General features: G+C 49.2%; 1 protein-coding gene across 3 annotated transcripts; it reads right to left on the minus strand.

The window, feature by feature from the left end:
- Positions 1–22,219: 22,219 nt before the first annotated feature.
- On the minus strand, positions 22,220–42,710 carry LOC119544267 (stromal cell-derived factor 1). Of its 3 annotated transcripts, none has more exons than XM_037849602.1 (4): positions 42,524–42,702; positions 38,052–38,169; positions 35,912–35,998; positions 22,220–22,241 (listed from the first exon to the last, which is right to left on the minus strand). In XM_037849602.1, the coding sequence occupies exons 1-4, from the start codon at positions 42,582–42,584 to the stop codon at positions 22,235–22,237; spliced, it is 273 nt and encodes a 90-aa protein (XP_037705530.1). In that variant the 5' UTR covers positions 42,585–42,702; the 3' UTR covers positions 22,220–22,234. The 3 variants fall into 3 exon arrangements, with proteins under 3 accessions (XP_037705530.1, XP_037705529.1, XP_037705528.1); XM_037849601.1 differs by lacking the exon at positions 22,220–22,241 and adding an exon at positions 27,542–30,691 and having other exon boundaries at positions 42,524–42,703; XM_037849600.1 differs by lacking the exon at positions 22,220–22,241 and adding an exon at positions 30,700–33,403 and having other exon boundaries at positions 42,524–42,710.
- Positions 42,711–71,163: the final 28,453 nt, after the last annotated feature.

A 71,163-nucleotide genomic window follows, 5' to 3' on the forward strand; every position in this document is an offset into this window, starting at 1 on the left:
CCTCTGCCTCTGCCTCTGAGTGAAGAAGGTGGTCTGGGGTCTTCCCAGGGAGACTGACCAGGTTGTCAATACCCCACCACCTGGACGTCTCACCTGCAAGGGTTCTACATCGCTGCTGGGCAGGTACCAGCCCTCAGCCAACCCAAGGAAGAAACTTCTGGGTTTTGCCTCCTCCATGGCAAGCTTGATCAGTTTTCCTGACTGGGGTCTGTGGAAAGGGAAGGCGAGAGCACATATTGTATTCCTTAACTGGGTCTGGCAATACTTTCCACTTCTTTCCAAGAAGCATGTGTAAATAGCATGTGCTGCAGATATGAATCTATTTGTCTGAATTGTGGTGGAAACACATCCCTTTCCCTTACTTGCTTTGAGTAAATTCAATTCTGGCCCCAAGCCTCCACTTGGACAAGGAATCCAGGATGAGTCAGTAGCCGGCAAGCCTTGGGACTCAGCCTGCCCTGGTGCCAGCCCTCACCTCTGCTCCTTCACCTGTCTGGTTCTCTAAGAACAAGAGTGCAGTGCTGATCTAGGGGGTGCTGCCGTACCCCTCCCCTTTGCAGTCCTCTCTGCTCACCTCAAGGCTAGGGTACCACTTGTCCAGTCTCTGAACACTCCCAACCAGGAGAGATTTTCTTTAAATCCTATTTTTTATTGTGGAATATAACATACGTACATAGAACTGATAATTTTCCAAGTGCAATTTAACAAGTAGTTAGTAAATTCCAAAGAATGCTATGGGTTACAGTTCCATAGTTTCAGTTATTTCCTCTTATTGTGAAATATAACATGTGCAAAAAGGTGATAACTTTCAAATTATAACTTATTCAGTAGCTGAAGAACAAATTTCAAAGAATACTATGGGTCATAGCTCCCACATCCCGGGTTTGGGATGGGGATTGGGGGCAAAGAGCTCCATCACTCTCAAGAATCCAGAAGGACTTGGAGTGCAAAATCGGGAATTAGCCAACATACTCGTTGTCTGGTCTCCATTTGATACCAAGCAATATTTTTCTTCATAGCATTTATTTATCACTTCCTGGCATTGTGTCATGTACTTACTGTTTTCTCTCTGCATTCTCTACTAGAACATATGCTTCGTGGTGCCTGGACTTTGTCTGTTTTGTTCATTGCTGTATCCTCGGTGCCTTGCATAAGCCTCAAGTAATATTTCTGTAAAGAATGAATGATGATGGAATTCTGTGTCCAGGCATGGAATTCCTTATGCATGCAAGAAAAATGGTCAACATGAATAGAAAGCCTGGGCCATGAAATGAAAAGTCAAACCAATGAGCAACAGCAGAAAGCAAACTGAAAGATAAAATTGAACCTTGGCAGAAACAGAGATGATTCAGAAAGAGAAGAGAATGTAAAAAACAAGGAAGAAAAAAAAGAAGAAAAATCTTCAATCAGTAGAAAGAGAGGTATGAGAAGATACTACATCCACAAAAAAATGTGCAAGATAATATGAAAAAGAAATATTCAGATAAGAAATAGTTCTTAAATATTAAAAGTATAATCACAAAATAAAAGGAAGGGGGAGATAAAGGCCTGGAGAAATAATAAAATTTCCCAGAATATAGACTCTTATGGCAAAGAAGATAAAAATCTGAGAGGGAGTGCTTGGGATAGAATCATGTCCCCCACAAAAGGTGTGTTCTTGTCCCAACTGCTGTTTCCATGGATGTGAACCCACTTTTAAATTGGACCTTTGAAGATGTTACTTCTGTTAAGGTGTGGCCCAACTGAAGCTGGATGGATTTTAATCCAGATTACTGGAGCCCTTTATAAGCAGAATGAAAGTCAGGTGAAGAGAAGAGCCAAGGGAAGCAGGCAGATGTTGGAGCCCAACAGAACGAGGACACTGGCATGCATGTTGCCATATGACCAAAAAGCCGAGGCCCAAGGATGCTGAACTCCACACACTTCTGGAGAAAGCAATGCCTTGCTGACTCCTTGATTTTGCGCATCTCCTAGCCTCAAAACCATGAGCCAATAAATCCCCATTGTTTAAGCCAACGTATCATATGGGATCTGTTTTAGCAGCCGGGAAATTAAAACATGGCACATAGAGAACACTGTGCACCAAGCCAGATGCTTCAATATCCAATTAGTGGAAAGAAAGAAAAAACAGTTGACATTATTAAATCAGAATAATAGAAGACATTTCCCCAAAGCTGAAAACCAGCCATGAGTCTTTATACCCAGGAATCCATAGGGAGTCAAGTCCAAAACATGAAAAGAAAAGTCATACGTAGACACACCGTGGTCAACTTTCAGAGCTATGAGGCTACAGATACCAACTTCAAAGATTCCAGAGAGGAAAAACACAAACAAAAACCAGATAAGCTATAAATGAATGATAAACTGGAAGCAGACCTCTGTTTTTTGTTTTTTGTTTTTTTTTTTTGCCCAGCCAGGCCATCAATCCAGTATGCAGGTAAAAATAAATGTATTTTCTAACATCAAATCCCAGAAAGCTTATCTTCCATGCACTCTTTTCTAGGAAGTTATGTGAGGATGTAGTGTACTCCAGTAAAGCAAAGAGGAAAAAAAACCAAGGAAGAGAAAAAATGGGATCCATTAAACAGTAGATCCAATCCAGAGTGGAAATTCTTGTATGAAAATTGTGTAGAAGACCTCAAGCGTAGCCATGCCAAATTCAAGTGCTTCAGCAAGGAGATGTCTGAGAAAATATGGACAACATAGAGAGAGGATGGAAAAATGTGAGGTTATGATATAGACATATGATTCTGTCAACACCAACAACCCACAACAGCAAAAAAAAAAAAAAAAAAAAAAAAAATCCCACAAGGAATTAGCAACTCAAAGAAAAAGAAAACCTTGAAACCTTGTCTAATAAAAACAACAGTCCAAAATTAAAGCAAACCCAAAACACTAAGTGATACTGGTTTAAAGCAGAAGATATTTGCACTTGATCCTTATAACACTCCTATTTGAGTGACATTGGACCTAGAGAGAAGTCAATGTAATGCTAACCCACTATCTGGCCTGAGAATGAAAATATTGACATAATCATCATAATAACTTAAATGTGGTTTATTATTGTTTAATTTTAGAATCAGCCTATGGACTGAAAACATGAGGATCTGGTTGTGACTGTGTATCAGATAACTGTCTTAAACTATGTAAAATGTAGAGGCAAAACTATATCTGATAGAGGGTAAACAAGGCAGAAGGAAGGGAGGGAGGAGGGCAGGGTGAGGATGCTAACATCCTCCTCTAACATAGAGGCGAGTTGCCACTGCATAAAGTGGATTCAAAAGGAAGAGAAGTATTGTGTTGTCTTTTTCTTTCAAGTTACAAATATGTCAGAAGAACTGCAACTAGTGACTTAGCTTTCCAACTTTGGCAGAAGCGGGTGAAGGTTAGTGTAGTAAGATAAATCTTGGGGAGCAAAAGTTATTGTTCAAAGATGATTAAAGAAGAAATAAATGTAGGAGAAGAAGTAAAAACAGAAATAATAGAAAGAGGTTGCCTTGGGCCGTGGGGCTGGGCTTGGGGAAAAAGGGCAGGTGGCTGTTGCTTTCTATTATCTAGTATCTACTGTACAATTCAATCTATTACCATGTCCCTATATTACATTGCTTAGAAAAAAAGCATTCCTTTTCCCCTGTTGGATTTGCTGAGACTACCCACTTGTCCCCTCTCACACTAGGAGTGCCTTCCGATCTTACATAATCCAACCACCTCCTTCTCAGGGAGCTGAACACCAAGGGATGATTGCTTTCGTATGGGTGGGGTGAGGGAAAGAAGGAGGCAGGAGGAGGGGGTGGGTGCTGAGCAAGGCCCAGACATGTAGAGACACATGTAATAGTTTTCTGGTCGATGGTGGCCTGAGCCCTCAGCTGAGTTTTGTCATTGGACGTTCTGCTGGGCTGACAAATTGAGATTTTTGGTGTAATTGTAATTCAAGGTCATTTTTACCCATCATGATTCATCATCTCCTATGCCCTCCAGATTTGTCTGCCTCCATTTGGAGCCCTTCCAATTCACCCCCTCATTATTGTAAGAGAAATCAAATCATGCTAATCCCTCCTTAGAAAAAATTTGAGTTTCCCCATAAGACAAAGTTCATCTTAATATAACAAACATTTACTGAACTATGGTCCTGGGGATTCAGAGAGGGCAGCCATGATTCCTGCACTCAGGGAGCTCATGGTCTAGAAGAAACAGACAGACAATATGTACAACACATAAATTCAGTGCTATGGAAGAGGCAGACGGACACAGAGAACCAAGGAAAGCATCTAGGGCTTTCCCAAGTGAAAAGGGGAGAAATGTGTTGTTTGGCCTCCCCAGCATCCACTCCCCCTTCTTCTGCTAACAGGACCCACTTTTCCTTGGGGTAACTGCTCTTTTCCCCATTCATGTGGTCTTTAAGGTGCAACCTCTACCAACCCTGAGTAGATGGTCCAGCTTGGCCAATCGTGATAACCCAACCACCTAGACAGGCCAGAGGCCCGAGCAAGGTTCATTAGACCCTTCCTTGGAATTAGCACTCAAGCGTAGGACGAGAGACGCTCATTCCCCACTGGGGGTTCTGAGCTGGACTGCTGTGAAGCTGAGCCTGCAGTAGCTGCACTCCACTCTGTGGTTGCAGAGATGGGGCCAAAGGTAGGGAGAGCAGAGCTCAGGTCTGGAGAGAGAACCACTGGACTCAGCTGTTCCTGAAGTTCTGCCCACCCATGTCCATCCAGCTTCATGAGGCAGCAGGCTCACGTTAGTTGCTTAAGCTATGAGGTGTTGATTTATTGTACTTCCAATGGAAAGAGTCCTAGAATTGTGGCTTGTTTTCTTTTTCTAGCTGCTAAAACAAATATTATATAAAGGGTTGGCTTAATGACAGGAATTTATTGGCTCATGGATTCAGAGGCTAGAAAGCTTTTTTCCCCCCAGGGTCAGTATCTTCTGGCCGCCATTCCCAGGGTTCCTTGGCTTTTCCATCACATGGCGATGCATATGGCGGTGTCTTCTCTTTTCTCCTCTGGGTTCTGTTCACTTCCAGCTTCCAGTCACTCCCTGTGGCTTCTCTCTCCATGGCCTTCTCTATAGAACTCCAGTGATAGGATGAAGACCCAACCTGATTCAATTGGGTCACATCTTGGCTGAAGTAGCCTTATCAAAAGGTGCTGTTTACAATGGGTTCACACCCACAGGAATGGATCAAGAGTAAGAACATGAACTGGGGGGACATAGCTCCAAGTCATCACATGTCTACTGCAACATTCCATCCAGTAGGTGATGAAGACTGAGGAGCAAAGAGCGTGGAGTAGAGAAAGAATGTGACAGCTACTTACGAGATTGGACCAACAGATGGACCAACTCTCCAGTTCTGGACTGACAGACTCACGGACAATGGGACCCTCACTGGGTGAGGGATCACAGAGGCAGATGAAGTTGGGGCACAGAGGGGAGTTGCATTTTGGACATGCTCAGGGTGAAGAGCTTTCAGGATATCCACTTGTCAGAGGCAGGAGAGCCTACAGGGTGGAATCCAGCCTGAACCCACACTGCCTGGGTTTGAATCCTGGCTCCTCAACCTTTCAGCTGTGTGACTTTGGGCAAGTTTACTAACCTGTCTGTGCCTCCATCTCCTTTTCTGTGAAAGAGGCTGATCATAGCACCTCCTTCCTATGGTTGTTGGGAGAATTAATATGTGCAAAGTGCTTAGCACAGTGCCTGGCCTGCAGTATGCTCTGGGGGTCAGCTTTCTTGTCCAGCATCTCCGCCATGCAGAATGTCAAAGCACTCTTGAACATTCTGGTTTGCAGCTGCAGAGACACTGATGTGGGGTCATCAGGCAGGTCCCAGCAGGAGCAGACAGGCGAGAGCCTCCAATGCGCATCATTGGCCTGCTTCCCCAGCACCCGCCGTTCCTGAACCCTGACTTCCCACCACTTCAGATCCCCTGCCTCCTCCCAAAAATGCCATGCTTTTTCCCACTTGCTCCTTGCATCTTCCTCCCCACCTTGTCCATGGAGACTTTCTACTTATCCTCCAAGGATCAAATGTCCCCTGCCCCGGGGGGCTGTCCCACAGATGGATGGCTGAGCAGATCAGACCCTGGACCCCAATTCCACATTCAGAGACTCACACTTGAGGCCTTGTAGGAATTCATCTTCATGTGTCTTTCTTCCCATTCCACAGGTCCTCAAAGCCAATGGTGTGCCCCATTCTTCCACTGAACCAGCATCGCATGGCGGTCATGAGTTAAGGCTTGGGAACCCACAGATGCCACTTCATGGCCGAGAAGCCCCTGAACCTGACCTTCCTGACTCCCAGATTCCCTGTCCTTAAAATGGGAATAACACCCACCATGGAGGATCATCAGAGGAATAAAGGAGCTAAACGTGTAGAGCAAGTGTTCAATTGTCAGCAGCTGGCATTACCCATCTCAGTAGCCCTGGCACACAACAGAGGGCCTGGAGGGAAGTGTTTAATTTATAAAGCTCAACAAATTTGCCTTGAGAAACAGGGGGACACATCTCCTTTCTGAGAAATGGGGAGACTCATCTCCTCCCTAGACCCCCCTCTACACAAGTCCCCTGGGCAGGTGACCCTCCTCACGGCCAGTTCAGATGAGTCCCTTCAGATAGATTCTGGATCCTCTAAACTCAACTCTGCTCTGGGACCTTTCTGTGGGTGCTCTTGGCTCACAGATAACTTGCCCAGCCTTAGTCCTTCGGAGCTTTGACTATAACCTTGAAAGTACATAGGATCATTCTCCCCATTTCACAGATGAAGAAACTGAGATTCCAAGAGGCACAGGACTCCCCGAAGGTCATGCAGCTGGCCATGAGGGGTGTGGTCTCTTTCATTCTTTGGCACTGCCCTCTTCACTTGAAGGACGGATCGCACAAGTCCGGCTTGGCCAGCTCCAGCCCTAAGCCTGCCAGCTGGTCACTTCTCTGGAAAGTGCAGCAGCAACTTCCAGCCCAAATCTCCATGCTAGAGAGTAGCAGGGGGGCCGCTGGGGGAGGTGGGGGACAGGACTGCCGCATCTTAATTCCCAGAGAATGAGGGTCACACTCCCCACAAGCCCTGCTGTTTTCAAGGAGATGCGCATATGGGTAAAAAGACTGAATTTCTGATGAGACAGATTTCTGGGAAGAGAATATTTCTCACTTTGATGTTTTTCAAGCAGGAAGAAGTTGGAAGCATGCTAGGTTTGCACCTTAAAGAACCTCTAGCTTTTAAAAGTTCCATTTTGTGTCTTTGACTTACTTTAGAGAAACTATATAATCACTTCAGCTTTCTTTCCCCCTTCACCTGTGCCTCTCTCCCCCTCTTCTCCTCATGATTTCATTTCCCTTTCTTACCCTTTTCCCTTGCATATCCCTCAACCCACCCACCTTTCCCTCATTTGTGCACAGTGATGGAGTCAGGAAGATGCAGAATCTGTTTTCCTGCAGGGGAGATGTGATTTCAAACCACTCACTTGGGAAAAAAGGACCAAGGGCTCTCAGCACTTCCCCAGCATGCCTAGGCCTCTGGGGCAGGGGATTCCTGTGTACACAGCTCTCCCTCCCCCAGGATGCTCCCCGAGCCTGGGCAGCTGTGGCCTGGGCAAGGCCCATGGCCCCCCGGGGTTGTGAGGACCCAGGCCCCTTACACTCAGCTCCAGGCTGCCCGGGGCCACTGGGGCCTGTGCCTCCCTCCTCACCAGACCTGAAAGCTGCTTCCTTGGGGCACTCGCTCCTGTGGGCCTCCCCGGGCTTTCTCCCTCTGGGTGTTCCCGGGCACACTCACACTGCAGACGTATTGCAGAAAGCTGCCAGGGTGTTTCCCGCCAGTGTCCCCTGGTACAGCAGAACCAGGGAGGGGCAGACAGATTGCTGACCCCACCCACCTTTCCCAGTCAACCCAAGTTTCTATTTGGGATTATGGAAAAGTTTTGTAATGAATGGTGGCAATGGTAGCACAACATTGTGAATGCAATGAGCAGCACTGAATTATATATTTGAATATGGTTAAAGGGGAAATTTTAGGTTGTATATATGTTACTGGAGTAAACATTTTTAAAAAAACCATAAGGCTGCAGCATAAACAGTGAACCTTAATGTGAACCATGGGTTCTGGTTAACAGTACCATTATAGAAATTTTCTTGCATGTGCCAACTAATGCAAGGTGTTAATAATAAGAAAAATCTCCCCATAAGATACACATGGATCTGAAATGGAAAAGAGTCTGGGAACTCATTCATTCATTCACTTTGCAGATACCTATTCAATGCCCACCCTGCTTGGGGCCCTGGTGACACAGAAGGAAAACACTAGGGTCTCATCCCTTCTACCCTCATGAAGTTCACATGCCCAAGGGGAGCCAGACAGTAAGCAAGAAAATACATTTATCAAGAAAATGTCAAACAACAATAAATGGTGTGGAGGCCATAAAAGGGTGTGGTATTAAGACAATATCAATGGTAAAATGCTATGGATATCAGTAAGGGTATAATGGCCTGAGAGGCATTAAAACAAAAAGGGGGTTATTAAGCAGGGCGCAGAGACTAAGCCTGAGTTGGTCAGGGGCTTTCTGACCAAAGAGATCTGAGTTGAAGCCTGGAGGGCATAAAGGAGGATGTATTGGGAAGATGCTCCAGGTAAAGGGAACAGTGAGTGCAAATGTCTGGGGGAGGTAGCAGGTGTGGCTTGATCAAGGGGCAGGGTGAGGCTGGATTATAGGAAACAGGGGCAGGAAAGTGTGTGTGGGAAACAGTGGTTCTTGATGGGCTCTGAAGGATAACCAGAGGCACAGCTCACAGGCCACCGTGGGCTCCAGTAAGGAGTTTGGAATTTATTCTAAAAGCACAGAGAAGCCATTGGGGAATTTCACTCGGGGAATGGCTTGATCCAGAGGCACAGCTCACAGGCCACCGTGGGCTCCAGTAAGGAGTTTGGAATTTATTCTAAAGGCACAGAGAAGCCGTTGGGGAATTTCACTCGGGGAATGGCTTGATCCAGTTGATGATTTTAAAGATCAAGATCAAACTGGGCCAGTGGTGTTGGATGCCACTGGGAGAAGATCTAGTGCTGTAAATAGCCCCCCACTGTCCAGCACGTGTCAGGTAAAGAGGGGCTGGGTTGGGGCTGCCTTGGTGCTGAGCGTTTGCTGGGCCTGAGGCTACGTGGACATCACACCCGTGGCCATCTCAGATGACCCCAGGGCTGGGGACCGAGAGAAGGAGAAACAAGGCTGTGGCCCTCTGAGCAATACCCACAGGCCTTCCTGCCTTCCTGGTATGAAGAGGAAGTGGCTTTGGTCTTCCAGGCTGGGAGATGTCCAGCTTCTGACCATCCCCTTTAGCCTCCACTTTCCAGGAGCCCCTCGCCAGCAGCATCAGACGTGTCCCTTTGGATCCCAAAGGCAGCGGTTGGCCTAACAGTGGTTAAGTGGAGTGAGGTGGTGGCAAGGATGGGGTGCTCTTCCCAAGGAGATGCCCCAGGCCTTCGGACATGACCAAAGAGGGGCCCCGTTTCAGCTCAACCTCTTCCTGGATGATAACAACCACAGATGTTCAAAATGCTGCCCAGGAGTTCCCAGACAGACAGATACATGGACAAGAGCCCCCATGACCAACTTGTCCCAAAGCAACCCCTCAGGCTGGTGGCCAGCATGTCGAGGGCCTTCGTAGAGGAAGCTTTCTTTCTGAGACATCAGTCGTTAAAGCATCAGGGTATGAAGTGAACCTGGGGCGGTCACGGATGCCAAGACTGCGGATTCTCCACAGAGTGATAAAGATGTTGCCAGGAAGGAGCAACCTGAGATGAGGGCAGATTAGGCCAAACAATAGAGGATGATGGACAGAACAGGGTCAGACAAGACCGGGACAGAAACCCCATCTTGACAACACTGGCTCTGCTAAAAAGAACCTTGCAGACATCAGGTGTAGTAAAATAGACCAAACACAAAGAGAAAAATATTGCATGATCTTGTTTACATGAAATAACTAGAAGAAACAAATTTCATAGAGATAGGTAGCAGATTATAGACTTCTAGGAGCTTGGGGTGGAGGGGAAGAGGGAGTTAGTGCTTAATGGCTGCAGAATTGCTGTTTGAGATGATGAAAAAGTTGGGGTAATGGATATTACAGATGGTAACACAATATTGTAAATACAATTAATACCACTTAAAATTGTACACTTTACTGGTCTGGACTCATTAGTTGCTCTCTGTATGTGGTAGTATTTATAATTATAATGAGAAACACCTCCATCTTTAGGGCATCCACTGGGTGCTTACCTGTGATAAACCTTTTTGTTTTTAATGAATTATCTCATTTAGTTCTCCCCACGGGTTAATATTTTGCAGATGACAAGGTTGGTGGCTCAGAGGAGTTAAGCAACTTACCTGCAGTCACACAGGCCAAGTCTGGGCTGGACCCAAGATCTGCCCTGCTCCAAAGCTTGTGCTTGCATTCTCCAAGCCTTAAGGAGACAAAGGTTGCAACATTCCCAATCACACATGCAATTCTCAGCAAATCCTTTTGGCATCATCCTAATTCACTGAGTGAAAATCCCCACTGGGTACGTTTGTGCACAGCTGCAGGGACTGGGTCAGCTCTGTGTCCCATCAGGACAGACATCCTGGGCTCAGAATCGGTGGATCACACCCCCTCCACCCAGGATGTTGAATGCTGCCCTTCTTTGTTCTGTGTCTTTGTCATTTTCTTTTACTATCAAAGTAACACAGGCCTGTTATGAAAGGTGCAAATGTTATGGAAAAATACGGAAGGAGTGAAAGTCCATGTATCAGTCAGGGTCCCAGCAGAGAACAGATGGCTCATTGCAGGAGAGCTTAGCAAAGGGGCCACGTACACAGGTGCAAGCAGGATGTGGGGGGCTGCAGGGTCCCCTTGCTGGTAAGGAGGGGCTGCATTACCACCCCCCAGGGAGGGGCTGGGGAGGGAGCTGTCACTTTGGCAGCCTTGGGTGTAGAAACACCCCTGGACAGAGCCACAATCTTCAGCCAGCTGAAGTCTGAGGTGACCCAGGAAGGAAGTCTCAGGATCTCTCTCTCTTCCCTGCTTCCCCACCTGTGCCGGCCTCCCAGAGCCCTGATCAGGACAGAAGGAGCAGGAATTGGGTCTGGTGGGCTGGAGGTGATATTCCGCTCAGTCCCCATGCCTCCATTCCATAAAGGTAGCCTCTGTTGGCAGCTGATGTATCTAAACACACTTCCTAACAAGGGACCACTTCCCCTCCTCACTTGCTAAACGGATTGTCCCTCCTGAGCCTTGCAGCCCCTGCAGCCACTGTCCTCCATTCTGTAAGGAGTTGAGTGAGTCGAGAGAAGTCTTTGGTGGATCCACTTGGAGAATTGCAAGAATGCATGAGAATAACGGACACCAGCAGGATGCGAGCAATGTGCTGAGCCACGGAGCAGTGGAGGCAGCCCAAGCTAGGAAGCGGCTTGCTGGTTGCTGACCCCTCATGCCACCTCTGGATACCCCTCCACTTGCTTTCTCTCTGCACCTCCACACCCGCACCCATCGCCCCTGTGCATTCAGGGAGGGGCAGGTGAAGGCAGGTGCCACCAAGCCTGGGGAGTCCCGAGGGCTGGTTTACAGCCCTGGTGGGTCCCAGTGGGAGAGGCTTAGGAGGAGGCCACACCTGGGCAGGTAAAGCCTTTGAGGCTGGGATAGAGTTTTGACATATGCTGGGTGCACTGGGAAGCTACCAGAGCACTTCGGCAGAGAAGTCACATGCAATGATTTGGTTTTACTCATCACTGGCTTTGCTCATGGATTGGACATTGGTGGGGGGAGGGGGAAGGGAGCCGAGGAACCAAGATGACTGGGATTTGGGGCCTGAGCCCTGGAAGGCCACCACGTGGATAACTGAGACGGGGCAGGAGAGGGATGTGTTTGAATGGGGGAAAGAAGACCTGGAAACTAAGGTCTCTGCTTTGTCTTTGTAAAGTTTGAGAAGCCTTTGATATCCAAGGTGTCATTAAACAAATGAGTTTGATGCCCAGTCAAATAATCAGGGTGGAAGATGCGGTAAGATGTAGGAATTCTTGGCATCTAGACTCCAGCAGGTGGACTCCAGAAGGTGTGGACCCTGAGGGGCTCAGCCAGCTGCTGGACTTTAAGGAGGTTCTCCTTGCTCGTCCCCTCTGGTGTGGGAGTGGGTGCAGGACAGACCACAGAAGATACAGAAGCTGGGCAGGGGAGGTGGGAAGCTGAGGGGGTGGGCACTCTGAGTGGGTCCTGGATGCCTTGCCCCCAGGCATTTGGACAGAGCAAAGGAAGCAGAAGAAATCTAAGAGAAGGGAGACCAGGAACAGCTTCTGGGACATACGCCCGGCCTTTCCTGGAAAGGAACTCAGTGCTTACTGGGGCTCAGGACTCTGCAGTGAGTGACAGACCTGGGACCAAATCTCACACACCTTCTGGTGCCCATGTCCCCAAGGCCACCCCCACCACCGGGCCCCAGGCTATTTGGTTTTGTGGAGGGCATTTTTGCGGAGATGAAGCACCTGAGCGAGAAACCCAGCTGAAGGCTGGTGTGGGGTGCACTCGCCGATGGTGGGGAGGGGAAGGCAGCTGTGTGCATGAGGCCCCTTTGTGCAGCAATGCAGCATTTCCACTGCTCAGGGGATCCCCAAATGCTCACTGGCAAGTAGGGGGCTTCCCGTTGTAGATGTCAAGGGAGGGGCTTCAGCTTCTGCTTCCATTCTGGAACTACAGAACAGCCCTCACACCCATCCAAAGACAGAGATGTCTGAATAGGACACCAAGATGATAGCCCCCCTGGCCTTCCTGCTGCCAGGACAATGGGGCCTTCACTCCCAGTTAAGCTGGGATCAGGGAGGAGGGGATGTGGCAGCCCAAGCTGAGCTTCATTTAAGGGAGAATTTCATAGTAATCAGACTATTCATCAGGGTTCTCTAGGGAAACAGAACCAACAGGAGATATCTGCAAATATTATGAGAGTTTTATAAGAATTGTTATGCAACTATGGGGATGGACAAATCTGAATTCCATAGGGCAGGCTGCCAGCTGGGAACTCTGATGAAGGTTTTTGATGAGCTCCCCCCAGAGAAGCTGGCTGGCTAAGGTAGAGATGGAAATTCTTTCTTCTGACTGCCGAAGTCATGACTTCTCTTTTAATGTCTTTAACTGATTGGATGAGACATCTCTTATTGTTGGAGGCAATCTCCTCCATTGATTGTAGATGTCATCAGCCATAGATGCAATCAAGTGACTGATGATTTAAATCCATGAGATGTCCTCACAGTAGCAATCAGGCCCCCATTGCTTGCTTCGCCAGGCAATTGGCCAGCATCACCTGGCGAAATAGACACATGAACTTCACCATCACACAGACCTGGGAGAAATGTGGTGGGCTTCAAAGGAGGTTGTGAGTTCCCAGGTCCAGAGACAGGATCAGCAGAGCAGGGCTTTAGAGCTCCTTTCAGTCTTAAATCTCACGGTCCTCCGACCCCAGCCAGCACTCACTGCCCCATGTCCTATTATACACCAACACCCTCTCACCAAGGCCCCGGCCAGTGGCATCACCTGGGACCTGTTAAAGAAGCAAATTCTCTTGAATCCAAAGTTCTGAGGAGCAACTGGGAAATCAAGCTCCAGCCAGCCCCCAGGACTTCCGATGGCCCCTCAGTTGACTGCTCTTGGTTGAAAGTGTGGCCATCACGGTGCATGGAAAGTTTTGTCTCCTCAATCCATCTGGGAACCGTGATGCCTACAGATGGTGAGAGACACTAGCCCAGACCTCTCCCCATGGAGCCTCTGTGGGTTCTGGACTTAACCATCCTCATCTCCTCAATTTTCTGCTTTCCTTTTCCTAAACCCTCCCTTTGGATTTGCCTTCTCCTCTTTTCTTTCATCTTCCCTGCAAGTGGGTTGGGCTGACAATATCCTTTCCAAATATTTCTGGGGAACAAAGTACTAAACAAGGTGTTTGTGAGCAAGTCCTTTGGTGGTTTTGCACATGTGTGTTGAAAATAGTCTGTAGTCCAGGGGTGCTACCGTGTTCTGTAAATAATGTTATTTTTTTTAAGTAAAATGAATACTCTACTTTTTGTTAATATAATATTTTCCTAGCAAATGTAAGCACAAAACAGTTAAAGTTTTCAGGGCCTGTGGGCAACCCAGACAAAATCATTGCTCTGCTTAATAAATACATCACATGAGATGGCTTTGCTGCCTCCTTCCAGGAGAGAAAGTCCAGCTTTCACCAAGGCAAAGGGAAATAGCCTGGGCCCAGGTTCCATGAAGGGTGGAGACTTCCAGAGGTGTGGGATTGCAGGACGGACAGATAGTTGCCCGCAGAGGGCCAGTAGCTGGGACAACAGGGGAGTGCAGCACAGAGGGAAGTGTCTGCGTGATGGGCCCACTGCCAGGGAGGGGGTATTGGGGGACAGACCAGAGACAGGTACACAAATAGAGGACAGTGATGAGAGAGCTGCGTGCTGTGGAGGAAGTGGGGTGAAGTGAAAGGAGGGATTGGGGGGGAGACATCGTGGAGGAGGAGAAGGTGCTGCTGAGCCCTGCATGGTATGCAGAGCATCTTCATAGACCCCGAGGAGGAGGCAAGGTGGAGACAGCATGACTGGGGAAGGGAGGGGAATGTGGCTGGGAGAGGAGCGGCCAGAAGTTGTCAAGAGTTTTCCAAAGGAAGGAGTGGTGAGGTCAATACAAGAAATCTTGCTCAGTGCCTGCTGTGAGCTTACACTTTTTCTGTAGGGGAACCCCAAAGCAAGATGAGGCTCATCCTTTTGTTTCAGAATCTAACACATTATACCTTTGAGGTACTTTTCAAACTTCCATGAAGAAAGAAATTGGTTGAACCCCAAGCTAAAGGCCCTCCTCATATATTAAAAATATTAACTGTTTAATATGATTTTATAGATTTTATTTTCCATCTATTTCAACTTCTCTTTGTTTGATTTTTTTTTCCTCTGGACACTCATCAAATCTCTGCATTTTTTGCTTGCATTGGATGGCCTCACCCAGCCACTTTCAATGAGTCAAGGGGACAGATGTCTGTGTTTCCGTTTCTGGGTGCTGGTAAGTGTAAATGGCCACAGGTCTGTCTTTCATTGCAGAGCATTGGACATATGTCCAGGTGTCACCTTCCAAGGTCAGAGCTGTCCCCAATGACCAGGCAGTGGCCCTCTGGGTCCTTCAGATCAGATTTCTCATAAGCATCTGGGATCTCTGCCACTTCCAGTCTCAAACTTTGCAAAAGATGTTCACTGTTTTGTTTTGTTTCACCTTGCTCCTGAATGGTGCCAACATGTGAACCAAAACGATGGGGAGGGAGCATTACAGGGTGGAGAACCTAAAAAATTTGCACCACTTTGATCCAATTCCCATTTTAAAAACTAAATAAATGAAAACAGTCCATGGTATGTGTTGGCAAAAAGAGGAGCTGGGAGACTTCCTTCCAAGCTGCAATGGATATTTGCATTCATAATTCTAAGAAACCCCCTGGGTGGGGGCCAGGTTGAGGGGTGGGGGTGCATGGTAGAGGGCTCTCTCTCTGCTTGCATTATGTTAACGGAAAACTTTTTTTGATGAGAGTCCATCTGACTGTGAAAAAACTGGATCCGTTTCTGTTAGGCTGGTGTGGGTGGTGTAGGACCCTCTGGCAGGGGAGTTGTTGGGATGGATTTGCTGAAGCCGGATCAGTTAGGAGTGAAGGATGAAAGCTGGGAATTTGAACTCCCACGAAGACATATGCTCAAAACTGGGGACACCTGTGCTTTGTGAACCATCAGCAAAAGTAAAAGATGCAGAGAAAGAGGGTTTTCTGTTGACGGGTGGAAGTAAAAATGTCTTCCAATAACCTCCTTAGCAGCAGACTTATCATTGGACTTGCCCTGCACCCCAGAACCTGGCAGGGCTGGGGTGCACTAAGGAGCCCCTAGTTCCGGCCTTGAGGCATGACCATCCCAACCCTACTGAAGCCACAGAACAGGGATCTGCAGTTGGCGGCACTTATGTAACCTCAGGCTGTTTGTTTAAATATTCTCTTCAACAAAGCGATTAAAATTTCTGGCAGTGAGCCAACAGTGGCCCCAGGATGGACTCTGGGGAGCTGGGAATTTCCATGAGATTGAACAGAGTTGGTGAATGCTGGCCAACGACCTCAGCCCCAAGGAGAACAGAGCCCAAAGCTCATTCTTGGAGAAGGCCCGAGTTAGTGGGTGGGATCTACTGTTGGATCTAAAACTGCAAGCAGAGGGCAACATTGGTGTGCTGGTTTGAATGTATTGTGTACCCCAAAATGCCATTATCTTCAATGTAATCTTGTGTGGGCAGATGTATCAGTGTTGATTAGATTGTAATTCTTTGAGTGTTTCTGTGAAGATGTGCCCCACCCAACTGTGGGTGATGACTCTGATTGGATAATTTCCATGGAGGTGTTACCCACCCATTCAGGGTGGATCTAAATTAAATCACTGGAGCCATATAAATGAGCTGACAAACAGAAGAACTCAGTAAAGCTGAGAGTGACATTTTGAAGAGGAGCTACAGCCAAGAGGGGCACTTTGAAGAATGCACAGAAGCTGAGAGAGTAGCTGCAGATGAGAGACAGTTTGAAGATGGCTATTGAAAGCAGACTCTTGCTTCGGAGAAGCTAAGAGAGGGCAAGCACCCCAAGAGCAACTGAGAGTTACATTTTTTGAGGAACTGCAGCCTAGAGAGGAACATCCTCAGAGAAAGCCATTTTGAACCCAGAACTTTGGAGCAGACGCTAGCCACGTGCCTTCCCAGCTAACAGAGGTTTTCCGGACGCCGTTGGCCATCCTCCAGGGAATGTACCCTACTGTTGATGACTTACCTTGGATACTTTATGGCCTTCGACTGTAACTTTGTAACCAAATAAACCCCCCTTTTGTAAAATGATCCGTTTCTGGTGTTTTGCGTTCCGGCAGCATTAGCAACCTACAATTGGGGTTGGAGAGGAAAGGGAGGCCATGGAGACAGGATGGGGGTGGGGGCAGTTGAGTGGAAGAACTTGCTGCTGAGCCCAGGATGGACAGAATAGTTTGTGCACCCCAAGGCTAAGGCCCATTCTAGGAGACCTTGAGAGGATCCCTAAACCCTGACTTCATGGTAACCCTGCCCTTTGGTACTTAGAGCAGCCCAGGCCACCCCGAGAAGGTCCCACTGATGGAGAGGCTGGGGGAAGCTGAGGTGAGGGGATGTTGAGCCTTTCACCTAGCTCGGCCTCCAAGCTGAGGAACACCATCAACCCAGAAAGCTGAAGGGAGCAAATGTCGCCCAGAACCCTTGGCATTTCACCCAGACGCCAGTGTGGTTACAAACGGAGGACACGGTGAGTGGCCCCAAGAGAGCAGCAAAGAGCCACACATGTGCTGACTTCAAGGGCAAAGCACGGAGGGGACTCCCAACTCAGTAGTCCCTCCCCAACTAGACCCAAGGCTTCAAACAGCAGCCCTCCAGCCAGGCCCACCCCAAGAAAGGGACAGAGAGATGGGCCACAGCAGGGGATCCTGGTGGCCCCGTGTGAGCCACTTCCCTTCTCCCAGGTAGGTGAGGTCTAATGCCATCGAGCACCGAGAGGAACTTACCCTGAGCAGCATCTGGGGAGACACCAGCTGCATCCATTTCATGGTTGTCATTCCTGCTTCTCCTTGTTATCTGTCCTCCTTTAGCTAAGACAACTGGCTGGGGAAGGGTCTAACTCCTCCTGCCTCCAGCTCCACCAGGCATTTCTGTCTCCACCCTTCTGAACCCAGTCAGCACTGTCCCCCCAGCAGACCCTCCCAAGGGCCTCAAGCATGCTGGGCTCCATGGGAGTCCAAGCCATGCCCCTGGTGTCCAGGCCAGGACCCTGTGTCCTTGGGCTCCACGTTGCATGAGACAGCTCTCCCCACCCTGGCACCTCCGTTCTATCCCTCAAGCAGTAGGCCTCAGACTTCCTGAAGAATGCTCAACAATAATCGTGGAGGGTCAAGGTGCTGCTACTTCTCTCTGTGTGGCTTTAGCAAAGTACTGACCTGGACTCAGTTTTCTCATCTGTGAAATAGCAGGGGCGGATCCACATTAGATGTGTGGCATGCGAGGACACAGAGATCGGTATTGTCACCTTGGCTCGAGCTCCTGTCATCCACCACTCCGGAGGTCCTGGGCAACCAGCTCTTGGTGAGGCCACCACACGGGGGTCCAGGTGACTGCTTCTCCAGGCCCTGCATGCTGTGGCTGAGGGACCACAGCCCAGGAGACCAGGTCCCTGAGCAGTTCTGAGACGTCCCCAGGTCTCGAGTGCACTTGGGCCTCTGTGGATTGGATCCCCCACTTCTTTCCCACTGGTCCTCATGGTTTGTCCTGGCTTTGGAGGACTGTGAGGTGTCCCAGGCCAGGCCAGGAATTTGGATCCCTGGAAAGCAACTACAGGTCTGGGGAAGGGAGGGGAGGAGGAAGATTCTTTGCCAGTCTTGGCATGAACATGACAGATCCTGCAAAGTCAGTCCTGCCTTCTGTGACATGGTGGCTGCATTATTTGTCATTCAAACCAGGATGGACGGAGAGTGAAAGGGGCATGTAAGTAAAGTGTCTGGGAAGACAGGTACGGGGCAGTCCTGGCTCATTGGGTTGCAAGGTCACCCTGTTCTCTGAGGACTTTGAAAGGTCATTTGAACAGCATTGTCCCCAGGGTGACCCCTCAGGTTCCCCCTTTGGACGTTTTGGGGTTCATGTTCTCCCCTTTCTAGCACTCCATGCACTAAGCATTTGCTTTCTGTGACTTCCGAGGTGCAAATGTACCCCCAGGGCTGGACCACCAGGCTCGGGAGGGGCTCTGGTGCATGCAGGGCCTGCTCTGCTGGGACAGGGCTCCTTGGAACCCAGCATCCCACCGTCCCGCCACCTGAGAACAAGGGCCTCAGCAGCTGTGGGGGACAGAACTGGCGGGTGAAATCTGATTTTGTTATTCTAGAAAAGCAAACAAGAACTACCCCTTCCTGGATCAGCCCAGGCCCGGTCTTTTCCAGAGACTGCACAGAATGAGCTCTGTGGTTAGGGCCTACAGCTCAGGGTGACATTTCCCACCCTCAGGGTCTTATCTCTAAGTGGGATTAGAGACGTCTTGATAACACCCATTAGTTCTGTCTTGGAGAACCGAAGTAGACATTGATGTGACAGCATGTAGCAGGAGATATACAGCGTAGAAATTTACAGCCATACTTCTCTGATTCTGAGATATGATTGTTTAATTTTAAGCTGTACAGCTCTTTAGGTGAGAAATATATAAATTAACCATTAAATGTATACTCTAATTGTAAAATGCATCTGATTGTAGAAACATTAGCATGTTTTTTAAGTGCTCCTGAAGTCAAGGAAATAAGAGTATTACTTTATAACTTCTTTCCTTCCAGCCAGAGAAGGATGCACCACACTCGTCAATGAGTTTTGTGTATACCTTTTTAACCACATCTACAGTGAGACATATATAACCAGAAACAAAAAGGTCTAATGGGATAGAACAGTAAGATGTAATAAGATAATAATGCAGTTTGCATCATGACACACATGCACGTGGACAATCGCTCCCCTTCATGCTTGTGATACGTGCTGATGTTTTCTATTCTATTGTATTCACGTCTGTTCTTTCTTCTCTATTCTAGTCTTTCGGTTTTTCAAATTGTTGCTGTGGCACAGCCAATTAATGTGTTTGAAAAATAAGATGCTAGAGTTTGCCCAGCATTTCCTCTAAATGGACTCGTTCAAACACCAGTGCAGGCAGACCTCGTCTTACTGCCCTTTGCTTTATCGCACGTCACCAATACTGTTTTTTTAACAAATTGGAGGTTTGTGGTCACCCTGTGTCGAGCAAGTCAATCAGCACCATTTTTTCCAGCAGCGTGTTCTCACCTGGGTCTCTGTGTCACATTTTCATTAAGGTATGTGCATTGTCTTCCTAGACATAATGCTATTACACACTTAATAGACTACAATGTAGTGTAAACATAACTTTTATATGCACTGAGAAACCAAAAATCTCGTGCGACTCGCTTTATTGTGAGATTTGCTTGATTGCAGTATTTGCTTTACTGTGGCGGTCTGGAGCCAAACACACAATATCCGAGGCTTGCTTATAATACTCTTGGGCTGCACAGGAGAGCCAGGACCTGGCTCTGCCTCCAACCTCTACCCTGGACCCCACCGTACAAACTGCAAGAAATGGTTGCTCAGTGCCCCGGAGCCAGGCAGCCCTGGGGTCTGACGCTGCCTCCCCACTTCTGTGCCCCAAGATGCACAGTTTCTCCAGCCTCCCTGAGCCTCAGCCTCTGTGATCATCAAAGGAGAGAGGGCTGGTTATTTGTGGGAGGGTTGGGAGCATCCCAGGGGCTGGTACCTGCCCTGGCGCCTGGCAGCCACATGGTGAGTGTCAGCCTGACCGACCAACACGCTCGTTATTATGGGAACGCCAAGCAATCTGCTCCCCGCCGGAAACTCTGGGAGCCCTGTAGAGCAGACTTACAGAAATCCGAGGTGAATGAATTAGCCTCCTGAGCAGGCAGGGGTCAGGCTCACACAGCCTGCCGGCAGGTGCTCTCTGCTGAGAACCGGAAAGAGCTGGCACCCGGGGCAGGCCTCCTCCCCTGGAGTGCCAAGGTACCGACATGGCGCTGGAGGGTTTCCCACCATGGCCGGAAGGAGAGCCGCGTTCCTGGATGCTCAGGAATGCCCAGAATGGTTGTTTCCTCACGCCCCACAAGCCCACATGATTGGGCCCCATGGTCTCATGTTCAAGAAAATTCCCAGGAAAGAGACAAGGGCAAGGGCAGCCAGTGGCTACATCGGGGAACTTCTAGACTGAGCCAGACAGGTTTCCCCTGCCCCAAGCAACTTCCTGGCTGAGTGCAGAGCTCAGCAGCCTCCCGGGAAAGCTGAGCACAGCTGCACTGCCGAGACCCTTCCTGAGTTCTTGGCTCTCTTCCTTCAGCTCCTTCCTGAGAGGGCAGACATCCCTCCCAGGTCTGGCTGTTGAGCGTCCACCTTGGGCTCGGCCTCCACGTTGGGGGCATAATGGGAAAGGCACTAAGCACCCTAAAAAGGAGTCAGGGAACCCTCATGGTTAAGTGCTTGTGGTTAAGGGTCTGAATCTCCACTCTGCCACCCCCCAGCTTTGTCCATTTGTGGATGGACACGGCCTTGACGTCCAGGAGCTGATTCTGTAAAGAATTCCCTGTGATAATTTTTGTCCACTTGGCAGGGTCTCAGGAATTATGTTCTTGAAGGGCCCTGGTTGTCTTCCTGTCTGGCAAGGTGCCTGCTGCCCCGAGGCAGGCTGTGATGGGGCACCCAGGAGCAAAGATCCCTCTGGAAGGTTCTCTCCACACCTGTGACCGCCCTCCCCTGGGGCCCCTGCCTGGCCCAGACCACACTGGCCAAGTGCACAGGAAGGTCCCCGCATGAAGGAGTAGGTACCTCTGGAGAAAGGGATAATTCTCTAATTTGGACTCAGGAAATTAACCCCTACAGCGTGTCATGCACTGGGGGTAGTGTCTGGGGATGCTGGAGCAAGGCAGCAGGCATGACCACTGACCACACACTTAGCAGTGAGATGGGTTTGGGTTCAAATAACAACTGACTGGTCACCTGGCCTGTGTGAATGAATGTCCAACCTGGTGAGGTGGGACTTGCTACCTTAATTTTATCGATGAGCAAAGAAGGATCCCAATGTGTTACCATCCTGTTGATTTATTCACACAATCAGTCAAAAAGTATCTCTTTAGTGCCCTCAGCATGCCAGCTGCAAAAAATAATGACTGAACAAAATGGGCCACGCCCCTCCCTTGCAGTGTGGCATTGACATTCTCACATGGAGAAGCAGACAAAGAAGAATAAACAAGGTCAGGTGGTGTTGTGGAAAGAGAGCAGGATAAGGAGCTAGAGCTGCCAGCTGGGAGCAGGGGACTGCGGAACCAGATGGGAGGTCTGCAAAGGGCTCTCACGCAAGTGATGCCGAGGGGACTGAGGAAGGGAGGGGGTCAGCCACGTGGCATCTGGGACCAGCCCGTGAGAAGGTCCTCTACCAGGAGTGGCCCTGTCCTGTCCAGGGGCCAACCAAGAGGCCAGTGTGGCTGGAGCAGAGAGGGGTGAGGTCAGGGAGGTGACAGGGGCCAGCTGGCATACGCCTTTGTCAGCTGTCACTCTGGGTGAGCTCGGAGGTCACTGGAAGGCTTGAGCAGGGATGCCATGACCCGACGTCATCAGCTGCTGTGGAAAGTGTACCCCGGGGTCAGGAGCTGGGCCAGTCAGGAGGCTAGTGCAGTAATTCAGGTAGGAGATGGCTGTGGCTGGGACCAAGGTTGCAGGAGGGAGGAGTGGCTGGATTCTGGAAATATTCTGAAGGTAACTAATTGGGTTTGTTAGTGGTTGGGGTCAGGGTTGTAGGAGGACAAATAAATCAAAGATGATTATAAGGTTTTTGGTCTGAGCAACCAGAAGGAAATGGTTTCTGTTTGCTGAAATGGGGATGTACTGGTTTGATTCTATTATATACCCCAGAAAGCCATGTTCTTTTAATCCAATCTTGTGGCTGCAGACTTATTGTGGGTGGGACCTTCTGGATGGATAATTTCCATGGAGATGTGATTCTGCCGATTCAAGGTGGGTCTTAATTAGTTTACTGGAGTCTTTAAGAGAGTTCAGGGAGAGAGAGAGAGCTCAGAGCCAACAGAGAGGTGCTTAGAGAGAAAATGCCCAGAGACATTTTGGAGACAGCCATTGCAACCAGAACCAGGAGAGAAGCTAAGAGATGAAATCCAGAGTTTGCCCTAGAGAAGCTAAGAGAGGATCCCCAGATGCTTAGAGAGAAACACCCTGGGAGAAACAAGAAAGGATGCACAGCAGCTGAGAGAGAGAGAAGCTAAGACAGAAGCCCAGACTCTGGCCACATGCCTTCTCATGTAACAGAGGAACCCCAGATGCCATCGGCCTTTCTTCAGAGGAGGTATCATCCTACTGATGCCTTAATTGGGGCATTTCATGGCCTTAGAACTGTAAATTTGTGAACTGATAAACCCCCATTGTAAAAGCCAATCCATTTCTGGTATTTTGCTTTTTGGCAGCTTTAGCAAACCAAAACTGGGGATATTAGAAGAACAGGTCTGGGGAGAAGTGGAGACTGGGGGTTCCATGGTGCATAGGATATATTCCAAAGGCCTACCAGGTATCTGAGAGGGGCTGCTTTACTAATCTGGGGTCCAGGAGAGGGGTCTGGGTGGGAGACGGCCCTCTGGGATGCCTTGGCATGTACACATTGAGTTAGGCCAAGAGTGGGAAGAGAATCACCTGGTACTAAGCAGGAGCTTCTGAGGACAGAGCCCTGGCCCTTCTTCTGCTTGGGTTAGTTTGGTGGATGAGGAGAAAACAGCAAAGGGAACTGAGAAGGCGTGAGGCAGAGGGAACAGTCAGGAGAAGAGTCCTCCAGCCAACTGGGAACGTGTTTCAAAGGGAGGGGCCACATGCTCATTGTGTTGACCAACGTGGGGCTCGCTGGTGGCCTGACAAGGAGCTGTTTCATAGAAGGGCACATCAAGATCCTAGCTGGAGTGTGTTCAAGAGAGAGAAGAGAGGCAGAAGGAGGGAAAGCGGAGATGGTGAATATAGACAATTCTTTTGAGGACTATTGGGTGAAGAGAAGGAAAGAAGCCGTCTGGGGAAGCAGGGGGTGAAGGGCATAGAATAGGGCTGGTTTGGGTTTTGCTTTGCTTTGTTTTACATGGGAGATATTACACCATGTCAACATGTTGGTGTAAAGAATGGAAAAGATATGGTGCAGGAGGATGGGTTAAATTCAGGAGAGATGTTCTTGGGCAGGTGAGAAGAGGTGGGCTACAGTCCCCCAGGTGCAGGGCCAGTGGTGGGGGCACAGACGCCCCATGTAGAGTGACAGCAGGGATGGTGGGCCCAGACTTGACAGGGCTGGATGCTGAGGGGAAGCTTGTGGAAATTCCCATCTTTTTGCTCCTTTTTACACTGTGACATTGGAAGCCACAACATCAGTTGTAAGTGAGGAGGGAGAGAATGGGGGAAGATTTAGAGGGAGGAGAAAGTGTGAATGGACCACCCAGGAGAAGGAAGAGCAGACAGAAAAGGGAAGGGCAGCTGAATCTACAGCAGCAGTTTAGGGACCCACTGGAGGTTGGTGTCATGAGTTCAAAGAGGCCAAACAGTGAGTGTGGTTGGATGTTTGTCCTAACTCCAATCGGGGCAGAAATGCAGAAACAGAGCAGAAAGAGAGTTTGATTTTACTAGGGGTGGATCATACAAGAATTCACAGCTACTAATTTTCACCTACAAAGCCCAGGGCTCCTCCACTCAGCTCCCAAGTCCATAAATACCTCTTGCCCCCACCCCCACACCTTTTGCAGAATAATAGAAGGACTGAGGCGTGGTAAGACTTCCCTCTGCTTGGTTTCATGTGCCAAGAGGTAGATGCAGCTCCTTTTGCTCTAAAGTGAGTGTTAATTCCTGACAACTTTGCAAAGCAACCTCCTGAAATTTTGAGAGTAGCTTCCACTCCAGGTAGGAACACCAGGGTTTGAGGCTGGCTTGCCTGGAGACTACCGGCTCTGGGGCCTGTTATTAAACACCCACTGTGACAAGCATCATTCTAGGCACTGGGCATAAAGTGATGAACAAGATGCCAAAGAGCTTGCATCCTAGTGGGTGGGCACTACAGGGATGGAATCCACTGGAAACCCAACTTTCTCCCCTTCTCATTGGATCCATACATGGTGTGGCCCCTCTCCTGCATGGGTGGGTGTGCTGGTTTGGATGTATTATAGCCCCCAAAACACCATTATCTATCTTTGAAGCAATCCTGTGGAGGCAGGTGTATTAGTATTGATTAGGTTGGAACCTACTGATGGAGTATTTCCATGGAGATGTGACTCAATTATGGGCAAGACCTTTGATTGGATAATTTCCATGAAGGTGTTACCCTGCCCATTCAGGGTGGGTGTTAATTGGATCACTGGAGTCTGGAGTCATATAAAGGAGTTCACAGACAGAAGGACCTCAGGGCAACTAAGAGTGACATTTTGAAGAGGAGCTGCAGCTAAGAGAGGACAAAATGCCCCAAGAGCAACATTTTGGAGAATGCCATTTTGAAATGCAACCTGGGAGCAAGCAGATGCCAGCCACGTGCCTTCTGAGCTAACAGAGGTTTTCTGGACACCAATGGCCTTTCTCCAGTGAAGGTACCCGATTGTTGATGCCTTACCTTGGACACTCTATGGCGTTAAGACTGTAACTTTGTAACCAAATAAACCCCCTTTATAAAAGCCAATCCATTTCTGGTGTTTTGCAAAATGGCAGCATTAGCAAACTAGAACAGTGGGATACACTCCCTCCTCCCCCACACACCATGGGCCTGGGTGGTAGCTTCCCACAGGCTCACAGGTCACCCAGCCATCTCACTACAATCCACATGGGGCAAGACGAGCTGGTGTCAGTGGGTGACTTCAGCTGGGGAAGAGTCAAGGCCCTGGACAGAATCTGTGTGCAGGCAGGCAAATACCAGCAGGATCCCATGGGATTCCTGGGACAGCAAACAGGACTTGTCTAACTTGGCTTGGGTGTCTGTGCCATCCAATCAATTGTGCCCAGGGGTGGGGCCACACCATATATCAGGTGTCTATGCATCCAATCAGCTGTGTCCAGGGGCAGGGCCACACATATATCAGATGTCTATGCATCCAATCAGCTGTGCCCAGGGGCAGGGCCACACTGTGCCACAGGTGTCTGTGCAGCCAATCAGCTGTGCCTAGCGGCCATGTCCTACATCTGGGCTACCAGGACTCTTTCCTTATGGATGGCACAGCTCTTCTCAGCCACCTGTCCTGGGTGCAGCCAGGGGACCGGAAGGAGCTGAAATCCTGCCCCATCCACCTGCCATACCAGCTACCTTTGTGGGCTACACTCCTTGCAGAATAAGCACCCTGTCCTAGCTCCCTGCAGGTCCCACTACACCAGCTCTCGAGAGCAGTCTTCACGGGCTCAGTAGAGCACCCCCAAACAGAGCCTACTTCTCAGATCTCAGTCTTCTACACTTCCTTTCGGCAGCCCTCCCTGGTTTCTAACTGAGGATGGTCATCTCTGCTCCGAGCCTTCCCGGCACCTGCATATACCCTGTCCTGCACTTACATCTTATGAAGATGCTCACTCAGTTGTGTCTGTCCCCTCCCCAGGCTGCAGCCTTCGTGACATCAAAGGCCGTGTCTGTCTTGCTCATCATAATATCCATACAGATTTGAATAGGGCCTGGCATTGTAGTGTTGCTGATTGACTGACTAAGGGGTGGATGGAATGCACGGGAGTCAATGAACGTTTTTCTTTTTGATGCTACCTCTTTCTGCAGATTCCACTGATTTGTTAGTCCCTGTGCTGGAACATCAGCATGGCATGCTGGAAACAGCACTGGGCAGGCACTCAGGGAACCTAAGGGATGCCAACCCAGAGGCTTCTCCCCATCCATCTGCTAAGAAGGTCAGGCTCAACTTCTGGGCTCAGTTTTGCTTGGTTGGTGTTTGCACTTACGAGGATGTAAGTAGAGGCAGAACTCAACCCTTCTCCTAGCTGTGTGGGCCCCAGGGACCAGATGTGGAAGGGAGCCAATGACCATCCTTTTGAAGGGTGTAGGTGTAGGCTCTTTCTGTCCCTGAAAGCTAGATGCTTCCACGCACATTCTCCCAGTCTCCTTCACAACCCTTGGTGGTGTTCAGCTCCAATAACTGGGGACACTGGCACACAGGGAGGTCATAGGATATGTCTCCAGTCAGGGCAAGGAGAGAGAACCCTTGTCCACTGATCTTCACACATGGCCTCCCCGACCATTCTTTTTCCTCCGGTCTGTCTTCAGCTTAGCACCCATCCCAGCCTCTCTAGCAGGAGCAGAGGTTCTAAGCTCAGGGGAGACATGGTCAGTTCTAGGCCAGTGGTTGGGAGAACCTGGAGGACAGAACAATCTGGACCCAGATCTTTGGGGCTTCATTGCCAGCCTCTCCTTCCCTCTGTGGTTGACTGAGGATGAGAGAATGTGGCAGAAAGTGGGAAAGGGTTGAACTCTGAGAACCTTGTCTGCTGGGCTCACTCCACGATCCCAGTACCCAGGACAGTGCTGGCCCAAGCTGTTGAGGAAATTGGCATTTGGCTTCCAGAAGAGCCAGACAGCAGGACCGGAAACACCGAGAGGGCCTGGCCCTGGGCAACACCTTCCCAAGCCTGCCAGGCAAATACCTGCTGCCCTGTACAACATCCCTTCCAGAGCCCGGGGCCAGCTTACCCTTAAGGGATTCCAGCCCAAACAAGGACATTCACTGGAAAACAAGCACTTTCCCCTGCTTGGGATCTGCTTCCAGAGTTTTCTGCCCATGATTAGCGTGATTCCAATGGCTGTTTCCCACTAACCATTGGCAGCTGGGATTACACAACTCCTCCATGTAGGATTGGAAGGAGAGAAACCCAGTCTGGAACATTCCAAATGATAACACTAATTTCAGACCATTGGCTACTATGTTTGAATACAGATCTTTATTAGGAAAATTATAAGTGCATATACATATTTTCATTGATATGACTTCAAAGTAAGAATGTGTCTCAAAAGGAGTTGTTAAAAAAAAGCACACTGTAACAGGAAGTTGCCTTCTCTGGGACCATTTTCACATTATCTGGGAGTTGCAATTTAAAAAAATACAACATACAGTATTTATCACATTTAACACTGGACCCATCACTGCTCAGAGGCTGAGAGTCGGCGAGGTGGCAGAATAAGATTTCTACATGGTTTCTTCAATTTGGCAATGTTCGTGGTCTGCACAGGGGACTTGGGGGTTTCTAGGGAGCATATTGCAGGAATGGGGCTCCTTCACAGTGGGGCAGTGAAGGTGTGGAGGTTGGGATACTACAAATCTCCCCCAGCTGGAAAAGGGCACACATCTGGGAAAGATCCTGGGTAAGGAGCCCCCTGGCAAGCACTCCGGGCTGTGATCAGAAAATCACACCTCGGAAGGGTCAAAACTGATTGAAAGAAAAGGCTTTGAAGGCTCTGTGGATTTTACATTAGGGGGGACCTCTGCTGGAGGCTGATCCCTGGGGACCAGGCAGGAAAGCAGAGGCCCCCCTGAGCCCCTCACCGACATCTCAGCAGCTGGACAGAGCGGGACAAACAACAGTGCAAAGACACGGGCACAGATTCAGATTCCAACACTCAACAAGCCAGTGAGCCCTCAGCCACCCCACCCCCCGATGCAAAGGCTGGCAGTGGAGGCCCTGGAGGTGACACAGAGCCCTGGGGAAGGGCAGGTAGAGGCAGCGCTGGGACCACAAAGATCCCTGGGAAATCTTTGTTTCCTGAGATCCCCGGGAAACAGCTCCTTGTTACACTTGACTTGCATTTTGAAAGCCAAAGGGGGAATTCGGAGTGCCTTTTCCTTTGCAAATAGATTATTTAAATGCATGCTTCTTTTAGCAGCACTGGCTCCATTTAGAAGTGGGTCTGGGAGCAGAGGAATTGTTACACAAAGAATTTTCCCTGCGGTTTCTACTCGTCTTTTTTTTTTTTTCCCCTCCCTATGGGAGGGAGTAACAGAAATGATTCTTGACTGCAGTCAAGATTTAGGGTTGGTTTATTTCTGCAGAGCCAGAGAGTCCACGGATTCCAAGGGAAGATGCTGTCAAAGTTTCCATGAGAGATTTTTAAAAATCTTGGATCACCTGGAAAATAACTGCCCCACTGCAATTATTTCCTGTGTAATTTAGGAGCATTGTAGAGGCAGGTTAATTTCAAACAGGGATTTAATACCACTCCTGTATCCTTATAACTAAGAAAGGTTTTCCATACTCTATATTTTCAATATAACAAAGTCAGTTTAAGGATGTGAATTTTTGTTTAAATTAAGGGAAAATTTTGGTTGATGGATTTGCCATCTTTATCATAAAGATCCAATTCAAAACAAAAACCTAACACAGGTTACTTATGACCCGTAGATTATTAAATCTAAGAATACCTACCAGTCAAGATCACTTTACTCTTACTTTCCACACTTTACATACAGCATTCTATCAACCAATACATTTCCTTGCTTTGCCCTTGATTTCTTCACTTTCTTAATTTTGCATATTTGAAACAAAGGGGGAAGTATTACTGACAGCAAATGAAAAACAGAGCAAGCAAACAAAAACCTGAAGTGCCTACCTTTTAAAAAGTGAAATTTTAAAAATGGTTAATGCAACTCTACAAGCTACCCTCACTCAAAGGGAAACCTGAACGTTAAGGGTTTTAAGCAAATTTTCCAAATATGCCATTGTTTTCTTAGAGGAATGCCAGAATGGATGTCTCAGCAGCTTCCTGCCAGCACGGAGTGACATGACACAGCCCAGAAAGGCTGGGCCATTGTGTAAGGGGAGAGAAGATGGGCTTTCCAAACGGTGGAAAAGATGGGATTAAATTTTAATGGGAAGGAAACTTCATATGCAGGACTGAGTCTTCTATGGGTTGCACTTAAAAAAAAAGGGTTGAGAATTCTTTTCTTTTGATGCCCTAAACCCTGCTGGGCTTGGCATAATGAAAGCAGAACTCTACATTTTAAGATGGTTAAGATATCCAGACAACCACAGGCATGTAGCTGGTAAATCCTCCAGGTCAATTGTGCTGCCGCAAACCAAGTTCCCTTGTGCTGCGATCCACGATGGTTTTGCGATCATCAGGGAAACCAAGGCAGGGCAACCCAAAGGGATCACAGCCCTAAGGGGGACTAGGGCCCCAAGACCCCTAGGGGATCCCTTCACTCCCAGCCTTTGCATGCAGAGAACAGACAGTACGAGCACCCCGAGACATTGGTGGGGGGTGAGGACATTTGAACAAAAAGCTCAGGACGGGACAACAGACAGTATTCCACGTGAGACAGAGATGTGCACGGTTGTTTTCAGGACTGGAAGATGAGGCATTTTGAACTGCTTCTCGGTGCTCAGTTTAAATGCAAGCTTTGGTCTGGAAAGAGTCCTTTTGCAGGGTCAGGGAGACAGTCTCAGACACACAGGATGATGGATGAGAAACAGTGATGACGAGAACATGATGGGATGGAGATGACAGCTCAAGGCCCAGCTGCTGCTGGCTCTAGCCTGGCCTCGCCCTCTGGCCTCAGCTCAGGGAAGCCTCAGATGTTATTTGGAGAAACGTCCCCTAACACCTCACCCTCCAATGCCCTCCCACAGGGCACAGGGCAGGCTTCACTAGAGCACTGCCTGGGTCTGTGACCCCACCATGAGGTCTCCCCCATGGCTCTCCATCCTGGGGCTCGACCATGGGTGCTGGGGCGTCCCTCCATGCAGGGTCCTGGCCTGCACAGCTCAGAGAGATATAAACTCAGGCCTCTCCAGGCCAACTAGGGACTCCGTGGGAAAGAGACTCTAGTAAAGCAAGTAGAATAGTGACCTTCCTGTCACCAGTGACACTGATAAATCAAACTACATGAAAAAGAATACCATATATTTTGCTACATAATCCAATGGTGAACGTAAGGCAAAGAGTGCAAAATAAAGCCCTTGACAAATGCAGATGGCCCGGCCCCTGCCCTAACACTGCTTTGCAGACCTGGGCTCCCACTGTGAGGCTCCCACAGGTGTCTGACGTGCCCTGCACCTTTCACATCTTGAACCTCCTGTCAAGGAAGAACAGAGTGACACACCGTTAGGGCGAGCGGGCAGAGGTGGCCCTGCCTCCAGCCACAACCCCGGGGCCGGCATCCCGATGGTTACTTCAAAATCGCACACCATACATCTCCTCTCAGAGGCCCTGATGGAGGGCGAGGGCCAGTGGAAGAGGCAGCCATGGCTCAAGCAGAGGGAGGAGCCGGGTGGAAGGCGGGGAAAGCAGAGACGACGCGGCACCGCCAAGCACGGGGCATGGGCAGACAGACAGCGGACACGGGGGATGGCAGGTAACAAGACAGGGCCACGGTGCTTAAAGAAACACAGTGCATTAGGCTGGCACCACCGCCCAGCTGGAGGGAACGGAGCGTCCATGGAGACCCGTACTTACACAGAGTGGGGGGCCTCTGGCTGCTGGGGGTCCAACCCGGGCAGGGCCTGGAGGCTGTGTGTCCCGGCACCTCCAGTCTGTTCAGCTTGTGAGCCGAGCCCCCTGGGACGCGCTCCCCACCATCTCACACCAACAGATCCCACAGGCCCCTTCTCCACCGCCACTGCCCGCCAGGGGACCGCCCTGAACGCCCGTGGGCCTTGGCAGGGTCCTGGGACCACCTGGCTGTTCCTCCCACATTCAGATGAGCAGAATCATTTTCAAGTTGCAAACTCACAGCGGAACCCATTTCCAGCTCTTCTGTGACACCCTGGTCAGTAACTTCATCTCTGTCTTCAGCAGGGCTCGGCTAGGGCCACTTTTAGGAGCTTCATAAGTCACTTGGCAGGACGGGGTGAGGCACCCAGGGGCTGGCCAGGGCTCGTGGAGTCACAGGTCAAGAGGAGGGGAGCTTCATCCGGCACACTGTCAGCAAGGGGTCCACGCGCGGAGTCCCTGCGGCCTGGCTCCCCCGGGCATGGGGCGGGTGGGACGTGGCATGGGACAGAGGTGGCGTCCCCCTGGGCACTGCAGAAAGCTCAGTTGGCACCTCAGGGTCGCATTAGCTGAGCCCACTGTTGCCAGAGGGCAAACAGCCCTCCCTGGTGTCCCCAGAAGGACCAGCCACCCTCTCTAGACCCAGAGCGGTGATGGGGATGGGGCGCACAGGCCGAACCAGATCACCCGGCAACATCCAGGCACAGCCAGATGTCTTCGGTGCCCTGGAAAGCAGAAGGTGGCACCCCAGATGCCCAGGGTTTGGGGCTGCTAGCGGCGCAGGCTGGGAGAGTTTTCCAGATGAAAGGGACAGCAGTAGGGACAAGTGGTCCTCTGGGGCCACAGAACCCTCCTGGATGCTTTTCCAGTGAAGAGAAGGAACGGATCGACTTGTAACATATTTGCACAGGGGGGCCTGGCACCCTTTGACCCTACCTTCCCTGACACCCAGGGACCCCTGTGGGTTTTCTCCTCCTGAAATCCTTCTGCTCCATCTTCTGCCAACTTCATGGGTCCATTTGTTACCATCAGGACCAGGGCAGGGGTTTGGAGTGTGGGGTGAGTGCATTTGTGTGTCTGGGGCTGGAGGAAGAGTCAAGAAACTCGGGGTGCCCTTTCTTGCAGCTACTGACACGGGGGCCTGGCCGCCCATGTGCCACCCACCTTCAGTGCAGGGGCCACCTCTCAGGTCAGAGACTTGGCAAGAAAACTCTCAGACATAAATCTGCAGGGCAGGGGCCAGGGCAGAGGAAGGTGGGTTCTAGAACTTACACTTGAAGCAGACATTTCCTGCAAGTGCAGGCTGGGGCGCTGTGCCCGGGAGCCCAATCACACATCCTCAGGGAGACCCTCCCCACAGAAGTGGGGGTGCTCCCGAGAGTGATTCACACAACGCATCTGTCCTCCACGCCTGGGAGTCTCGGGGACCCTGCTTTAAAGAAGCTGCCAAATGAATTGCCCAGAGCAGGGCTCCCTGAGAGGCATTTCCACATGGGCTCTCGGGGAATTCAGAACTCCCTCCTGCTCACCCCACAACACGGCTGCAGCACCCCTGCTCGGAGGGACAGTTGCTCACATGGCTCCGGGCCCAGAGAGGGAGGGCTGAGCAAGTTCTGCTTGCACTGGCAGGGTGGCATGGGACACGGGAACAGCTGCAGCAGGTGCTAAGTGTGGTCAGCTGTCATCTACAAAGGGCATGGCCTCAGCTCAGCCCCCGGGGAGACCGGATTGGGCAGTGCAAGCCAGGGAACGAGAGACCGTGAGGCACGGGCACCCCCTTTCCTGGCAGAGGCCTCCTTCCTGAGCTAGCAGGCTGCTCTGAGCCCCAACCAGGCAGGGATGCCAACAGCTAGCATCCGATGCCTGGGTGCCTTCATAGAGGGTGGGTGGAGGGCGGGCTGATCTTGGCGATTCTGGAACCCCCTAGCCCTTCTAGAAGGAGTCAGGAGCATGGAGGCTCCATGGCACAGCTCTCAGTCCCTGCCTCTGCACAACTACTTTCTTCATAACTCAGCAACCAGGAAGGGCCTTGGAAAGCACATACATGCAACACACAGGTGCAGCTGCAGGGGGGCAATGCGCCACCCCCTGCCAGGAGTCTGAGCACCCCCTGAGCAGGCAGCCGGGTCTAAGAGCAAATCTACAAAGCGCCAGGGAGACAAGAGCAGCAGTCACCGGGGTCCATCTCCAGGTAGCAGGGAACTAGTTTTTCCTTCTCTGGGCAGCCTTTCTCTTCTTCTGTCGCTTCTTTTTTCCTATCTTTTCTTTTCTCCCCACTTTTTCTTCTCTGCGCCCCCTTAGATAAAATCAGTAGAGCCATTAATGTGGGTGAAATAGACAAAGGTCTGCCTCATTCTGCACAATATTAACCAGCAGCCTGTGCCCGAGGGGCCCCTGGACTAAAAACTGCTCATCAGGAATTCATTAAAGTAAATGAGAAACTGTCCCTGATTTGAAATGCGTTCAACGGGGCTTCTGTGACAGCTGCAGAGGGGCCACAGCGAATGCCCGCCTGCCGGTCTGACCCTACGATGCCCGCTGCTCCCGACGCAGCTCCCGGATTCCCATCCAAGGCCCCTGTGCATTGAGGTCCCTTCCCCAGAGCCAACCTTTGCAAGGAGAAGCTGTCTAAAAATATCTCCACTTTTCTGGAGGGAGCTCTGGAGGTTGGAGGCCCAGGGTTGAGAGGGGCATCCCGGAGAAGACTGGAAAGTCCTCTATCCCACCACCTCCTGACCGTGGGACACCCCTGGAATGACTGGGATTGTTCTGGAGAACAGCGGAGAGAGCTGGTTAGCAGAACTTTATTAGAGCAACTGGCTCGTGACTGTCATGTTAAAATGATTCAAGCTGAATGGTATTTAATGATTTAAGAGGTAAGGCCTCCTGTTCTTGTGAAAGCTTGAGATTAACCATTGGCCACGTTGGACTTTTACATGGGAAAATGTGAGATCTTGATATTATGGGATTGAGTCTCTGGGGATTACATGGCAATGTTAGGAGAACCAAGGAGGAGGAGGGGGAGAGGAATTAGTGAGTCAAACATTATAATATTATTCTCCAGAAAACTAGCACTGCTAGTTCCATTGGGTTAAACAACAACAAAAAAAGATGAAAAATTCAAGCTAAAGATCTAATCATCTCCTGAGAAACCCCATGCACAGTCACACGTGGACTCCACAAAAGGGATTTAAGGCACCTGGCCAGAAGGTAGCTTCCTTTGATAAATCTCAGAAATGTATATGAGTTCCATCTCTAAAAACTAATGAATTTTATATCAGGTAAATAAATTCCCACATACAGTAGGAGGTTTATACCATGAAACAATTAGCATTTTATTGCTAGTGCATATAATGTCACATTTGATACAATTTTAGTACAAGTGAAAAAATACACTGTGGCTAACATTAAAAAGCTGCATTCACATTTATATATCATATATATATATTTCTTTACAGACTGCCAGTAGTTTAAGATAATAGAAAAAAGGTAACCTACTGACATTCATATGGCTCAACTTCAAATATATGAATTGTTTGACTATAAATATATTCTGAAATACATTTGTTTTCTAAAGAAAGGTAAAAAAAAAATGTGCACAAAAATATATATATGAAAAAAAACACCTTGCAAAAACTTACAAATACCACCAGGATCATCTGTGGATCAAATATATGCCTGGGAATTTCATCCCATCAGCATTTCTGATTGGAATCTAAAACCCCTGTTGTGGCTACAGGAGGAGGGGCTAATTTTTTCACTTCTGATTTCAGAAACCTCAGAGTTGGTAGAACCTCCAGAGGCTTCTTTCAGAGGCAATCACAGAAACCAAACTCCTCGACGCAAGTGCTCCAATTTAAAATTGCATTTGATTCAGCAAAGACTTGTGTTTTGTGGGAAGGCAGGGGTGTGATCGCACGTCCCCCAGGAGAAGGCCAGTTCCATCCTAGCCGAGGCCATGGAAGGATCTCACAGAGGGCCCAAGGAGGAGGGGAGAAAGGGAGGAGGAGGATCGAGGGCGGGACCCCCAGTGATCTCCCTCCTCCCCGCCAGGGTGGCATTTGATCAGCTACAGAAGTGAGAAGCAGAAGTGAGATGAAAGCATGCTCTTTGGGGCAGGGAGAGCCAGGGAATGGCCGGGGTGGGGTGGGGGAGGAGAGGAGGATTGTTCTCTGAGCACAGTCTGCAGTGACAGCGGCTTTCGCCGTGGAGCTGGCAGAGCCAATCACTGAACTTGAACCTGAAGAAGAAGGGGAAGTTTGGAGCTCTGGCTTGGCACTGGGTGGGTGTGAGAGAGACTCACACAGGGCTTTGAGTCAGGGAGGGGTGCCCCCCAGGACACTGTTTTGACATCCACGTGCACCCATCACTGAACTGTGCTCACAGATTCTCCAAGAGACAAGAGAAGAAATTCCAAAACAAACCGAACACAGATTTTGAAGTAATCATTGACTTTAAAAAAGAGAATGAAAATGGTGATGATGATGATGACCATGAGAGAACTGACTGGTGAGAAATGCTGCTTGGAAAATACAATTTCTTAGAAAAACCCCAGTTATAAAAGATCCACTGTACAAGGGAACGGGACGTGGTTGAACGTCAGTGGCAATATCGTACCGGACGCCGTAAATTGCAGTTGTTCATATATGGGGCAGACCGCCAGCCCGTCCCAGGCCAATGCTGATCCCACAGGCACACCTGGTCCTTACGGTTCAGGCCTTCCTCCCCCACACTTCTGCCCTTCATCCCTTTAGCTTTCCTCAAGAGGGTCTAGCGGAAAGTCCTCTGTGGCTGTTGGGCTTACTTGTTTAAGGCCTTCTCCAGGTATTCCTGAATCCACTTTAATTTCGGATCGATGCACACTTGTCGGTTGTTGTTCTTCAGCCTCGCCCTGCCGAAACAGAAAGGGCAACGGTGGGCAGCTGAACGGGAAGAAGGCTCTGCAACCGTCTCAGCATCTGCTCTCTTGACACGCATTCCAGGGCCCTTGCCGGGGCCAGGGGCTCCACCCGACAGGCTCAGGTTTTAGAGCAGCTCAAGGTGTACTGGGGAAACCAGGACACTGAACAGTGCAGAAAGCACCACTGCAGAGATACAGGAAAGGTGAGAAGGAATCTTTGCGGGGTTGTCCAGGGAGAATTCAGATGAGGGAACATTGGTGCAGGCCTTTGAATGAAGAGTAGGAGTTTGGAAAGCGAAGTAAAGGTGAAAGGAAAAACAAGAGCAAATAGACCAAAGCAGATGGAGACGAGTGCAAGACAAGATGCACCAGACGAGCGTGACCAGAGGAAGGGCCTTGAGTGCTTTGTGAAGGAGTGGGGGCTTTAGGTGAAGAGCTGGAAAGCGAGTGACATTAGCAGATTTTTATTTTGATGGATCATCTTGACAGTACATGGAAGACAGATTAGGGTTAAGTCGGGAGGCAGGAGACCTGCAAGATTATGGTAGTAGTACAAGGGGTGACAGAGCAGGTGCGGGGTGTCAGTAGAGGTAGGATTGGCAGAAGATGGTTTCCAGAGAAATTTTACACATTCACTAGATGTTCCACAGCCTCATTTGTTTTTGAAAGCTCAGATCCTACCTTCCTTCCACTTCTCACCTCTACTCCCAGCCTCCCGACATGAAAACTCCCTGGAAGACCTCAGACTTTCTCCATAAAGTCCAAGTTTGCAATGCCTGGGTACCAGGTAAACTTAAGCAGCCCAAGGCCCCAACACAGAGGTCCAGGGAAACCCACAGGAGCCTCCAAGAGCCCTGTCCATCAGTGTGGCTTAGCACAAGGTGGATGTGGGTCCAAATCTGGGTGCTGCTGTTTAGGAATTATGTATTTCTTCAGATCTGAGACTTCTTTTGGCTTCTGAAACTTTCAGGGTATGTTACTGAGCAAGTGACACTAGTTACGTTCACTAACTATAAAATACTTCTCAAAGGAGATACAATATTTTACTGTAAGCAACATAAGTGAAAAAAATTCATCTTCTATTGCCCTAAAACATAATGTAAGTAATAAATACAGTCAAGGCAGCTAAGGCTAGGAGAGAAAAAAGAGACAGTCAAGCCTAAAATGATTGGTTTTGTGCAGAAAAGTCTTCAGATAGCCGCATCCTTCTTTTGCAACAGCCTTGCCCGCAGCCCACTTTTAGCATGAGGACTTTTCAGCAAGTGAGACATCTCCAGGAGACATGGAGCACTCAGGGCTCCCGGCGTCCGGCTGTGTGCACCATGACTGACGTGGCAAGAACGTACACATGTATCTGGGGCAGACACACCTGGGAAAGGCTACATGTGCTCTCCTCCCACTTCTCCCCCAGCCTCCTACACACAAACAAGATATCTCTGTGCCTTGTTTATGTCGAATTTCTGTCCCTCGTTTCCAACTCACATGAAAATGAAATGTTAGTAGCTTCCATTAACACCAACCAAAACCAAAATCTCATCTTTTGCATTTGGAAAAATGCAGTTGGGTGAGCTGAATATGTTGAGCTTTCACCAAAAGGTTAAAGATGACTTAAAGAGATTCTGGGTCCTGTGAGTTTTTGCTATGTCACAAAAGATTAACTTAGAGTCACAGAGACCTGAAACAGGCAGGACAAATATTACCTATTACTAGGAAAAGATGTGGCTTATTCAACGGACTTAGCAGAAACCTTGATGAAGTATGTCATTTTGTCTAATCCAGAGGCATCGATTGTGTTAGCCTCCCTATAGATGCTGACCACTGTGAGCACAGCAGGTCGTCAAGGGTGAGGCTGGCTTTTGAAAGTCATGCCTGACTGGTGGCAAACTTAAAGGACTGCTGTTAATGACAGCTGCCTCTAAGGACACCAAGTTCAAGGCTGGACACCCGGTACATGGCATTTTCTGTATCTTTAACAGCCATGCAAGCTAGGCGTTATTACGGCCATTTGATGCAACAACCTTGAAGGAGGAGGTTCAAGACTTACACGATCTGAAGGGCACAGTTTGGAGTGTTGAGGATTTTGAGATGCTTGACGTTGGCTCTGGCAACGTGGCTCTCAAAGAATCGGCATGGACATCTGTAGCTCAGGCTGACGGGTTTCCCTGGAAGAGGTAATAAGAACCAGGCAACTTGTTATCCTGCCGGGCCTTGGGGATATAAGTGTGTTAGGGTCTGCAGCCAGAGGATGAGATAGTGGAATGAGGGAGAAGCGGGGTGGGGTAGGATAAGGCTCAAAAGCAATGGGATGAGTCACAGGTGAATTCTGGAAAGGGCTATTTCCTTGGGCAGGTGCACTCTGGGAAGGAAGGGCTATCTCCTTGGGCAGGTGCATTGGGCAGGTGCATTCTGGGAAGGACCCCCTCCTTGGGCAGGTGCATTCTGGGAAGGACCCTCTCTTTGGGCAGGTGCATTCTGGGAAGGACCCTCTCCTTGGTCAGGGCACTGAGCTCTGGGGTCAGGCCCAGCTTCCTCAGGGCTAGAGGATGAAAGGAGCTAGGGAGAGCTGACCCCTAGGAGGGGTGGAGAGATTAAAATACAAAGTCTCTCGCTGAGGTTTCTCAAGACAAAGTCTGTAATTACAGGAGATAACTTTCAGTCAAGGGTACTTCTGGGTTCTCAGTTTTTCCTTGCAAAATAAACTCCTTCAGGGCCAAGTATAAGACCCGCACCTCCACCACGGGAAGGGGGAGAGGGGAGAGGGCTCCAGTCTCTCACCCCTCCCTCCTCATCCTGAGGATCCAGGGCAGCTTCAGGAATGCTGCCCTCCCCCTGCCTGCAATGCTCCTGCTCTCCTTCTCTTTAAGCCCAGGCCAGCACAAAAGAGGACAAAAGAGTAGGGTTGGCTTGGCTTCCTACCTGGGAGTCCCCAGAGGGCAGGCAGAGCCCCCCCCCCACTTCTCCCTGATCAGGAGATTAATCGGGCTGGAGGCAAATGTGGCTTTCATTGCCAGTCCTGGATGGATGCTGCAGCCTCCTGGATTTTATTATGATCTTTGTTTGCCAATTCACCAACTTGCAAAATGCCATAATTGACACTCATTAGTATAAATTAGCAAAGGGCTCCTGCAGGACCCACCATTCACCCTCTAAGGCTAGAATTGCAGTACTGGGGGGCAGGGACTTTGCGAGGGGGGTGGGATTTGTTCCCTGCAGATTTTAGCCAAGCCCTACTTAATAGCCCAAATTATGTGGATCCTTTCATCAAGGATTAAATGTGCATCTGGGAATATTTCATCCAGAGATTAAAAAGTGTGCCTGTTTATGGCGCTCCCAGAGGGTCTCGCGGGTGGTTCTGAAGTTGTGCGCCTTTAGGAATGGGGAGCTGGGGAAGCCAGTGTGAAGCCCTGTGAGTGAGCGGCTTATGTTATTTTCATCTAAAAGCTGAATTCAGTTGATAGAAGGCGTGGCTTGGGAACAGAAGTGTTATTTAGCCACCAACTCGGGAGAAAAACAGACCACCTCTGGGACCAAATAAGACTCCCCTGAAAACCAGAAGGGAGAAAGCCTAGTTTCTGTGTGTTCATGTTCAAGGGCTCATGTCACCAGTCAGCACCCCAAGACTAGTCAGCATCCTTACACGTGATCTCTAGAAAGACACAACCATACCAAGTCCCTGCAGGGGAAGCCGGTCTGGCAGTGTAATCAGATCACCTGGAAAAGCGACCCCAGGACTGGGGCTGGGGCCAGATTGGGGTCACTGAGGAGCCCTCACACCCCAGCATGCTCGGAATGGGCGTCCTCCCTGGACTTCTGAAGAGTCCTCCCAGGGTCAGAGTGGGGCTGGGAGAACTGGGGCTCCGTGGTGGAGCGGGCCGGGTCCCAACCCCAGAACTGCAGTGAGTGGGAAGGAGTGAAAGTGGAAGGGGGGCGTGGGGCCCATAAAGAAGCCACTTGGCTTCTCTAACAAGCAGCTGAGATCAGGCTAGAAATCAGATTCCAAGCTCCAAACACAGGCTTTCTCTTTCTCTCTCCTTTCCCCTTCACCCCCAGGGATTATCCATTTCCTGTGAAGGCAATTCCTATTCCGGCTCCTGGGACCTGGGGGGCCTGCCTGTCAAGTGGGGAATTGCAACAGGTTTTTTAAAGTGACAGAGACCCTAGGTGCTCCCATCAAGAAGCCGGTGCCAAGCCCAGTTGGTGCCTGTTCCTCCAGCTTTCTGTCAGTACTACTAACTGGTCCAGCAGCTTGGGAGGTGACTCTGCATGGCCAAGATGCCTGGTTGGATTCGGTGTAATTCCTGGGTTTGGGATCTGGTGAGCGTGAGCATGGCTCCCACAGGGTTGCAAGAGCCTTTTCTACTGCAGAGACCAGTGCCTCGCCAGCCCCCTCCAACCAGGTCCGGGAATGTGATCGACCCTGGGTTTAACCCCAGGAAGCCCAGGGCCCCCAGGGTCCCAGCTGCTTGGCAGAGGTCAACCAAAGAGCCACGGGTCTCTCTGCAGGGCAGCTTAGGGGCTCCGTGTAGGGCCAGAGGGCACACAGTCTCCCTGAGGTTTAAAAAAAAAATGCATTCTGGCCCATGCATCCAAGGAGAACCAGACCTGCCTGGAGCCCTGCACCTTCACCTGGCCACTGGGCTGTCAGAGGCAACTCAGAGAAGCAGGTCCCACCCCAAACTGAGGTGTCTTCTGGGAGGCACCAACTCCCTCTGTGCTTCACGCAGTTCAGCTGTGCCCATGACTCAGGGAGCTGGGTCCCTGCATTCCGGTCCCACCTGCAGCTCACCTGGGGAGAGAGGGTGGCATAGAGCAGCAGGGAGGGGCTGCATCACCTCTCCAGCAAGGGGCAATGCCACCTCCAAGGTGGCATTTTTTAAAAAATCTTTTTAATTTTGTTCATTTTACAGTAGGTTTATTGTGATAATAGCTACAAAGTATACTAAAGTTTCATACTGGGCATTTGGCATATGTGCTCGAGTCTCTCAGTGACGGTGCACAGAATCAAATCCAGAGACCCCTGCTCTAGACTAGCAAACACTACTTTCTTTCACTCACCAGCCACAAGAAGTTCCATGATTCTCATTATGTCATGGCATACCCTTTCCCTAAAGTGCCTTCCTCACCTTCCTAAAGTAGAAGAACCCAGTTTATCCTTTAAGGACCAGCTCAAATGCCTTCTCTTCTTCAGCTACACTGAAAACTTCAAATTACCTTCAATCCATGTCTCTCTGCAGCTCTAAACAACAACTTCCTCTGGCTTCAGGGGACACTGCCCAGACGGTCAGTCGCCACCCTGGCTGAGCACAATCTCAGCAGCTCCCCTTACCCAAGCCTGCTTCCCCAGTCAGCACCCAAACCCAGCTTAGTGCTCCAGAGCCTGCACAGATCACGGCTGCACCAAGGGGCTCAGAAGAATCTCAAACCTTTTGCCAGGTTTGTTGGAAGTTTCCCAGCTGTGAAAGGGCAGTGCCTCCTAACTTGGTTTTCTATTGTGTGTTCAGAGGCAAAAGTTTATTTTGGTTTGCAGCCGAGATGTCCTGTAACAAGGCTCCAAGTTTTCCCTTCAGCGTCCAAAAAACAAAAAACAAAACCCTCCCTCTCCCAGTGAAACGGGATACCACCGTTCCCAGTGGCCCAGCGCCCTGGCTATTGAACTTTGCTGCAGTGCTCATTATGCAGGCAAAGCGCTCTGCTGGTGACAAAGGCGCCTGCCTGCAGGTGTGTTTGTAGTGCTAGAGTGAAGCATGCTCTGGACCTTTCTGGTGACCCCGGGAGAGCCAGAGGTGGCAGGAAGGCAGTGGCTTGGACATACGCCCAGGTACTCCGCGTCTCTGAGGCCGAGTTGTGCAGAAGCGCGGCCCGGCGAGGGGCGCAAGCCCAACAGCTGCGCGGCGTCCTCCCGCGCCAGGTCCGGAGTCCCCCGAAGGTGCGGGAGAGGGCCGGCCTCGCATGGAACGGACGCCGTGCAGCCCGCACCCGTCCCCACCGCCCTGACAAGCGCGTTACGGTACGGCGCGGACTTTGCAAAGCGCTCTCTTGCACATCCCTCGTCCGATCGCTTCTTCCGCGGCCGAGCGCAGCGGGTCCTCGGAGCCCACCGCGCCACTGGAAAGCCGGCCGAGCGCACCGAGACGCTCGCTGGGAGTGGGCGAGCAGGGGCCTGAAGTCTGCGGCCCCCGACACGGCTCCATACCCCGGGGCCTCCTGCGCCGGCTCTGAATGCACCCCGGGCACTCCCGGCCCGGTTACCCTGCGCCCCCTCTCTCTGCAGCGCGCTCGAGACCGCCCCGCCGCCCCGGGACTTGAGCTGGTCTGCAGGGTGCAAACCCTCGGCGCCCGCGGGTGGTGCGACGCATGGGGCTTCGGACGCCTGTCGCCATCTAGGGTGCGTACTCCAAAGTGGCCTGCCTCGACGTCCCTCTGCAAAGAGGCGGCGAAATGGGGTTGTCCCGGCGGCTCCGGCCAGAGCGAGCACCGAGCCCGGCCCTTCCGCGCCTCGCCGCCAAGCGCACTCACCGTCGCTGAGGCAGAGCGCGGCCAGCACGAGGGCCAGCACGGCGACGGCCTTGGCATCCATGTCGCGCGCGGCTGGCGAGCGGCGGACACAAGGAGGAGGGAGGCGGCTGGGACACGGCCGGACGGAGAGTGAAAGTGCGGCGGCGGGAGGCCCAAGCGGGGCTCTTTAGAAGAGAGAGCGGGGCGGAGCCGGGCGCGCGGAGGGGCGGACCCTCAGCTCAATCCCAGCCGCGGCTGGGGGCTCTGACGCGAGCCCCCTGGCGGGACCGCCCCTCCAGCCTCTTCTCCGCGCCCGCTGTGCCACAAGGAAGTCCAAAAGCGTCCGGGCCTTTGACCTTCTCCCGCCCCGCTGAGCTCTGCTCCAGGGCAGGGCCGACAGCGAGGCTCCCAGCCGTGCAGAGGGGCTTGGCGCATCTACCGGTCATTGTTCCCATTTTGCAGAAGGCGAGACTGAGGCCGGGGGCAGGAACGGAGGACAGTTGCGGGACTGGGATGAGAACCAATGAAAAACAAATAAGTTGGCCTCCAAGGCGAGGCCCACTGGGCTGCGAAATCACAAGAGCGGCCAAAATTTTGTGCACCAGACCTCGCGCTGGGGTCCCGAAAGCTTGTCCTAATGGAATTGGACGCGTTTTTTGCAGGCAGAATGGCTCCGATTCCAAGCCAATGCCACAGCTTGTTATTAAGCCTCAGTTTCCTCACCGGTAAAATCGGGGCTCTAAACTTAGAGTATTGTGCCACCGAAAGAAATAAAGCAGTCCCCTCGGAGGCTTCCAGGAAACACGAGTTTACTTAGCCCTTTGTACCTGTGTTCTCTCAACTGAAATGGGTCAGTAACAGTCCCCAGCTCGCGCAGGGAACCTGGGGAAATTGAATGAGGTTCCCCACCGCAATGGGTTCAGCTTCATGTCTGGAACATCATCAGTACTCAGTAAATGGCCGCTAGAAATAATGTTACTACTTCAGTGTTCTCCTCTTCCTGCAAATGCCCAGCGAGACCCAAAGCCGTGAGAGCTGAAGGACATCCCCCTCCTGGGTCCGTGCTCCTACACATGCCATTCGGTCCAGAGACTACACCGACACAGCCATCGCTGCACCCTCCCGCAGGCCGCGGGCCTCACCTGGCGAGGGGCGCCCCAGGCGGTCCTGGAGGCGCGGAGGAGTGTGTGTGTGTGTGTGTGTGTGTGTGTGTGTGTGTGCGCGCGCGCGCGCGCGCGTGCCGTGCCCCTCTGGGCCTCACTTGTGACCGTCGGCCGTCCTGGCACCCTACCTGCTCTTTCCCGCGTGACCAGTAAAGTGGATTCTGTCCCCGCGTCTATCCACGGGGAGGGCCGTGGGAATAGGTCGTGAGCTCCCCGTCGCCTTTGACGTCCCCGAGGAGGGTTCATCGGGGAGGTGGATGGGCCCTGCGGGACCTGGGCTCCGCGGCTCCCGGCTGGGGGCCACAGTAGGGGGACAGCCAGAAGGGAGCTGTGAGGGTCTGCGAAGACTCTGGCCGTGGGGATGGGTCTCTTCTGTGTCCTTTTTTTTTTTTTTTCCCCAAAACAACGTCGGCGCTCAGTTTGGTGCGCCGCAGAGCGCCCCAGGGCCCTGTACACATTGATTCATTCATTTATTCATTCATTCGCCAGGGCCGGGCCCGCTTCTGGGCACTGGGCGCAGAGCCCGGAATCCCAGTGACGTGGTCCCTGCCCGTATAGAACTAACAATCCAGAGGAGTAGAGTCCTCAGGCGCCCAGTCCGCCTCGTCCGGGGAGAGTGAGGCCGGTGATCTCCAAGCGCGCGAGCTCCCGCGCGGCGCACCCGACCCGGCGCTGGGGACCCCTCTGGCGGCCGGCCGCGGAGGCTGGGCTCGGGCGCCCTCTGGCGGCAGCGCCTCCCCCCACCCTCTCCTCCCTGGGGGTCCCCGTGGCCTGCGGCTCCAGGCGCTCCCGAATCCCTCCGGAGCCGAGCAGTAACTCAGGCCGCCCGGGGTAGGGACGCTCCTGGGGGACTCCGCTGGAGCCGCGCGCGACCTCGCCGGCAGGTCCCGTCAAGGCAAACACCAAAGCCTCTCTTTGTGCCACATATTCGGTTAGACTGGGCATAGATTCTGCCCCCACAGCCCAAAAGAGCCACTGGGGAGGGGCGGTGGGGGAGTCCGCGAGGGCTGGGGCCCTGGGAGGGCTGGGGCCGAGGGAACACTGCCGTCTGGCCCCCGCTGCCCCTCCCCGGCTGCAGAACCTCCTGGTAACCGACGCACCTGGAGATCCTACCCATTGGAGCCCACCACTTCCCCCAAGCACATGTTAAAATATTTCTTGAACACCTACCACGTGCCAGGCATGGGCTAAGGGTTTCAGGTCCTTTTGTAAATGAAGTAATGAAACCCTCCCAGAAATGGCACCAAACCAAGGTACAAAATACATGGATGGCCATTGAGGTCTAGGGGAAATGGAGCAGAGGGAAGGAAGGGGGCTCAGCCACAAGGGGTGCGTCCCAAGCTCAGGGTAGCGGCTCCCATCACCCTTTACCTTCTGCCTTTGTTACCATCTCTGCTTAAAAGCTTTTTAAAAGCTTTCTTTCTCTGCTGCGGGGTGTGGGTGGGGGGATGGGATGGGGTTGGAGGGGGAGGGGCTGGGCGGGGGTCTATGCCCCTCAAAGCTGAAAGCACAGCCACCTTCCCTGTGAGACCTCCCACATTCAGCACCAGGAATTGCTGCTTCTCCTGGGGTTTCAGGTGGGGGTGCTTTGTCACTGGGAATTCAACAGGGAGGCTCTGCTGAGCCCAAGGGCAGGTGCATCTCCATGGCAGGATGGTGTCTTGGGTTATTATCTCTAGACCCCCAGTGCCCTGCCCAGGGCATTTGCCCCTTCCCTTCCCACCAGCCCCTGCCTGAGCTGTTCATTCTTTCAGGGTTCAAGGCTGTTGGGGACCCCAGTACTGTCTGAAGTTCTCCCACCAAATCAGCCTTGTCCCACGTGTAACTTACAACATGAGAGGAGATGGGCTTCTGAAAATTATTAATGTAAAAATTGTATATTTATATATTTATTTTAAAATATATTAAGAAAAAGTACAACTAGCCCATTAAAACCAGACATTTCAGAGTCTGCTCAGGAAGGATTTTGTTTTTAAGTAAATGTATTTAAGTTTTACAAAGCAAGTCGATTTAACCAGACTAACATAGCATGGAATAATATAATATAGATGGTTTGAGGATGTAGCAGAAATCCTCACATCAGGACAAAAAGACAGATCTCACCAAATAAGTCAATTTCTCAGCTTTGAAGACAAAGAGCTGGAGGCAGGTCCTTGGCCAACATGGCGGAGTCAGCCAGGGGCAAAGACCCTGCTCTGTGGTCAGCGTATCCAGGTTCCGGAATGTTTGCCAGGCCACGGGAGCATGCACAGGGAGGTAAGCCACTTCCTTGGGAGGGGTGTCTGCAAACAGGCCCAGGATCCAGCCGACAACCAGGGAACCCCGTGGAATTCTCTACTCAGTGCCAGTGCTGCGATTGTTTGGGCTGCCTGTGCTTTCCTTAACTGGATCCCAAATTGGCTCAGAGAGTCAATTCCAAAGAAGCCAGGCTGAGCCAGGCTTCAGGCTCCAGGGCTGTGCACTGGGTCCAGGCTGGCTTTGGGTCACCTGTGCAGGTAGGGGCTTCCATCACTGAGCATGCAGGCCTAGGAAGCCCTGTCTTCTGTCCCAGGTAGCCCTGCCCAAACTCTCCCTGGCTTGACACTGCTAAGCAGGGGCAGCATTTCCTGGGACGTCCTCTAGGAGCATCAGACCATAGGGGCTAATGTTCCAGGGCAAATTAGAGCCTGGGGCGTGGAGAGTTCCGGTCTATGTCCCAGCCCACAGCAGCTCCCCACACACCGACTCATCTCTGCCTGCGCCCCATCGCCGAAATCAACCCAATCAGGCCCGATTCGCCCTGCCCTCCCCAGCCCTACCCCTCCCTCCTATTACCCTCAAGCTCAGGGCAGACTGGGCTCAGCAGCAGGGGCTCTGTGGAAGGTATGCTCTCGGCTTCCCGTGACTGCTTACAAAATATCACAGCCTGGGTGGCTGAAACAACAAAAATTCACTGTCCATTTTGGAGGCCAGAAGTCAGAAAGAGTGGTGTGGGCAGAGTTGTGCCTCCTTCCAAGTCTGTAGGGAAGACTCTGTCCCAGGCCTCTTCTAGCTTCTGGAGGTTCCCTGCAAGCCTTGCACTCCTTGGCTCTTGGCAGTGTAACTCCATCTCTGCCTCCGTCACTTGGCTGTCTTCTCTGTCTCTCTCCAGTTACTCTGCCCTCATGTACCTCTTCTAAGGACCCAGTCATGTTGGATCAGGACCCACTCTAATCCACTTTGCCCTCATCTAGACTAATAACACCTTCAAGAATCCTATTTCCAGATAGGATCACATTCACAGGACCAGGATTTAGGAATTGACATATCTTTTTTTGGGGGGGGGGGGCAGTGACACCATTCAGTCCAAAACAGGTACTAAAGTTGGAGTCTGCACTGGCTCCTACCTAAACCTTGATGACAAGGGTGTGAACCCTGGGGGTGTAAATGACATTCTGAGCATTTTACACCTTTCACTTTATCCTCACACCCACCCTCTGAGCTGAGTTCAAGGTTAAGCCCATTCCCCAGGTTTGGGAACTTGGATCACAGGGTCACTACCATTTGGCAGAGCTGGGATTTAAATCCACACATCCTGGGTCCAAAGCAGGGTGATTCCTGGTGAAGGATGAAAGATTGATTTTACAAAGAAAACACAGGCCACCCTGTGGAATTTGAATTTCAGATGAGTAATTTTGTGGTATAAGTATGTTCCAAATATTGCATGGAACATACTCATATCAAAAAATGATTCGTTGTTTATCTGAATCTCGAGTTTCACTGAGTGTCTTCTATTTTTATTTGCTGAGTTTGGCATCCCTGCTCCAGAGTCACTGCTCTTCACATGCAATGGAGCAGTTCCCAGTGGGCTTTCTGCCCGAGTCTTCAGAACATGTGGGCCGAGGCTGGGAAAGGTACTGGGGAGGCAAATTCTGGAATCACCTGCTCTCTCAGTGGAGGGATTTCCTGAGTTTCTTCAGGACAGAGAAGCTGGAAAGCAGCGCATGAAAGCAATAAGAGATTGATCTTATTTTGCTCTCCTTTCTGCTCCAAGTCATTCAGCAACCTCCCACCACCTCCCCAACCCTGACCTTCCAGAAACAGTCCTGGCCCTGCTTTCACTCTGCTCGGCCTGGGGCAAGGAGAGGCAGGGCCTGTCCCCCAGCACCCCCAGCCCTCCTTTTTCTGGTCCAGGTAGACAGATAGGAAATGCAGCTACTGACAGCCTTTCCATCTGTTTTGAGGTGACACCAGGTGTGTATTGAAGAAAGAAGGGGGACTCACCCCAGGGAAGACCACCTCAGGGGACATATGCTGCTCGGAGTGTCCCTGTGGATGAAGAAAGAGGCTCAGAGTTGTGGGGGATGGTGGAGAAGGATCTGGGCCTGCTACCTGCACAGCTGGTGCTCCCCAGTCATGGAAGCCGGGATCCAGCCCCACTGCCTCCTCCTTCAGAGCAGGGACTTGTACACTTTCTTCCATCTCACATCCCTGTGGCCGGGTCTCAGGAAGTGTGCAGGGTAGATGTGCAGGACCAGATCACACGTGGAGGTGACCCAGAGATGCTTTCCAATGCCAAATGCAAGAAAAGCTCCATCCACAGGCTGACCCAGGGGATAGAGCGGGAGGCAGAACCAGGACGAGGAGGCAGAATCTGCCCAGCCCCTCCCAGGAAGCCATCCCACCACCCTATTACTCAGAAGCAGACTGGGGGAGTTAAACAGATCGAGTGTTAAAAGATATTTTCCATTGGGGATAATTTCTTAAGTAAGGAATTAGTATATTATTATCTTTGAAAACAAGGCAAATCAAGGATGCGGATTGGGGATTTGGGCTTTCTTCAGGAAACCTCATTGGGTCCCAGCTTTCTTTCCCTTCTTAGGTTTCCAGAACAAAGTCTCTATGTCTGCAGTCAGGCTGCTTTGATCATTGTTGGTTGTGTAGGGAATGTGACTTTTGCCTCAGAGCCTCAGGCTGTGTCACCATAAATTTGCAATACACTCTTCCATCCATCCACCTACCCTTCCATCCACCTACCCTTCTATCCATCCCTCCATCCACTCATCCATCCATCCATAAACCCTTCCATCCACCCATCCATCCACTCTTCTGTCCATCCATCCATCCATCCATCCACTCTTCCATCCATCTATCCATCCATCCATCCATCCACTCTTCCATCCATCCATCCATCCATCCATCCATCCATCCATCCATCCTTCTATCCATCCTCCATCCATCTAGTTCTCCCCTTCAGTCACTCCACATCCATCCTCTAAGTTGCTCTAGCTCTGAAAGGACTCTTCTGCCAGGAACAAAAAGACTTACCTCCTACTTCACAGACCACAGGAAAAGAACCCAGCAACAGAAATGACACAATGAGCTGTCACCTTGAATCAGGTCAGAGATTGACCCTCCCTGAAAGGCAGGAGGGATTCCTGGGCAGTGCCCGCCAGGCAGGAGCGAGGAGAGCAGCATCTGAGCACACTTCACCCTCCATTGCACATTCCATGAATTTTCTCCAGAAATTCCAAAAAAAGAAAAAAGAAGGAAAAAATAGCAAAGAAGCAAACCTTTATTTCTCTGTTTACTCCTTCTGTTTAATGAGCAGTTGTTAACATGACTGAATCCATCTGATGATTTTTGACAAATGGAAAAATCTCCCTACAGGGGCAATAAAGCACATATTCGGGATAGAGGGAGGCAGTCGTAAAAGGCATTACCCTGTTGTAAACAGAGGTGGGCCGTGGTGATCTATTACCCCTCGTTGGCAGCTTTCAACGGAAGTTCTGGAATTCCCAGAGCGGCTCTGACCCGAGGCAGTATTTACCTCTGTGGCTTCTTCAGTAGGTCAGTGTGGGTATAATTCTGTCCAGTGGTTGACTGCAGTTGAGGTTTCAAGCAGGAAGCCCAAACCTCAAGGGCTCATAACTCAGGAGGAGCCAGGCACCCCTGCATGGAGCGGGCCAAGAAAAGCACATTGCACTGTCCTGGGCAGACACACCCCGGCCATTGTCAACCATGATGCAGGGCCCCAGTTTCTGCCTAAGCCACCAAAGTGCTGGTTGGTGTATTTTTCAGTGATGGGAATGCCTGAAGTCCATCCTTTTTAGGTATCCACACCATGCAGAGATGGTGGAGTCTTAGCTGGGTGTCTGTCTCATGCATTCTCGGTAGAAAGAACCCATTAGACCCAGCAAAGAGCTTGAAGTCCAAAGGGAGGTCAAAGCTTAAACTCGTAATGAGAGGCGTTCCTCCCCCATTAAGCTGCCTCTTGCATCGGTTGTGGAATTATCCTTTCAGGGCTAGAGCAACTGCGAGGATGGATGTGGAGTGACTGAAGGGGAGAACTAGATGGATGGAGGATGGATAGAAGGGTGGATGGATGGATGGATGGATGGATGGATGGATGGAAGAGTGGATGGATGGATGGAATTAACTGTGTAACAAATGCAGTTGGGCTGGATGGCAGATCCCAACAATTACAGAGATTTTCACATCACCAGCTTCTCTGAGCTTCCCAGCAGCAATGACCCCTCTCTAAGGAACAGCACAGGAATCAATGCAGCCGAGATGTCACCCAGGGCTCACGACCTCCCCTTCAGGCCACCGTGGCCTGGGAGTGTAAGGGCTTGACTTTTGGTCTCCTTGGAGGCCAAGGCACAGCCTCCCTGCTGTGCTCAGTGGCATCCAGGTTCAGTAGCATTTGCAGGTGTGTGCCTGGGCTCTTTAGCATCACAGTGAGGAACTGTGGGAGATCCAAGAGGAGGCGGCTCCTTCCAACTACAGAGCACCTGGTAGCCAAGCCCAGAAGTGAGATCTGCATCCCTCCCTCCCTCCCTCCCATCTCTGTCCTCACCCTGCCATGGGACTCAGGGTTCAGGAGCTGGAGAGTGTGCCATGACTGGGGTACCAGCCAGCACCTTGTGGGGGGCTCCGGGCAGGGGGCTTGGCTAAGGTCATGCCAGACACTAGGTTCCCAGAATGGGATGATCAGAGGGGCTGGGTCTGGGAAGCCTGCAGGCAGAGCAGGGGGCACGGTGTCTGTTCCTCCTTCCGGGGTGGGGGGTCAGAATCTCTGAAGATGACATTTTTCTGTGTTGCATAAATACAGGGAAGCCCAGCCAGCCATTTTTTTTTTCTTTTTTTCTTTTGCCTTTCTTCCCAATTTACAGCTCTTTTTGCTTGCAAAACACCTCCCTGGGGTGGATATTACTGTCTCATTGAGCTCTCCCATCAGCCTGGAGGGGAAGCCCTTGTTCTTATCTCTATCTTGCCAATGGGGAAACCAAGACTCAGAGACTCAGGGAGGAGGTGGTTGAGGAGGGGAAGAAGGGGTCTGGTCAGGACGGAGTAGCTCATTTGTGTGTGGGGTCCCCGTGGGCTCAACCCTAACAAGACATGGAATAGTGCACCTGCACCTCTCATTACCTGGTCCCTGCAGGCTCCCCGAGGTTCTGAAGCCCACCACCCCCATCTTAAATCAGGGGGCTTTTCAGGCAGGTGTCTGGAGTCCCTGAGACCAGACCTGATTGTCAGAGAAAACAGAATTTGAGCCTCCATCACTCACCCCAATTCCCACCCCCTTCCCTGCTTTCGGCTTGCCCCTTTTAACAAGTCCTGAATGGGAGCTTGTTTTCTGCAAGCTCCAACCCCTGGAATTTGGGTAATCATTGTTTTCCTGAGGATCAGATCAGGAATCCTGGGAGATGAGAGGGAAGATAAAATTGAGCTCATTACCCAGGAGCCAGCCTTACTAGGGAATTTTGAAGGAGAAAGGAAGGGAGAGCCAGCTGCACTGAAGTCGAGGGAGGCGAGATATTTTCTGGGAACAGCATCTTGGTACCTGCATCCCCTCTGCCTTGCTGGAGAAAGTCTCCCACTCCAGGACCCCAGGAAGAGCAGGGGAAGGCCGAGGCAGGGGGTGGGGGGTGGGCTGCCAGCTGTCACCACCCCATTCTTCAACAAGTGCCACACAAGTGAGACCCTCACCCTCCCTTCCTCCACCCCAATCCACTGTGGCTTTTGCAGACAGCCCAGGATGCTGAGTCTGACTTGAGAACACACCTGGGGCAGGAGGTCACCCAGGCTGTGAGCAGCTGCACAAATTCCAGGAATGAGAGGGGGCAATAAAAAACAAAAATAAGGAACTTGTTTATTCAGGCAGAAATGCTCAATGTGTGCAAAATTTGAACTTCATCTCCCCAAGTTGCCAGATGGTAGATGTGTTTAGTTTGCAAATAGGAAAAAGGAAGAAACTGGACAGGCAGCCTCCATTCAGGCTTCTCAGTTGCCTGCTCCCCACTTTGGGAGACTCAAAGAGGTGTTACCAGTGGATGGTGGCCCCAAGGGTGCCCCAGGGAAATGCCTTCCTCTCTTCCATCTCCAAGAGAGCAGACCCCACTGCCACCCCCACCTCGTGCAGCAGGGACCAAGAGAACTGTGGATGCTAAATTCAGATCAGACTGTGGCCAAGGAGGAAAGATACACACTTAGAATGGTGGCTAGCCAGAATCTTCATCCAACACCTGCGGCATCTTGGATGAAGCCCATTTGTCCATTTGGATCCTGATTTGGGGTGCTTTGGATCCAGCATGGGTGTGAGCCCCGAGTAGGCCAGATCTGGGATGATGGACTAATGGGGAATAAGGCCCACCAACAACGACATGTGTGTGCTCCTGCTGTGCTCAGGCCTCATGCCCGGTGAGCCCCCCTCCTGGGACAGATTTTGGAGAAAGGATTTGGAAAGTACACCCACTCCTGTCCTTTGAAGCTCATTCCTCATGCATTTGCTTTCTCTGAATGACCAGTCAAAACTAAGTCATCTCAGATGCCTCATGTCCAGTCTGAGCAGTTGCACCTGAGCCCCAACCCTCCTCCTGAAGCCAGCCTCTGGCAACTGTGCCCTGCGGGGCCCTTCCAGGCACCCAGCACCATCCCAGTGGTGTTTCCACCATCACAAGCTTTGAGGCCTCACACCCCGCTGCTGTCTCCTGAGCTCTCCCTCCTTCCTGTTCAGGGGAGCTGAACCCTAAGGACATTCCTTTCATGCAGACATCAGATTGGACAACCCAGGCTCCCAGAAAGCACGTCTGTCTTCTTGAGGAGAATTCCTCAGGGTCCCAGCACTGATAGGGGTGGGAGAAGGAAGTGGACATGATAGCCAAGTGCCAACATGTTACTGCACATCCCTGTGTTACAGATGAGGAAACTGAGGCTCTGAAAGCATGTCACCAGTAAATAGAAAGAACAGAGTTGCAACTCACACTCAACTGCAAATACTGCGTGTTCCCTTTTCCTTCATGCTGCATCGACCCCCTGGGGGCCATGGTGGAGAAGGGGTCTCAGCACGGGCAGTTGGTCACAGCCTCAGCCCGAGGTCTTGGGTTAACATGAGAATACAGTGTGTTTTGCTGAAATGGAAAAGCTGATCCTCAAATTCATATGGAAGCACAAAGGGCCCTGAATAACCAAGTCAATATTGGAAAAGAACAACAAAAGTGGCGGTCTCATATGCCCCCATTTCAAAACTTACTACAAAGCTGCAGTAATCAGAAAAGTGTGGTACTGGCAACAGGATAGACATATAGACCGATGGAATAGAATTGAGAGTTCAAAAATCCTGTATGTCTCTGGCCAACTGATTTGCAACAAGGGTGCCAAGTATGTTAACTGGGGGAAAGAAAGTTCTCTTTAACAAATGGTGCTTGGAACTGGCTAGCTACACAAGAGAATGAAGGTGGACTCCTACCTTCATACAAAGGCTAAATGAATCAAGTACCTAAACCTCAGGGCTAAAACCATGAGACTCCTGGGAGAAAAAATATGGGTAACCTCCAAAATGTAGGATTTGGAAGTGATTTCTTAGATCAGATACCAGAAACATGAGCAATGAAAGAAAAATAGATAAAATGCACATCAAAGGGCATTATCAAGAAAGTGTAAAGACAACATACAGAATGGGAGAAAATGGTTGGAAACCATATATTTGACGAGGGCTTAGTATCCAGAATATATAAACAACTGCTACAACTCAATAACAAAAAGAAAAACAACCCAATTAAAAGTGGGAAAATGATTTGAATAGACATCTCTCCAAAGAAGATATACAAATGGCTAAAAGTACATTAAGGGATGCTCAACATCATTGGCCATCACGGAAATGCAAATCAAATTCACAGTGAGGTATCTCTTCATACCCACTAGAATAGCTATTATTAAAAAAAAAAAAGTAGCAAGTTGGCAAGGATGTGAAGAAATTGGAATTCTTGTGCATTCTTCCTGGGAATATGAAATGGTGCAGCTGCTTTGGAAAACAGTTTGGTGGTTACTCAGAATGTCGAACCTAAAATTACTATATGATTTGGCAATCCCACTCCTGGGTATATACCCCAAAGCACTGAAAGTTGGGACTTAAACTGTACACAACATACAGAGCAGTACTATTTACAATAGCTAAAATATAGCAACAACCCACATATCCATCAATAGATGGACAAACAACATGTGATATATGAGCACAAAGGAATGTTATTCAGCCATAAAAAAGAATCATGTTCTGATATGTCATCCATGTTGCAACATGGATGAACTTTGAAAACATTATGCCGAGTGAAATAAGCCAGACAGAAAAGGACAAATATTATATGATTTCACTTACATGGAATATCTAGAATAAGCAAATTAGTAGTGACAAAGTAGAATAGTGGTTACTAGGGGTCAGGAGAGGGGAGATGGAGAGTTCTTGCTTAAAATGGATACAGACCACAATTGTATGGGACTCTGGACAGGAAGTGAGATATGGTAGGTTTGTGTGGGTTGGAGTGAAGTGGCCATCCCAGAGTGATGTGGGCGGAGAATGGCAGTGTATATACGGGCCTCACCTGGGGAGCTGGGGTAGGTGCGGAGGTGTTGGACTTCCTCACCTGGATTGTTGCTGATGTTCTAACAGGCATTGGGGACTGACGGCTTTGTTGTGCCGAGCCCTCTATTTTGGGACTTGCCCTTATGGGGCTTGTTGCTGCCGGGGAGAGGCTGGACCTGCTTGTGGTTGTGCCTGGGAGTCTCCCCCTGAGAGCCTCTTTGTTGCTCGGATGTGATCCTCTGTCTCTGGCTGGGCCACCTTGGTGGGTGAACTCATTGCCCTGCCCCCTGTGTGGGACCTGGCTCCTGGGGGTGTGGATCTCCCTGGTGGCATGGGGTGTGGCTCCTGGGGGATGAGCCTGGACCCAGCATCGGTGTCGTGGGATTGAGGGCATCTTCTTGACCAGAAGGGGGATGCAAAGTGGGGTGAAGTGGAGTTTCAGTGGCTGAGGGATTTCGGGTGGAGTCGAGGGGTGTCTCTGGTGGACATTCTTATGCACTGCATAGATGGCACTTTTTAGGTTTTGATGTATTGGAGTAGCTAGAGGTGGATGCCTGGGGCTGTCAAACTCCAGCCCAGTGGCCTTGGCTCTTGGGGTGGTTGTGTGGCAATGTGGCTTATGGGGGGTGGCGTTGTGATTGTGAGGGCCTTGTGGATCATGCTCCTTTTGTCCAGTGTGTGTATGGATGAGTGGAGAAATTGGGACAGGAACTGGGTGGAAAGTGGGGTGGGATGGGGAGGATGATTTGGGTGTTCTTTCTTACTTTTATTTTTTGTTCTTGTTCTGATTCTTTCTGGTGTGAGGAGGGTGTTCGAGGATAGATTAGGGTGGTGAATGGATAGCTGTGTGATGGTGCTGTGAGCAGTTGATTGTGCACCATGGATGATTGTGTGGTGTGTGAATATATCTGAATAAAACTGAATTTAATTTAAAAAAAAATGGGTGCAAAGTTTCTGTTTGGGGTGATGAAAAAGTCTTGGTAATGGATGGTGGTAATGGCACAGCATTGTAAATATAATTAATGTCACTGAATTGTTCATTTAAAAATGGCTAAAATGGCCAATTTTATGTTATTTTTATATATTATATATATATATATATATGTAACCACAATAAAATTAAAATAAAAGAATACAGCTTGGATCACCAGAGAGGAGCAGAAGGAGGTAGATGGCGGGGAGAGTATTCACCACTCAGGGGGGATTTAGACAGGCGTGATGAAGAAAGGAGTACCTGAACCAAACCCTGCTGGATGAAAAGATTTAAAAAGTGGAGACAAGGTGGGTGGAGGGAAATAGGGTTGGGGGGAGAAAGGATTGAAGGTGAGGATATTTGGGGTCCGTGATGCAGCAGCCAGAGTTCAACTCAGCTGAGAAGCAGATGAATGAGGGGAAATCACGGGAGCTGAGGGAGCAGACAGGCTGTGGCGGGTCACAGAGACCCCTGGGTGTCTTGCACCTCTGAGCACCCCTGCTCTGTTTTGCTGGAGCCCACCTTCACAGCACCCCTCCTGGGAGGGCTCTCAGGGTGCCCGGCCCCATCTCTCGATCATGCCCGAGCCTGCACCAACCCCTGAGGACACGCTGACACCAGCTCTGCTGCCGACAGTGCTGTGGCTGTGCCCCCACCTCTCCGGCTGCCTCTGTCCGCTGCCAAGGCAGAGCTGTGTCCCCTCTGCATGAAGGGAGGAGAAGGCCACTCTTCCTGGCCTTGTGCCACATGTGGCTGCCAAAATGAAGTGCCCCACAGAGCGCCCATCTGCCTGCAGCTCCCCTTTCAGCCGTCTCCAACTCAAGCAAAGGGACCTGGCTGGGAACCAAGGACACCCCCTGTTGCCCTCTTGTCCCTTTATCTACGTCTCAAGCTACTTTTCCCTTCCCTGCAGCAGCCCTTGGCCATCTGATGCCAGCCATTTGCTCCCTGGCAGGACATACCCAGGTTTTTGTGAATCCTCTCATTTGGCACAGTCAGACCACAGCTGGGAATGCTGCTGAGCTCTGGAGGCTAAAAGGGGTCAGCGGAAAAATCTGAGCAAAGGCATACTGTTATCAGAGACTATTTATTCATCTATATATGCTTTTATCTATTTATTGATCAATTTTTTTTTAATACCATGCAGAAAGTTTGCTAGGGAGCACTTGAATTAACCCAGGCCATAGAATGGTGGGGTTTGCTGGTTCCCTAAGTGAACTAGGGGAGGGACAACAGGTGGCCGTGCCTCAGGGAAGACGACTTCTCCAGTATGGTTCCCTCCCTCCCTCTTTCCATCCACCTGTCCCTCCATCCCTCCCTCTGTCCTCCCTCCCTCCTTCCTTCCCTCCCACCCTCCTTCTGTCCATCTGTCCCTCCTTCCTCCCTCTCCTTTCCCATATTTGAAGTGGAGGAGGAGCAGTTTTTCTTTAGCATGGGACATGGCTCCCCTTCCACATTTCACCTCTGGGCTTCTGTACTGGAGCCTCAGTGAGTGACTTGGGCAGGGAATGGGGAGGGGCAGTGTTGGGGTGGTCAGCAGCCCTCGCCTGCCTGCAGGCTGCCCCCAGATCCAGGCCCCATGTGGCCCTGGCAGCCAGCAGCCCATCTGGGCATGGTGGAGCTGGGTGGCGTGGCTGCTCCCGGTCCAGGCGGGGGATCCTTGCATTTGAACTCACTCCCCGTCGCCCGCCTCTGGAGGACCTATGGGCACCTATGGAGACCTTCCTCTCCCCACAGGCAGGAACTGGAACCTTCCCCATGTTCTCCCCGCTGGCCCATGGGCAGTGCCCTCAGCCCTAGTGGAGTCCTGGGGACACCTGGACAGAGCAACCGTGCCCAACAGCCTGGCAAGTCCCAGCATGAGAGGCGAGTGTTCTGGGGCCCACCCGGCTGCTCGGGGGTGGGAATTCCACGTTCCACACAGGCCTGTTCAATACTGAGCTCTCAGAGGACACCCAGACAAGGGGGCTGTGGGGGACATCATCTGCCAGGGGCTGCAGAGCCAGGGCTGGGCCCGGTGGCAGCCAGGCCCACGTTCCTCAGAAGTGCCACCAAGTCCGGGGATTGGTGCTTCTCTTGGGTCCACCACCCTCTTTCAATATGAGTGTGCTGTCCTCATGAGTGTGTGAGACCCAGCAGCGGGAGGCTGAACTTACGCTGAACTGAACACTCACTCTGTGTCACGTAACTGGGAAACAGACATAAGCTAATGCGGGGAACTCGTTCATCTAGGAAGCAGGCATTTTATCAATGCATGTTAACCTGTGAAACAGGCTAAGATGACAGGTGATAGGTGCTGACTCCTGGAGCCGTGACTGGCCAGGCTCAGCACGTGGGCCATCTGATGTGACCTGCACCTGCTGGGTTTGTGGTCAGCACCACCGCCTGCCCCTCAGCTCCCAGCCTGGGTCAGCGTCCTCACAGCCCACAGGGCTCACCAAAGCCATTTGCAGAAAGATTCCTGGATCCATGAAAGTGCAAACTGTGAAGTGCTGTCCACACTGAGTGTAACTTACCATCTCAGCTCTGCAAGGTTACCAGGGCAAGATTGTTTTGCTTGTTTTACATTTATTTATAAAGACACCCTAGTATGAAAGAATTATGTGAAAACAGATTCTTTACTGACCACCCCAATACACCTCTTCTTGTCCCATGCAGGGTGGGTGGTTTTGCAGATGAGGAACTGAATGGGGAACCTGGGGCAGGGGCAGACTTCAGGATCCCCCATCTTGGTGCCCACTGCCCAGGGGATGTAAAGCACAGAGAGCTCCTCCGTAAGGCCATGGTGGGACATGTGCCTTCAGTGAGCTGACACGTGAATGTGTGTGGAGGGCTGGGTGACATTCCCAAGTCAGGGACAGCTGCACACAGCTGCACACAGCTCACCCAGGCTGCCTAACAGCCCGGCCACTGAGATTATTTTTTAAACTTTTTATTTTTAAATAATTTCCAACTTACAGGATGGCTGCAAAAATAACATAATACATGGAGCTCCAAAGTGTCCTCTACCCAGATACCCAGAGATTTACCAACTTTTAATTAGTATGGTGCCACATTTGCTGCATCATTCTTCCTATTTATCTATTTATCATCTATTATCATCATCATCTATCTATATACCTCATTTTTAAACAATTGAGAGCAGGTTGCATATATCATGCTCCTTGAACACTTAACACTTCTGAATACATTTCTGAAGAGCAAGAATATTCACTTATATAACTGCCTTAAGTACAGTTATCAAGTTCAAGAAATTTAACATTGATAGAAAACTTACAGCCTTATTCCAATTTTTTTTCAGTTGTCCCAATAATTGGGCCTTTTCTCCTCCATTATTAGATCCAGTCCAGGATCATATATTGCACTGAATTGACATTGGTACTTTAGTCTCTCTCATTTTTTAAAATTGTGGACATGTGGACATATTTATATGACATTAAATTCTCCATCTCGACCACTCCCAAACGTGCACTTCAGTAGGATTAATCACGTTCACAATGTTATGCTACTCTCACCACCATCGTCACCCCAGACAGACACCCCGCACTATGAAACCTTGGCCCCCCATTTCCCTGCTCCCTGCCCATGCTAACTCGTGCTGCCCTTTCAGGCCCTATGAATCTGCATACTCTGAAGTCCAGTGAGGTTTGAGCAGGGCACTGGTTAAAACAGGGCGAGCTGATCCTTGGAGCACCGTGGCCTTCTCAGTCTCAGCATTGACCACTGAGCACCCAGGGCCTGAAGGAGCAGGGTCTGTTGTCATGAAGCCCTCAGCCGTCCTGCCCCCTCTTGGACCCCAAACCTGACAGTGCAGGTGTCAGACTCTTCCCCTCCCCTAAGAGAGCCTGAGAAGCACAGGCTGATTTGCTTCTCTTTCAAGGAAGGCAGAGCCCAGATGCATTTCAAGGTGGATATTTTGGTTTGTTTCCTTCCCCACAAAAGAGCCCACACATTCCACCCCGCCCTCCTTTCAAGGCCCATTAGAAAGGAGTCCTGGGGCCACATCATAAACCCTGCAAAGACCGCAGGAAGGCAGCGTTTCAGCGAAGTTGCTGCAGGGATCCTAAATTTTGTCCAGATGAGATCCAGGAGATTAGAGTTATGACAATAAAGCCACGGGAGTCAATCAGGCTCTGCCTTCTAACCTTCTCGGTTACGCCTCCTTCTCACAAATTACTTTCTAAGGGGCCCTGAGGAGGGATACAGAATCCACGGAGTTCAAATCAGCAAAACGCTAGGGATGCAGAGGGGAAGGGGCTGCCAATCCTGTGCCTTCCCGGTGCAGTCAGGGGCTGTGAGCCAGGTGTGTCCACCCAGGGCTGGGCAGGGGCAGGGCCACAGGGAAGCACCTTCCAGCAGAGCAGAGGTGCAGCGTGTCCCCTGGCTGGGGTCTGGCCTGTTCTATGACCGTCCTGATGGGTGGGTGGCTGGGGGTCAAAGAGGGGGGGTGATGTGCTCCTTAAGTTCCTGCACACCTGGGACAAGCCCCAGGGTGGTCGTTGATTGTCCCAACTTTGATCAGAGACAGACTGGAGATGGTGAAACATGGCACAGTTCCAGGGATTCTCAGATGGTACTTTGCTGTTCTCACTTTTTGTACTTGTTTTTTCTTTTCCAGACTTTTTCTCTCCCACCCCTGCAAAATGCTTCCCAGCCATCCAGGGTAAAACCTCGGGATCCTTGCCTCCTTGTACTCAGGAGAATTCTGCCCTTTGATGCCTGCTGGGGTTTTCTCTGCTAGGCAGCCTGGGGTCCAAACCCCCACACGCCACTCTGCCTTGCTCCCTTCTTTCCCAGGCCTGGGCCCCGCACCCATGCCCATTCCCCCTGCACAACTGAGATCAGGCCTCAACTCCCATTCCACCTTACAGAGACCTCCAAGATGGTGGAGATGCAGAATAACTCGTGGAGGAGAGATGGTGGAGATGCAGAATAACTCATGGAGGAGAGATGGTGGAGATGCAAAATAACTTGTGGAGATGTCTGCACAGCTGCCCCCAGACTTGGCCCAGGCCTCTAACAGGGTCATTTCTGGGTTGCTTCCAGTCAGTCCCGACCTCTACAAACATCCCCAGCACCCCACACGCTGCGGTTCAAGCCACAAAGACCCCCGGTCATAGCGTCTCTGTCCTAGAGCAGGATAGTGAGTGGGCCGTCCATTCCCTCCAGTAAGACCCCTGTCAGCTTTAGAGACTTGGCTCCCACCAAGGACCCAGCCAGAGACTCACAAAATTGGCAGACATCGGTGTCTTCACCCAATCCTGAATGACACAGTCTTGCTTATGTTAATATTTTACATAGGATTTGTGCCTCAGTATTTGTGAGAGTTGTCTGTAGTTTTCTTTTCCTGTGCTATCTTTTTCAGGTTTTGATGTGAGAATTTCCCCCTTTATCTCTGTGCTCTGGGCCAGTTTAAATAGAGGAAGATTTGGCATTTGAAAAACTCACCCAGAAAAAGCTCAGGCCAGCTGCTTCCCAGAGGGTACTTTTGGACACCCATTTTGATTTGCTCTTTAGGCAAACTTATCTCTTTTTGGGTTAATTTTGATAAGTTATATTTTCCTGCAAAATAGGACATTTCAGTCAGGGTTTCAGTCATTAGTACGTTTACACAATTCTGTTCATTACTTCTTCCTTATACTTAACTCTCGATATTGGTGCTTTCTCTTTCATTTCATTTGCTTTGTTCTCTTTTCTTTTCCTTTCTTTTTCCCTTCCCTTCCCTTCCTTTTTCTTCCTTCCCCCACCTCTCTCTCTCTCCTCTCTCTGTCTCTCTGTTATTCTATTCTATTCTGCTCTATTCTATTCTATTCTATTCTATCCCCCCCACAAAGAACCACCTTTAATATCAAGATTAATTGTATGTTGTTTTCTGTTTTCATTTCTGTATTTGCTTATGATTTTATACTTAATAGTCTTTAAAAATAACTTCCTTTGATTTTTAAAAATTTATTGTGCATAATTCTTCATTTATTTTCATTCTTTCATATTTTTTACTGAAAATATTAATGGCTATAGATTTTTCTATGAATACAGCTTTAATGGTATCCCAAATATTTTGATAAGTAGTATTGTTTTCAAAGTTCTTCAGTGATTTTAATTTTCCCTTTGACAAAAAGTTTGGTTAGGGAAGAGTTTTTAAAATTCCCAAATTGCTTCTTGTTTTTTTTTTTTTGGCTATGACTCAACTTCTCTTATATATTTCTAGCTGTACTGTATTATGTTCTAGAAGTTTGTGCTGGTTTGGATGTATTATGTCCCCCAGAAAAGCCATGTTCTTTAATGCATTCTTATGGGGGCAGACTTACTAGTCTTTTGATTAGGGTGGAAACTTTCCATTGAGTGTTTCCATGGAGATGTGACTCATCCAACTGTGGGTGAGACCTTTTGGTTAGATTATTTCCATGGAGCTGTGGACCCCACCCATTCAGGCTGGGTCTTGATTAGTTCACTAGAGTATTTAAGAGAGCTCAAGTGCCAACACAGCCTCCTCAGGAACCCAAGTTCTGTAACACCCTCCTGCCTTACCTTCCCATTCCTGAGCCCAAGGGAAGGCCTCAGCTCAGAGAGATGTGGCAATAACAGTGAGCTGCTCAGGGAGGGGCAGACTCAAGCAAATCTCTCTCTCTTAAAGTTCAGCTGGAGACACTAGGGACCTAAGAAATCAGAGGGGATGTTTCCCTTTCATCCTCTTCCCCACCTACCCCCACCATTCTTCCCCACCTGGGCTCCCTGTCCAGAGTGGGGATCCTTTCAGGACACCACCTCCTCGTGAGCTAATGACGAGGGAGAAGGATTACTGCCCCATCCCCTTAACTCCAAGTCAGGCCTGTGGAACCTATGGGGAAAGGCTCAGATTGCAGAAACCCAGCCCTGCCCCTGTCTCCAGCCTCCTGCCCCTAACTTGGTGCCAAAGCTTCCTGAAGCCAGAAAGACCTCTTATTTTCAGTGTAGTGGACATTTGTCTCCTAATGACAGCGTGCCCATCTCCTCCCCCACAACCCCCCACCCCACCCCCATGGAAAGGAGCAGTTACCCGATTCTCCCTGCAGCTGCACCCCACAACCCCCCCCACACACACACACACACAGCACTGCTGGTCCCCAGTGGCCATGCCCTCCTCCTCTCTGGACCTTGGTCCGCGACCCAGAGTGAAGAATCCCCAAGCCCTTTAGTCCTGAAATTGGAGCTAAATCAGCCTTAAGTCACCTCCCATCCACAAACCGGGCCTAAAAATACCCCCTTATTTCTAACCCTCAGGACAGACCTGGTATTAAGTGCCTCCCCTAGGAGGGAGCACCCTTTCCCACCTCCCCAAGGGTGCCCCCGAGACCACAGAGACTGGGGAGAGAGTGAAGGCCTGTGCCTCTTCCCCTCCCCCAAGCCTATAACCCCTGCCCCCTCCCTCCTTCCAGTCTCTCCACTTCCTGACCTTGGCCTGCCTCCAGGGCAGGATGAGGGGCAGAGGCAGAACTGTGCCCACTTTGGAGACCCCCAGAAAACCCTTTTCCAGTCCCCTCTCATGGGTCCCGAGGCCCCTGTAGTTATGCAGGCTTTTGGCTGTCCTGCAGGCAGAGAAGTCCTTTCCCGGCTCCACAGAAAGGCCCTGGGCCTTTTACATTCCCCAGCCTCACCAGAGCAGGATCACACACACACACACACACACACACACACACACACACACACACACACACAAACACACACACCAACTCCCCTCTTCCCTCGGCTTGAACTGGAACAGCCGGGGAGCCCCTCCTGGACCAGCCTGGATCTCCCACCTTCCCTCCCAGCTTGCCTGACCCATTGTCATGCGATACTGGGTTTGGTCTGAGTTATGGCCCCTCCACAGGGCACCAGGCGGGCTGGGGGCAGCCTCTGGAAGGCTGGGGGACCATCATTTTGTTCCCTCTCTTCTCATTCCACCAACCTCCTCCCTCCTTCAGTCATTGTTTTTGTAAACTGGATGCCTTCCTTTGGATAAATATTTTTGAAGCTGATATTTCTATTTCTTTTGGGTTTTTGTTTTTTTTAATGTAAGGTTGTTGTGAGGAGGTGAGATTAGTTAGACCTTGGATAATGACCTGTCTTTGAGTTGGTTTGGGTTTTAGACTTTTATTTTGTGGAGGATTTTTTTTCCTTTTGATGTAAAAAAATCATTTGAAATGGAAATAAAGTATTTGGTGGTGTTGATAACTTAAAAAAAAAAAAAGCCAACACAGATGCCCACACTTGGAGATTCAGGGATATGCAGACAGAAGGACATTTGGAGATCCTAAGTTAAGAGATGAAGCCCAGAGTTTGCCCTGGGGAAGCTAAGAGAGGACTCCCAGATGCATAGATGCACATGAGCTGAAGAAGCTAAGGGAGACAGAAGCCCAGAGACATTTTGGAGAAGGCCATTTTGAAATGCAACCCAGGAGCAAAGGAACAGCAGATGCCAGCCACGTGACTTCCCAGCTGACAGAGGTGTTCCAGATGCCATTGGCCTTCCTTCAGTGAAGGGATCCTCTTGCTGATGCCTTAGTTTGGACACTTTCATGGCCTTAGAACTGTAAATTTGTAACCTAATAAATCCCCTTTATAAAAGTCAATCCATTTCTGACATTTTGCATAATGGCAGCTCCAGCAACCAGAACAAATGTGGTTTCTGCTATTTTTCCTTTTTAAAAAAAAGTGAATTGAGGTTTTCTTTGTGAAATTATATAAGTACAGTGGTCATAGAAAAGGACATAAACTTTCTGTTTGCCCAGCATGGAAACATATTCATAGATTATTAAATACATGATCTAATATGTATGTTACATATGATATATAAATTCTATTTTAAGGATTCTCAGTATTTTACTTATCTTTAATTTCTTGACATGCAGGACTGAGTGAGAAAGTCATGTAAAGTCTTCTAATAATTTTGTGTGTTTCCAAATTTTTTCCTTTATTTCCTCTAGCTTTTGCTTTATTTATTAATTCTATGCTATTTAATAAAAAACAGTTCTTAGTCATATCTTTAGTGTAAATCAATTGAACAATAAAATAAAATATTGTGTATTTTTATACCAAATATTTATATTGAATACAATATTTTTATTTTAATACAATTCAAAATCATCATAACATAATCCTCTTTCAGGCCCTGAATTTAACCACGTAGGACACCTATATTATAATGGACACAGCTTTCTATTTATTGACATTATCAGTGTCAGCATGTTTGATTCTCTAGAGAGTCACCTGTAGTCTATGGCTACAAAGTCATGTGTCTCTTGAATTCACTCCTCCCATCTGTGAAGACTGGTCAAAGAAAATAAAAACCCTACCCATGGAAAAAGATTTTGCTTTAGTCCTTGTGCCCATGCTGATTAGCATCAGCTGGTATAAGCTAACATTGGGAAATTTACTCTCCCACCCCAAATCAACTCCAGCCCCAAGCCCTGGCCCCTCCGTGTTCTTCAACCCTGTCCTGTGCTGATTTATTTTGTGTTGATCTTGAGCCTTTAAGTTCAGGCCCAACTGTGGTGTAACTGAGTGCAAATCATCAGAGATTGTGGAATAAGGTGAGACTTTCCTAGTGCAATGCAGATGAGTGTTTTCACCTTTTCTTTCCATATTGAATTATTTTGGATCATTTGAGTAGTTAGTGGGGAGGAGACATTTACTTTAATTGGCATGTCTAATCACCTCTAGATCTGTCATCCTCTCCAGAATGTGACTTCTTTCCAGCAGGAGTGATGTCTTTTTACTTCTTCAGAAAAGCATTTAAAAACATTTAGGTAACCCATTCATGTGATTTTGATTTTACTATGAAAATGTCCAGAAATTTCTTGGGAAAAAATAATTAATGGCCAATGTTCAGGGTGCAAAGGTTAACTTTCATTGAAGAAGAACCCTTTGTGAGTTCTTAGAGACAATTAATTACCCTCTGGAGATAGGACACTATACTCAAGAGCCTCTGCCATCTGGAGAAGCAGTTTCCAAGTGAAAATTTACAGTTGCATAATTATATTTTATTGTTTTCAGTTTGGTCTCTCATGAGAAGTTTTCTCCTTTTGGTGAAGTTATTTAAATTTGGATATGATTAACATGGTGGCCAGAGTCCCAAATTCTCATTACAAGGAAGCCAGTGCCTTCTCTGGGTGAAATATGATCTCCCAGTAAATGGAGCTGCTTCCGGTTCTGATAAGACTAATTCTAGGTTTTATTTCAATAACCCTGCCAAATGCTGGTGTAGAAATCACTTTTTTTATTTTTGCAGTTATGAGTGACCTGCGGATTAATGTATTTAAAAAGTTAAATGTTGCATCAGGAAGAAGATAATTTTATATGCCTATTTCATTATTGGGGATTTTTCATTGTTTAGAATGGGTATGAAAGGTAAAAGCCATCAATTTAATATAAAATGTAAGGAAAGTGTGGTTTGTCACTTTTAAACATCCTACAGCATGTAGGATGTATTTAGGTCAACAAATCTTATCAAATATGTCTGGTATTTTTGATGAAACCACTTGGCCACTAGTCATAGAACTGAAGGATGAAGGAAATTATTCAGGAAAATCATTCCATAAATGAACAACTTGTGTATTAACAAAGGAAGTCTGGTTTTTGCTCAAGCTAAGGAAAAATGCACTTGTGACACTGGGTCCAAACAATACACTTGAATTTTATCAAGTGGTTCTTGATCCTTCTCTCCCACCACACAACCTGCTTCCTGGAGCTTCTGACCCTTCCATATCTTAGACTAGGTTGAAAGAAATCTTCACCTAGTTTATTTTATCTGTTCCATTGACTTTTTATATATCTTTAAAATTTTTGGTGGTTGCCTTCATTTTTAAAATAATTACCTTCAAATAATATACCACTTCACATATAGTGTAAATCTATATTCCTATTTCACCCTGCTGAGTCTGAAAGACTCAAGGTCAACACAAAATAAATCAGCGCAGGACAGCGTTGCAGAACACAGAGGGGCCAGGGCTTGGGGCTGGAGTTGATTTGGGGTGGGAGAGTTAATTATTATGCTATTGTTTTTTTAATCTATTTTAGTTTTACTTATGCTATAAATACACAGTACATTACTATTATTGCTTTACACATTTTATCTCTTAAAGAAATTAAAATAAGAATAAATGAATTTTATTGTACCTTCATTTATTCTATTTCCCACCTGTCCCCGTTTGCTAATGCCACTGTTTTGTAAAACACCAGAAATGAATCGACTTTTATAAAGGGGGTTTATTTGGTTACAAAGTTACAGTCTTAAGGCCATAAAGTGTCCAAGGTAACCATATAATGGTACTGTGAATAATTGAATGTATGCTTTGTATGATTGCATGGTATGTGAATATATCTCAATCAAATTGAATTAAAAAAAAATAAAGTACTCCAGTGATCCAATAAAGTCCCACCCTGAATGGGTGTGGCAACCACTTCTATAGAAATAATCCAATGAAAGTTCTTGCCCACAGTTGATTGAGTCACATCTCCATGGAAACACTGAATCAATAGGTTCCAATCTAATCAACACTAATGTCTGCCTCCACAAGTTTGCATCAAAGATAATGGCATTTGGGGGGCCATAACACATCCAAACTGGCACACCACCCTCTTCATTTCTTCATGTAAATTCAATTTTCTAATCGAGTTGTATTCTACATGCTGAAGAACTTCCTCTAACACTGCTTGCAAAGATGTCTGTTAGCAATGAATTCTTTCAGTTTTTGTCTGAGAAAGTATTTTACCTTCATTTCTCAAGGATGTTTTCACTGGGTATAGAATTTTGCATTGATTTTTTTTTTCTTTATGTATTTTAAAGATGTCACTCCCTTGTCATCATTTTCCATAATTCTGGTGTATTTCTTATCCTTGTTCCTCTGTAGATGATGTGCCTGTTTTCTCTGATTGTCTTCAAGATGTTTTCTTTGTCTCTGGTTTCTATTGATATAAATATATGTGTAGGTGGGTTTTGTCTATTACTTTTGTTTGTTTTGTTATTCTATGTTCTGTGAGATTCTTAGATCTATAGTTTCATGCCTTTCATTAATTTGGGAAAATTTTTGTATGTTATGTCTTCAGATATTGGTTCTGCACTATCTATTGTCTTTCTCTTCTACCAGAATTTCAAACTCATATATTTTAGAGTTTTTATATTTGTCCCACAGTTTGTGGATGTTTTTGCTCTTTTTTTTTTTTTTTTTTGGCAATATCTTTTGTTCTCTTTGTATTTTGGTCTAACTGATTTCTATTAATCTATCTTTAAATTGATTGATTCTTTCCTTAGCTGGGTCATCTCCCTGCTGAGCCCATTGAAGGTAATATTCATGTCTGTTACTGTGCTTTCCATTTCTGGCATTTCCATTTGATTCCTTCTTAGAATTTCTCTCTCTGTGTTGAAATTACCCCTCTGATCTTGCATGTTGTACCTTTTCCATTAGAATCTTTAACATATTAGCCATAGTTATTTTAAATTTCTTGATGTCCGTGTCATATCTGATTCTGGTTCTGATGCTTGTTTTGTCTCCTGTAAGTGTGTTTTACTTGTCTTTTCATATACTTTTATTTTTGTTGTTGTTGTTGAAAGTCAGACATCTAATATAGGATAGTAGATATGGAAGCAAATATTTAATATTTTAAGCTTGGATATGCGTATTCCTTCCCTTCTGCTTGGCCTTTAGTGTCAGGGTTGATCTAGTTAATAGTGAGCTGTGTTTGAAGTTTGTTGCTGCTCAACTCTTAGTGCACCAGTGGCTTTAAATTCCTCTAGTAGTATCTTGTGTTTAGGTTGTAGGACAATTTGCCATAGGTTTTTTTTTTTAAATTCAATTTTATTGAAATATATTCACATTCCATGCAATCATCCAAAGTGTACAATCAGTTGTTCAAAGTACCATCATATAGTTGTGCATTCATCACCCCAATCTATTTTTTGAACATTTTCCTTGTACCAGAAAAAGTGAAAATAAGAATAAAAAATAAAAGTAAAAAAAGAACACCCAAATCACCCCACATCCTATTTTTCATTTAGTGTTTTGTCCCCATTTTTCTACTCATCCAACCATACACTGGATAAAGGGAGTGTGATCCACAAGGCTTTCATAATCACGCTGTCACCCCTTGTAAGCTACATTGCTATACAATCATCTTCAAGGGTACTGGGTTGTAGTGTGATAGTTTCAGGTATTTACTTCTAGCTGTTCCAATACATTAAAACCTAAAAAGGGTTACCTATATAATGTACAAGAATGCCCACCAGAGTGACCTCTCAGCTCCATTTGGAATCTCTCAGCCACTGAAATTTTATTTCATTTCTTTTTGCAATCCCTTTTGGTCAAGAAGATGTTTTTAATCCCATGATGTCAGGTCCAGATTCATCCCTTGGAGTTATATTCCATGTTGCCAGGGAGATTTACATCCCTTGGAATCAGGTCCCACATAGAGGGGAGGGCAGTGAGTTCACCTACCTAGATGGCTTAGCTAGAGAGAGAGGGCCACATCTGAGCAACAAAGAGGTACTCAGGGGGAGACTCTCAGGCACAATTATAAGCAGGTTTAGCCCCTCCTTTGCAGTAACGAACTTCATAAGGGCAAGTCCCGTGATCGAGGGCCCGGCACATCAGACCACCAGTCCTCATTGTTCGTGACATCAGCAACAATCCAGGTGAGGAAGCCCAGTACTTCTGCATTTTCCCCCAGCTTCTCGGGGGGCGGGGGGGACTGCATATAGATTTTTATTGAGTGTCCAAATTACTTTGGGATGTGTTGCTATTTCCCTGTAAGATAGGCAAACCTATGAGAGTCACTTCCTATTAAAAGTTCCATGTGCCACAGGGATTTGCTTAATGTCTGCAGACTTCTTGGTTCAGGGGTCTCCCTGCTTTTTTTTTGGGGGGGGTGTCTTTCATTTGGCTGTTCTCCAAAGACAATTTGTCTCTTGTAGCTCTTACAGCTGTACTTCCTTTTTATTTGCACTCAATGTTTTTTAGCCTGGAGTTGGGAGAAGGAGGAGGAGGAATTCTGATTAAGCCTCAGTCTCAGGGAGTCATGTGGAGCAGGGGCTTGTGGTTATGGCCTTAATAAGTGTCCCTATTCCTCCGCCATATATAATGCTGGGTCTAGAGCATTGTCGGCCCCTTCTCCATGGGTCAAGATTTACTGCTGTTGCTCCCTTCCCCAGCTGCAATGGGTTTCCACCAGTGCCCAGCAGTGTTTGTTGCTCCTCCTCCTGAAGAGCAAAGCACTGCTTCCCATCCCAGCCCATCACCAGGAGGGCCGCTTCCTCTCCATTCTTCCTGATCATCCCTCTAAGGTCATGATGGGCTGCATGGACGAAGTCTGCAAGAGGCTGCTAACGCCCTAGGGCCCCACCCCCCAGCCAGGGGCCTGCTTCCTTCACTAGCCCACATATGGCATTTATTAATCCATTAACTTTTTTTAGCTGAATTTAGCTAAAAATTTTTACCAGCTTATATAGCACCCAGTGGTGTCTACCCCAGGAAAGCAAACATTGGGACCCAGTTTCTCCCTCCTTGCACCCATCTCTCCCCAGATACTGGGTCAACTGGTTGACCTGTCATGTCAGTTCTCTAATTCATTCAAGGAAAGGCACTCATTTGTAATTCATGTTTTGTTTTGTTTTTTGTTTTTTTTCCATTGTGGGAGTTATACATTTTCAGCTCTCTCCATCTCTCAGCTGAAACTGGAAGCACTTCCTCAAAGTCTAAACACACAAAAAAACAGCACTTTCTTAGAACTGTTTGTCAGAATTAGTGTTTTCCTCTTTTTCCTGGAGAGAAGGCCTTTGTAAACTGGCTTACAAGGACCTGCTCTTGTTTTGAAAACACATCTGCACATGTTTATGCTTGCCAGAAACCTTGAGTTGTTCAGCCAGTGTCCTGAGCACTGCAGCTCTCCCATTTTGGAAGAAGCCTTCAGAAAATAGGAATGAGAATTGAGTTGTGCTTTAACCAGGGCTTATGTATTCTGACATGAGGGAAGCTGGCTGTAAAAGCTATTATGGATGGACTGGGGCTGTGGCAGCAACCAAGCTGGGCCATGGGGATTGTCAGGGGAGAGCTTGGAGGGGCTCCTTAATGCCCAGTGCTGGAGCAAGGGTTTGCCACTCCCGGGAGATGTTCTTCTAATAGTGGTTTGAGGGAGGAAGTAAAAGCTTTCTTTTTAAACCATGGCATAAACTTAGTTCTCAGCAAAGTTGTTTGTAGGAAATGGTAGAACAAATATTTAAGGAACAGTGTAGAGAGATTAGTACTCTATCCAGCCCAGAAACTCAATCTTACCTAAAGGAGGGGAATCTTTTGCATTGCTAAAGAATGTTCAAGAAGTCAGCTCAGGAAGGGACCTGAGACTTTGTCACAGGTTCTCCCCAAGGAAATGATGGAAAATGACTTTTTCTAGGTCTACGTGAGAGCAGAAAGGAGAGGGGCATAGGAGGAAAATTTGAAGATCAACTTACGTACTCATTTTAGGGATGAGATGTTGTGACCCCGAAGGGAAGTGAGTTATAAAACAGGGAGAGGAATATTCAACCACAGACAGTGATTGAGGGTCAACCATATGGCACCATGCTGAATTATAGCAGAGATTAAATCAACCATGAATCCTGCTTTTCTGGTGTTCACTTGTTAATAAATACAATTTCAACAAGTCAGAGATTAAATTACATACCTCAATTTATTGTGGTAGATTGAATTTTGCA

Source organism: Choloepus didactylus, chromosome 9, assembly GCF_015220235.1.
Source record: "Choloepus didactylus isolate mChoDid1 chromosome 9, mChoDid1.pri, whole genome shotgun sequence".
NCBI classification, from domain to species: Eukaryota; Metazoa; Chordata; class Mammalia; order Pilosa; family Megalonychidae; genus Choloepus; species Choloepus didactylus.

Bases quoted from the DNA above. Each gene is read 5' to 3' on its own strand.
- LOC119544267 (XM_037849600.1), bottom strand. From the start codon at position 42,584: ATGGATGCCAAGGCCGTCGCCGTGCTGGCCCTCGTGCTGGCCGCGCTC. The intron at 38,170-42,523 runs GTGAGTGCGCTT...TACCTCTTCCAG, and splicing joins CGCGCTCTGCCTCAGCGACG to GGAAACCCGTCAGCCTGAGC. The intron at 33,404-35,911 runs GTAAGCCCAACA...ATTTTATCTAAG, and splicing joins CTGGAGAAGGCCTTAAACAA to GGGGCGCAGAGAAGAAAAAG.